Source organism: Carcharodon carcharias, chromosome 15 (genome assembly GCF_017639515.1).
Source record: "Carcharodon carcharias isolate sCarCar2 chromosome 15, sCarCar2.pri, whole genome shotgun sequence".
In the NCBI taxonomy this organism is placed as follows: Eukaryota; Metazoa; Chordata; class Chondrichthyes; order Lamniformes; family Lamnidae; genus Carcharodon; species Carcharodon carcharias.
In genome coordinates, this window is record NC_054481.1 from 115,486,146 (window position 1) to 115,558,234 (window position 72,089).

At 44.3% G+C, this 72,089-nt stretch overlaps 1 protein-coding gene across 1 annotated transcript; it reads left to right on the forward strand.

Annotated features, from left to right (window-relative positions):
- The first annotated feature begins 26,991 nt into the window (after nt 1-26,991).
- LOC121288257 (vesicle-associated membrane protein 3-like) lies at nt 26,992-51,069 on the forward strand. Its single transcript, XM_041206758.1, has 5 exons — nt 26,992-27,096; nt 38,811-38,904; nt 46,971-47,129; nt 47,724-47,775; nt 48,477-51,069. Coding segments are annotated over exons 1-5 (324 nt in total). The 5' UTR covers nt 26,992-27,094; the 3' UTR covers nt 48,494-51,069.
- Nucleotides 51,070-72,089: the final 21,020 nt, after the last annotated feature.

The window sequence follows — 72,089 nt, forward strand, 5'->3', positions numbered from 1 at the left end:
AACCATTGACAAGAAACCACCTTAGCAGAGCAGCACCTCTGTGCGCCTCCTTCCACCAGGCACCTCACCATTCTTAGGTGCATAATCAGAAGCTGGATTATTAGCTTATGTACATCCCCTTGATAACCTTAAAGGCAGAACAGGCCAAACCCTAGGAGCAGATAACCCAGCAAATTGGACCAAGTGCGAAAGGATTGTCTTTAAATGAGGAAGGAAAAAATAAACAATTCAAAGAAAAGTAAGAGTGTCACTGTTATTGAAGATACCCTACTGATTTGTGTTTGTGCTAGAGATTTGCAAAAAGCCAATACTTGGAACATTAAAGCCAAACTTGTGCCATCAGTGACCAAAATTGCTCCGCCAAGGAGAGGGTGTTACTGCAATATCTGATTGATTTGACTGACAGACAGAAATGATCCAGAATGGAGGAATGGAGCACCAAACCATACGTGGAGTACAATACCGACTTCCCAGACTCAGCTCCATAGTTGTTGAACAGAGCCAAGGTAAATCAGATATTGGTCCTCCTTGGGTATCTCCTACTCAATCACAATGGCTCATATTAAAGCAATATAGTTTGAGTCCTGGAAGCCTGTCACCTATCTGCCATTTTGGCCACAGTTAGAATGAGCAAGAGGAAAAATCGGAACAGAGAAAAGTATGTGCAAGAGATGAAATATTAAATGGTAAATCCACCAAGACTATTCAACTCAACCATTAGCACTGAGTCAGCCCTTCTGAATCCACATTCTGCTATGTCCTTGAAGGGAAATATCTGATGTCCCCATTGCCTCTTCTCAGTATCCCGTTAAAAATTGCTAACTCACCATGGAGAATCATGGGAATTAAACTTTTGCCATAATACACCATGCCATAGTCAACTGGCTTCACCAATATAGCAAGAGAATTCCACAGAGTGAACAAATGAATACTGAAGTGAGACCAACACTCCCAATCTATTCACGGGGGCGCTTGAGAGCCCTAGGCCTCATCTATCCGGCCTCCTAAATAATCAGTGAGATGGGTGATGGTGGGGGAAAGGAGACAGAACGGAAGGAGAAAATCCCAAAAGTAAAATGGAAGGGGCTGGAAACCCAATGTGTTACTTTGAGTCATGTGACATATACATGGTTTATTCCTTTGTTACTGCTGTGCTGTGTTACCTCTTTCTTGTCGTATGTTTCTTGTGGTATATTGTAGACAGATCCACCTAGAAAACAGCATTTTCAACATCCTTTTAGCTAATATAGTGATACTCCAACATCAAGGCATCCACACACAGCAAGTGTTGTGAATTATCAGGTTCTGTTGAGGATTCCCCCACACACACAAACCCCCCCACCCAGTGAGCCTAGTCTATTGAGCCTCTGGAACATGGTGGGTGCTGACTCCCTGTTCGCTTTCGAGAGGGAGCTGAACCAGCTCTTGACTGGGGCAGGGATAGCATCATATAGCAGGTAAGTGTCCTTCTCAAGTAACACTTGGTCTGTGTGATTTCCTGGACTGGTTTCAATTGCTTGAGGGGTTCAGAAGAATATCTGTTCTTGACTGGCCCTGGTTATTTTTCTGGGTCTTTTTGTCTCTCCTAGGTGATTATATGGCTATGGGAAGATAACAGGGGTTTGCAAGGTGGATGGGGGTGGAAGGGAACTGTCTAGTCACAATCTCTGGTCATCATGATGTATGAGATAAGCCTGAGGAGCCAGCTGTCTAGACTGTCAGTTCTGTATAATGCATTGTGTTGAATGACTCGTTCTGGTGATGAGCAGAAACCTGCTTCTATTTTGTTTGTCAGGGGAATTCAGAACAAGGGAACACAATCTTAAAATTAGAGTTAGGCCATTCATGAGTAAAATCAGGAAGCAAATATAAAGTATTCATTGAAAGGGGAACTGGTCTTTATTAGTCCCTGTTTATCAGCTCCAACACAATGATGCTATGTACAGGTGACACAATAATAGATTTTAATGCTTATGTTCTTGATTAAACAGTGCTGGAAGTGCAGCACCAGTAGAGGATGATGCACTGTGCGGGGGGTCCTCCTCCCTGCACTTCAGTGGCATCATTGTCAGTAAAAATGCAATGGGCACTGGACCCAATGCATTTTCTGGTCCAGGAAGACTGACAGCAATCAAGAACACCCTCCTGTAAACGGGTGTTCAGGTTTAGCATTCAGATGTAGCTATGGGTAACATAGATGAATAGAATTGCACTGTGATTGTCGGACTTCAGTACAAATTCCATATGCTCCAAAGCAGACCAGGGGTACAATTTTAACCTAATCTGCCTATCAGGATACTGATGGAATTGGGTGCATTGCTGTTTTAACACCCTACCCACTGAATGGCAATATTGGGCACGGTGTAAAACCAGATTTCCACCCGATATTTTGGGTTTCCTGACTGGCAAGTTAGGTTAAAATTAGCCTCCTAGGATCATAGCATGATTTTATTTTATTCTTTTATGGGGTGTGGGCATCACTGACAGGCATGCATTTGTTGCCCATCCCTAATTTGCCCTTAAACTGAGTGGCTTGTAAGACCATTTCAGAGGGCAGTTAAGAGTCTACATTGTTGTAGGTCTGAAGTCACAAGTGGGCCAAATCAAGTAAGGATTTGCTTCCCTAAAGGACATTAGTGAACCAGATGGGTTTTTACGACAGTTGATGAAAGTTGATGACAATAGCTGACTAGTTTAATCAGAATTCATTAGAATTTAAATTCCACCAGCTGCCATGGTGGGATTTGAACCCATGTGTCCAGGGCATTAGCCTGGGCCTCTGGATTACTAGTCCAGCGACATTACCACTACACCACCGTCTACCCCCTATGTAGCATGGAAGGAGGCCACTCGGCTCATTGTGCCTGTGCCATTTCTTTGACAGAGCCCTAATCCCCTGCTCATTCCCAGTAATTTTTTGCCCTTCAAATATTTATCCAGTTCTCTTTTGAAAGCTGCTCTTGACTCTGCTTCCACCACCCTTTCAGGCAGTGCATTCCAGGTCATAACAACTCACTGTATAAAAAGTTTCTCCTCATGTCACCTCTGGTTCTTTTGCCAATCTCCTTAAATCTGTGTCCTGTGCTTACTGACCTTCCTGCCACTGGAAAGTTTCCGCATGCTTACTCTACAAAAAATGAGAAGAAATTTTGTTTTCACAGAATACTAGATGTGTAGAGTGGATTAGTCCCCCTCGGAATTGATTAACACCTTCAAACTGGACAAGACTACTACCAGATTCGGAGGCTACCAGAGGCTACAGGGTGAAATGATCGAGGACCCTGTGGAGCACCATGGCTGTGGCCTGTCACAACCCGAGGGGATAACATCTTTGTAGGGCCACACACAGGTGAGCTGAACATCATTATATTGCTGTCCCAAAGGGTTTTGTGCCATTTGATTATTTTGGAATCGATAAAGAATTTTTAGAGTTTTCTTTTGCTGTAAGTGATTCTGGCAGTTTGTTCACTGTGGTGAAAAATATCTCACATCTTCCAGCAAACAGCAGAACAATGACATTAGAGACAGTAGACAAGCCTGGTCTTGGTGTGTGAAACAGTAGAAAATAAAGACAATAACTTGCCATTATAAGCTATTCAACCTGTCCTTGCTTTAAGTTGCTAATATTTACTTTTTAAGCTTTCAGCACACTGAACTATAATTGAAATTGTAGAAAGAATGGGGGTAAGGCACTGTCATGGTTAAACTCCTGGGCCAGAATATTTGGCTTGGTGTGCAGGCGTGGGCCCCACACACCCGAGCGTAAAATAAAGCGCATTGACGTTGGCCGAGCATGCCGACCTCAATGCGCACTCTCGCAATATTTCACTAGGCAGGCACACGATGAAGGTGGAGGCGCGCCCATCATTAATTAAGAGGCCAGTTCAGGCCCTTGAGACACCAATTGTCTCAGAGTTTACGTAGCCCGTGCAATCTTCAGGCCGTCGCACGGGCTAAACGGGCAGGCGGGCAGGCCACAATTTCAAAAACTTCATCCACGGGCAGGATAAGAGGAGTCAGTGGGCTTGTAAATGCGAGCAGTTTGTAGTTTAGGATATAACTTGCTGCTGGTTGCTTGTGTGGACAGGACATCTTCGTTCCACTTCAGAGTTGCTTTGACAGAAAAAAAGAGGCTTCAGTTCAGGACTCAGTGTCATTTTACAGGCCCCCGGAGGATTCATACCACTTGGGGCCTTCCAGGTATCAGACAGCTTTCCCTTACCCTGGTAATGGGGCTTGTGATCTCCACTGGAGGCACCTCCTCTGAGGAAGAAGGGAGGGGCAGAAGGGGGAGGAGGTCAGGTCTCCCTATTCAGCCTCCAGGGGAGCAACCTGTGGGAGTAGAGGTGCAGACACAGGGCCAATTGGTAGTCCAATGCAGAAGGGGCCGCACAAGACGCCACTATCCTGCTGCCAGGGTTTACAGGCGGTGATGCAGCTACCTCAATATGTCTGAGGTGCAATGCCGAAGGAGATTCTGCCTCTCAAGGGAGACAGTGACCTCCATGTGTCAAATGATCGGCCCTGAGATCAGCTCCGACTGTGTGGGTGGGCCCCCCTTGCCAGTGGCTCTGAAGGTGACAGTGACCCTCAACTTCTGTACCTCCGGCTCCTTCCAGGGCTCAGTGGGGGATCTGTGTGGAGTCTCCCAAATGGCGTCAAGTTGGTGACAGAAGCTCTGTTCAAGCATGCATTGACTTTTGTTCACTACCATAAGGACGAGGTCAGCCAGGCAGAGCGAGCCAGAGGCTTCCCCGCGATTGCTGGTTCTCCCATGTCCAGGGTGCAATTGACGCGGCCATCATGGCACCAGCGGGTGAGCCCGGTGCCTTCATCAACAGGGAGGGATTCCACTCCAGGAACGTGCAGATAGTGTGTGACCACAGGATGCAGATTCTGCAAGTCTGTGCAAGGTACCCTGGAAGCTCCTATGACACTTACATCCTGAGACACTCCCAGGTGCCGAGGGTCTCGAGCTATCCCCTCAAAAGGTGGCTCATGATGCCTCTCTGTCACCCAAGAACAGAGGCCAAGCAGTGGCACAACAGGGGCCCTGTCTCCACAAGGGTAATGGTAGAGAGAACCATAGGTCTTCTCAAGATGCGCTTCCGATGCCTGGACTGTTCAGGGGGCACACTGCAATAACCCCCAGATCGTGTGTCACCGATAGTGATTGCATGCTGCGCCCTCCACAATCTGGTGCTGGAAAGGGGGGATGCACTGGAGGAAGAAGATCTTGACGCAGCTGCTCAGGCAACAGGTGATGAGTCCAATCGTGAGTCAGAGGACGAGCACGGTGAGGAGAATGCTGAGGGCCTAGACGCTGACCTGGGGAACCGCCAGGGAGGCAGGAACACCTGGGATGCTTTGATCCAACGCTCCTTCAGCTAGCCTACCAAATAAAAGCCACCACCACATGCCAGGGCTGCTGGCTCCATACTCGATCCCTGACAGAACCAGTTCCTTGGTTAATAACATAAACTTTATTGAAATGGCACATAGGTGTGAGGAGAAACACATCCATCATAACATCATGGCTTACCCTGCACCTGCAGAACAAATGAAGAATCCAGAGGCCAGTTGCACAAAAACACATTTAATTAACTGGTGCCTGGCAAACATTCTACAAATTGCCATTGGACGTTGAGCCCCTGCCCCCGCCCGCCCCTTTGTGCTCATTCCGCAGCCGCGTCTTACGCTGGGTGGGCCTTAATTGGCCTGTCCGCGTAAAATCGCGGTGCACTGCTGATCACGGGCAGTGGTCAGCTTCTCAACCGCCCCCGCCGATCCCACACGGAAAGGGCAAAATTGTGCCCCAGATTATTAACCCGAGGACTTCAGTTCAAATCCACTTTTAAGAATTTGAATTTAGTTAAAGAAGAAATCTGTAAATAAAAAGAGATCGGATTATTGTAATAAACCCAACTGGTTCATTCATGTGTCTTAGGAAGGAAGCCTGTTCTCCTTACCCATTCTGGCCTATATGTGGCTCCAATCCACATCAATGTCGTGGACTCTTAATTGCCCCCTTAAGTGGCCTATCAAAACACTCACAGAAAATGCTGGAAAAACTCAACAGGTCTGACAGCATCTGTGGAGAGAAAAAAAACAAAGTTAATGTTTCAAGTCCTTATGACTCTTCTTCAGAGCAAAAGAGAAATAAAAATGTAAAGAAATGTATACTGTTTAAGGGGTGTGGAGCAGGTGAAGCTGGATAGAAGGCCAGTGATAGATAGGTGGAGGCAAACGAGGGATTGCCAGAGATGTCAAGTACAAAAGGACAAAGGGCTTGTTAATGATAGTGGTACTGGCTAAAGGAGGTGCTGATGGTGACATTAAGGTCAAAAAGCAGAATATGATAATAGCAGGACAAGGGTAAGCACTCTGGAGAGAACAACATGAACAAGTGACAGATAGTCCTTGTGGGGGTGGGTGAGGGGAGGGGATGGTGGTGGGAAAAAAAGATTGAAAATAGGATAAAAGGTGGGGGGAAAACAATGAATAAAAATGAAAATAAAGATAATAAAAATTAAAATAAAAAAATTAAAATTAAGAAATGAGAATGAATATTGAAAAAAGGGATAAAAAAAAGGGGTGAAGATGGAGGAAAGTGTTCATGGTCTGAAGTTGTTGAACTCAATTTTAAGTCTGGAAGGCTGTAAAGTGCCTAATCGGAAGATGGGGTGCTGTTCCTCCAGTTTGCTCTGGGCTTCACTGGAACATTGTAGCTGGCCAAGGATGGACGTGTGGGCATGAGAGCAGGGTGGTGTGTTGAAATGGCAAGCGACAGGAAGGTTTGGGTCATGCTTGTGGACAGACCAAAGGTGTTCCGCAAAGTGGTCACCCAGTCTGTGTTTGGTCTGAATGGAGTGTTTGGGCTCTTGGATCGTGAGGAGGGAGGAGGTAAAGCAACAGGTGTCACACCTTCTGCGATTGCATGGGAAGATGCCTTGCCATCCCCTCCCCCCATCCCACCCCCACAAGGACCATCTGTCACTTGTTCATGTTGTTCTTTTCAGAGTGCTTACCCTTGTTCTGCTATTACCACTTTCTGCTTTCTAATCTTAATGCCACCATCAGCACCTCCTTTAGCCAGTACCACTATCATTAACACCCACTTTGTCCTTTTGTCCATGACATCTCTGGCAATCTCTCCTTTGCCTCCACCTATCTATCACTGGCCTTCTATCCAGTTCACCTGCTCCACACCCCTTAAACAGTATACATTTCATTAAATTTTTACTTCCCTTTAGCTTTGAAGAAGAGTCATAAGGACTCGAAATGTTAACTGCTTTTTCTCTTTCCACAGATACTGTTAGACCTGCTGAGTTTTTCCAGCATTTTCTGTTTTTGTTTCAGATTTCCAGCATCCGCAGTATTTTGTTTTTCTGAAAACACTCAGTTGTATCAATGGGGATGGGTGATAACTCCGGCCTCATCAGTGACGCTCACGTCATGAGAATTAATTTTAAAAAGTCAATAATATATTTTGCAGTTGATGCCAAATTCCATTCACGTTTTGATTTTTCCACCCTAATTGCCAAGATCTGTCTAGTTTTGGAAAACAGGACACAGCTGTCATTGGGTGGGACAAATTACAAATCTGGTATGTATATCTCTTTTTCAAAACAAATTAAAATAATCGAAGTTTATACATTTATTGTAAACTATTTTCTGGTTTTTTTTCTACTTCTGTGTTTGGGTTTTCCTGTGTCCCACACCATTCCCTATTCAAAGCTTCATGCAATGTTACTCTAAGAACAGCCACTGGCAGGCCCATAAAGGGTATTATTGGTTAATATAATAACATTGGATCACCATAGCTGATTGGGTGAGACAAAGCAGGGTAGGAGGAGGCTTATGTGGAATATAAACATCTGCATAGATTAGTAGGGCGACATGGCCTCTTTTTGTGATGTAAATTCTACACACACACATTCTTTCTTTCTCTCTCTCACACTCAGTACCTCTGGATTACAGAACAGCTAAGACCAAGGACTCAATAGGCAAATCACAAGCATCAACCATCAAATTACTAAAAAACTTGGCCAATTATCTAATTAAGAAATATTGTCCAGCTTAACAGTTTAAGTATAGAAGACTAGGCTTTGTTTAGAATTTCATCCAATTACAAACTTCAAGTTTCAGTCCTTAAATTCTGGAGTTGAAGGCATGTTAAGAAAATGACTGAATTGAGAAAAGAGCAAGACTTATCTTACCACTAGCATGGTGTTGGGAATGATTCCTGTGACTACACTTCAAAAGTACTTCACTGGTTGTAAAGTGCTTTGAGGCATCTGGTGGTTGTGAAAAGTGCTATAGAAATGCATATCTGTTTTTAATTTTCCTCTTTATTGTTAATGATATTCACAAGTGCCATCTTTCCACAAACAGATAGAAATATTTAGGTCCCACAAAATATCTGAACTACTCTTGCACAAAGGGTTCAGGACAAGCTAGCAAAACTCCCTCGCATTTTGGAGGGAGAGCCAGTACAATGGGAAAGAAACAGCTTGCATTTATTTAGCACATCCTCTGAATTGCTTCTTGAACCATAGTTACCATTTTTATTTGTAATCAAACAAGAATGGAGATGAATGATCATTTCACCTATTTTTGATTGAAGTGTAGTCACTGTTGTAATGCAGGATACCAGGCAGCTAATTTGCTTGCAGCAAACTCCCACAAACAGCAATGTGATAATGACCAGATGGGGATGTTGGTGAAAGGATAAATAATTGTCAGGACACTGGGGAGAACTCCCCAGCTCTCCTTGAAATAATTCTGTGGGATCTTTTATAAGCCACCCGAATGCCAGAACAGGAAGACGGAGCTATCTTAACTCTTCTTCGTTGTTGTCAGTTTCCCTTCGTTATCGAAAGTGACCGTTTCTTTTGTGCATAGCAATTTCTGTTGTGCGTTCTAACGTGGCTATGGAGCCCAATTGCAGACCTTCATGGCTTTTCACAGTGCGAGCAACAATGAATTGTCTGATTTTGTTGGGACTGCCCGGTGTTTCTAGCTTGCCTTTTATTCTTAGTATAATATTCTTGGTCTAACTGTGCTAACGCAGAATATTGACAGAGTCTGCTGAGGTAAGAAAGACACTAACTTTATTGAGAAACATCTGACAGTGGCTTCATCTTGCCATGAGGTCTACAAGAGGGAGCAAGATCATGTGACACTGCATCACTTCCTGTGATGATGTACACTGTGTCTCATTAGTGGTTTGTGGTTTATCTCCTGGCCTAATCTATACTGGGAAGGTTTCCCTCTATTCATGAGTGACTCAGGTCTGACACAGATAGATGACTTCAAAACCACTATATTTATGATAAGCTGGTAGTTAAGTATATCTCTCTTGTATACAGACTATTCCATCTGCTCAACAGAGTCTCCAGCACATGACTGTTGATGCCACTCTTACAGCATGATACACATCACTATCTCATAACATAACTATTAATCCATTATGCCATAATTAGCCAATCATACAGTTAAAATTAATTCCTCATACTACATTCCGCCTCCCCATTACACTACATTTTCCCCTAAGTCTCTAATCAATTTCTTTTTTTTATAGGGACAAGCACTGTGGCCATTTCACTAGTCTATCCGAACAGGTCCTCGGTTCCTTTAGAGGAGATTGGAGATTTGAGTCCTGTATATGATCTCTCAGACTCTGCTGGACAGAAAAAGAATTTGTTGATGACTCTGGTTGTCATCTGGACCTCTTGATGAATGCACATCTATGGTCTGTTTGATTGTGTAGATGACTGCTTCTGCTGTGTAGGAGGTTACTTCTGTCTGGGAACTAGTGCACATCTGATCCATCTCACTGTACCATTTTCTGTTTCAGTGAGGTAAGACCGTGAATATGATGTCTGTAGAACCACTTGTCCATAGTGAGCTTGGTCCTGGATCCAAACTGGCTCTTCTTGTTGGAGTTCTGGCAGGTTGTATGCTTCGTGACATTTGTCATAGTTCCACATCTGACTGGAATGATATTCGTCTTCTTTCTCCCTCACCTTATCCAAGTCATCAGCTTGTACAGGCTGCATGTGTGTGTGTGGTAGAGTAGGGAGTTGAGTTCTCAAATCATCTTCCCATGAGGAGTTCACATGGTGCTAAACCACTTTGGAGCGGAATTGAATGATAGCTCAGAGTTGCAATTGCGGTCTGCTGTTTTCCCGGAACATACACTGATTTTGCATCAAACCTCATCATCCTCAATCTGAATTGTTGTACTCATGGAAGCATTTTTGCTAACTCCTTGAGTTTAAGAGTGTGTCTCTAAGGGTTTGTGGTCTGTCTCTATCTTGAAGTGGAACATAATTTACAAACTTTTCACAAGCTGATGTAGTGGTTAATGCTTCTTTCTCTATCACTGCATATCTCTGTTCAGTCTCTGTCAGTAACTGGGATGCGTAGTTAACTGGTCTACACTTTCACTGTACGCACTCTTTTTTCAGCTTCACTGTTGGTTTGAGGGTATCTTGGTGAACTGGTGGTATGGACAAATCCATACGATGCCGTGAACTCTTTAAAAAGGATTAATTGGTGAACTGTGGTCCATTGTTTGGGATTCCATATGTTGCAAATATCTCCTTCACCGATATCATCACTGCTTCAGAAGTGTGACCCTGCAGTTGCTCGACTTCTAGCCATCTGGACTAATAGTCTACTACGGTCAAAAACGTCTTACCTCTGTGTTCGAAGAGGCCCATCCCAAGACGTTACCATGGTCTTACTGAAAATGAGGATGACATCAATGGTTCTCTTGTCTCCTGACAATGAATGAATAACACAAATAATGCAACTTGATATCATCTCTTCCAACGATTTCGAGAGACCTGACCACCAAATAGAATATCTTACGCTGGCTCAACATTTTGTGATGCCTAAAGGTCCTTCGTGCAATCATTGCAGTGTATCGAGTTTCAGACTCTCAGAATGACCAATCTCTCATCATAGATATGTCAATTATTAAATAAACAGAAGTGACCTCTCTGTTCATGGTACTGTCTGAGAATGGGATTTTGTGGCATGTATGTGGGCCATCCTTTGACACAGTACACTCTAACCTGATCATATTCTTCATCAGATGTTCACCTCTGATTTCATTCACTTACTGAGTTGTTGCTGGTAGAGTTGTGGTTGTTGTTGATGCAAAGGTTTCTACCTCTTCACCAAAGACTAAGTCACCTTGCCACTGGGATACAGAATTAAGTATCTCTCTGTGTTCTGCTGTTTTCCCGGAACATACACTGATTTTGCATCAAACCTCATCATCCTCAGTCTGAATTGTTGTACTCATGGAAACATTTTTGCTAGCTTCTTGAGTTTAAGAGTGTGTCTCTAAGGATTTGTGATCTGTCTCTATCTTGAAGTGGAAACCAAGAACATAATTTACAAACTTTTCACAAGCTGATGTAGTGGTTAATGCTTCTTTCTCTATCACTGCATATCTCTGTTCAGTCTGTCAGTAACTGGGATGTGTAGTTAACTGGTCTACACTTTCCATCAGCCTGTATCTGTAAGAGTACAGCTCCAAATCATGTAGAAGATACATCTGCAACAATGATAGTGGGTAGCTCTGGGTCATAGTGAGCTAAAATATCAGGTGATATTAGCATCACCATGGTTTTCTCAAAAGACCTCTGTTGTGCTTCCTCCCAGCACCATGTATTGTCCTGTCGTAACAGCTGATGTAGGGACTCTGACAGCAGCTAGATTGGGCAAGAACTTTTCAACTTGGTTTACCATCCCCATGAATCTCTGGAGCTTATTCACATTACGAGGAGCTGTCTTGTGTGGTTCAACTCTGATGCTGAATGCATCCCTAACATGCACAAGAAACTAGACAGTCACTGTGAGAATTCACATTTGTTGTTGAGTGTAAATCCTGCTTCCTGTAGGTGTTGTAGCACAGCTTGTACTCCAGTGTCCTGTTCTGTCTGAGTGGATCGTGGATCAGGACATCATCCATGTGACATAAGACTTCATCTAGTCCTTCTAGGATACTTGACATTGTGCTCTGGAAGATTTCTGGCGCTGATGTAATACCGAAGGGTTATCTGTTGAAACAAGACCCCCCAAATGGCGTGATGAAGGTTGTGAGCAACTTAGATGCTCCAGTGTCCTGCTTATTTATGGTCACCTCTCTGCTTTTAAATTTAACATAATCCACTGAGTCATTCATTTTTGGGATATGGTTCTCCCTGTCACCCAGAATTACCTAACGGTTTTGCTTCCTGACCTCAGCTTGAATTGCCTTTAAGTTTAAATCATCCCTTGACTGCAAGGGTTCAAACAATGCTTCATCCAAGACTCCAACAACAGCTCTGTCCCTGATTAGCTGCCTTATTCACAGTTCTCTGCAAGTCTATAGAAATAATAGATAAATATATCAATACTTTCCCCTTGTCATTGAGTACACTTGTTAAATTTAGCCTGCTCAACATTGGTATTTTTTTGCAGATTGAAGTAGGCATCAAGTGCTTTTATCGTATATAGCAATTTCTTCATTGGTCCCTTGCCTGACTATGATATCATCTGCACAGCCACCCATCACATACAATAGTGTGCTGTCCTGCCCGCTGCTCAGCTTTGTCAACAAGGCCTGATGCAATGTGATATGTGGTAAATCTTCAGCACCAATTCAACCACACTTTTGCCTGGTTGAGACCTGAGACCCTGCTCAAAGTGTTCTGGTACTGGCAGAGACTTTTCCATGTTTGTTCTTTCACTCACTGCCACCATATAATATTCTTGGTCTCGTGCTAACACAGAATATTTACAGAGTCTGCTGAGGTAAGGAAGACACTAACTTCATCGAGAAACATCTTACAGTGGCTTCATCTTGTCATGAGACCTACAAGAGGGGGCAAGATCATGTGACATCACATCACTTCCTATGATGATGAATTTTTTTTCTTTATTCTCTCATGGGATGTGGGTATTGTTAGCAAGGCCAGCATTTGTTGCCCATTCCTGATTGCCCTTGAACTGAGGGCAGTTAAGCGTCAACCACATTACTGTGGGTCTGGAGTCACACGTAGGCCAGACCAGGTAAGGGCGGCAGATTTCCTTCCCTAAAGGTCATTAGTGAGCCAGATGGTCTTTAAACGACAATCAATAACTGTTTCATGGTCACCATGACTAGCTTTATATTCCTGATTTTTATTAATTGAATTTAAATTCCACCAGCTGCCACAGTGGAACTTGAACCCAAATAAATCCCCAGAGTATTAAGCTGGATCTCTGGATTGCAAGTCCAGTGATATTATCCTATGCCACAATCTCATTATATATCACACAGTTAAAATTAACCCCTGATACTACACTTAGCTGCCTGTATTCTTTGCTATTTAAGGGAAACAACACCATTATTTAACACTGTACCCCAGGTTGTTCGTTCTTGTGCATTTTTCTCTGAGTCAATTGTGGACATGCTACCATTTCCTGAGTTTCGCCTTCAAGGAGTCATTGAACTTTAATCTTGACTACCTACATGTAGGTATCATGGCAAGATGAAGCCACTGTAAGATGTTTCTCAGTAAAGTTAGTGTCTTCCTTACCTCAGCAGATTCTGTTAATATTCTGTGTTAGCAGAATGAGATCAAGAATATTATATGGTGGCAGCAAGTGAAAGAACAAACATAAAAAAGTCTCTGCCATTACCAGAACACTTCGAGCAGGGTCTCAGGTCTCAACCAATCTCAGCCTACCTCGCAGGCAGTCTCCCAGTTTCAGTTGTGAATACAAGACTGCCTTAGGGATTTATCATCAAACATACGTGCTACACGTCCATTTCCTCTGAGTTGGGCTCGGATGATAAGTACCTCAGTTCCAGACATTTCTGTTCTTTGAGGTAACTCAGTGTTGGGCCCTTTGTCTTCCCATTTGATACCCATGAGATTTTGAATAAATCTCATGTGGAACCTGTGCAACTGCTTAATGTGTCAGGAGCAGCAAGTGTATGTCTCACAGGCATAAAGGAGGGCACAGCAAGTTTTGTTATAAGTTTGACAGCTCATTTCTTCCACGGTCTCTTGTGTAAACAGGTAAATGTTGAGCTTGGTCTGGCAATTCTATTTGCCACCTCACTGTCAATGCAGACATTTCTGCAGATTGTGCTTCTGAAATAGGTGAAGTTATCTATAGCCTTCAGGGTTGTGTCATCGATGGTTATAGTAGGTGGGGTATAATCAGAATTTGGTGGTGGTTGGTGGAGTATCTCTGTCTTCCTTAAGCTGATGGTTAGCTCATAGTCGTCGGCCACTTTTGAAAAACAGTCCATGATCTTTTGAAGGCCGTGCTCACAGTACGACCCGAGGACAGAGTCATCAGCAAACAGCAATTCCCATATCATCTCTGTCCGTATCACCTCTGTTACCTGAGGAAGGGATTTCATCATCTCAGATTGAAGAGATTGCCATCTGTTTGGAATTGGATATATATCCCATCAACATTTCCATCAAATGCTCCAAGTGGCTGGAAGACAGAACTTCTGGAAATATGGTACTCCTTCAGCACTGTAATGGAGTGGTGACCTACCACCCATAGCCAGTCAGTTTTATTTGCTTTTTCATATCTTATTCGCTGGTTTGTTTTTTGGTTTCCATGGCAAGGGCTGTTCTTAGTGCTGTCACCTCATTAGTGGATAAGTTCCAAGTCAGATGCCTATTAGTAGCAGCAAATGGAGACGTTGGGAATTAAAGAGGATGGGGATTTAAACTTACCATAAGAACATAAACGTTCACACCTATGTAGCTGACAAGTGAGAAAGCTCCCCAAAATCAAAACATCAGTGATGGCAGGTTTAATCAAATTGTAAATTCATTGATTGTGAAAAAAAAGTGAATTTGTTTATTAGGTACTGAATAGAGCAATAAATATTGGACAGCACAGCAGGGGCAACTTCCCTGCTCTTCTGTGAATAGTGGGAGCTTTTTACATGCACCTGAGAAGTTAGGTGAGGTCTCGATTTAACTTAACATCCAATAGACAGCACCTCTGACAATGTAGCACTCCTTTAGTACTGCAATGAGTACAACAGTCTGGATTATGTGTTCAGGTCATGGAGTGCGACTAGAACTTTCTGACTTGGAGGCAAAAATGCTACCACTGAGCCATGGTTAACACCAAGTTTACATTAACTCTTTATTTTGGTACTGATTTAGGTGTGTGGGAATGTAATTGAGCTCTGGTTAGTGGCCCATTCCATGGATACAGATATTACTGTCAGGGAAACAAATGACAAAACCAAAAAAAAGCTGCTGCAAACACAGGAAGAAGGAATAATCCAGAGAATAAGACGAGACAATAACATCAGTCTTTATTTTGCTGCCTGTCTCGTGCTACTGTGTCACAGCAGCCTGCTTACAGTTGTGTAAAGTTTTATCCCCATAAATGAGTTTTTCATAAATATTTTTCTCATCTTTGTCCAATAAAAATTCTCTCAACTTCTGACTTATGGGTGTGATTTTGACTTTGTATAACGGATAAGGGCGAGTCCACAGCTTGTTATATCTCACTTTGAATTCAACAGAAATGAGAATGAAGGCAGATATAAAACCGCTGCTGACTTGCTATCACTCATTTTACATTATCACAGAGTCATTGTGCTATGCTACATTTCCTTTAGTCTAGCCCCACTCACTCTCATTCAAGTGGCCTTTCAAGTCAAGAATTAATGTAAACTTGGTGTTAGCCATGGCTCAGTGGTAGCATTTTCACCTTCGAGTCAGAAGGTTCTAGTCATGACCTGAATACATAATCCAGACCGTTCTACTCAATGCAGTACTGAGGGAATGCTGCATTGTCAGTGGTGCTGTCTTTTAGATGCAAAGTTAAATCAAGACCTCACCTACCCTCTCAGGTGCTTGTAAAAAGTTCCCATGACACTATTCACAGAAGAGCAGGGAAGTTGCCCCTGCTGTGCTGTCCAATATTTATTGCTGTATTAAATACTAGTCCTCACAAACAAATTCTAATTTTTTTTTGCAATCACTGAATTTACACTTTGATTAAAGATGCCATAACTGATGTTTTGGTTTTGGGGTGTCCTAGCTTTTTCACTTTTCAGCTACATAGCTTGGTGACCTTGTGGTAAGTTTAAATCCCCATGGGTAGGATCTTCCCCCCTGTTGGGGAGGGGGTTTTGCGGGAGCGGGTGGGCATGCCCGCGAAAGAGTGCACAGATCTCCCTGAGGCAAAGTGCTGCCTCAGGGAGATCGGCTCAGGTTTGAAACATTAAATAAAGATGAGATAAAAAATTACTGACATGTGCCACTGTCACGTGAGGTGGGATATGTCAATTTCTTTTATTTAGAGATTTCATACAAATTTTAATAACCTCATGAAACCTCATCCCACCCATGGACAAGGTTTCATGTCTTTTCAGAATCCCGCCTGGGCTCCCGGCCTGCCCCCATCCTTAAGGTTGGATGGGCAGGTCCATTAATTACTTATCACTTTAATTACTTTTTTTAATGGCCTTAATAGGCCTTTGACAGTTCAGCGGGTGCGCAGCCGAGTTGGCTACACGCCCGCCAAACTGAAAATCTAAATGACACGGGGTGACATTGGGACACACGCCCAATGTCACCTCGGGTCATCTTACATTTTGGCAAGCGGGCCCCATGAGTCCAGAATGAGGGCAGTGTCCAGATATTTGACCATAGAGGGAACATCTTATTCTGATGTTCTCGTGTGTATGCTCTCCCTGGACCTTCTCATCTGTGTGGCTTTAGTATTGCACTGCAATTTACCTTTACTGACCAGGGGTAGCTCCTGTCCTTGGAATGAGACATTAAACCAATGTTCCCATCTGCCCTTTCAGATGGATGCAATAGAACTCATGGCACAGTTTTGAAGTAGAGCTGGAGAGCTTTCCCCGGCCTCTTGAGTGATATTTATCTCTCAACCAGTATCCCTAAAACAGATTATCTGGTCATTGTCACATTGCTGTTTATGGGAGCTTGCTGTATGTAAATTGGTGTAATGATTCCTAAATTACACCAGTGACTACACTTCAAAAGCATTGCATTGGCTGTAAAGCGCCTTGGAACCGCTGTGGATTATGAAAGCCTCTCTGTAAATCGGCACAGACAGGATGGACCAAATGGCCTTCTACTGAGTTCTATCATTCAATGATTCTGAATCATTCCAAGTTTGTTCTTTCTATTTTAAATGAGGGGATAAATGAGTATCTGCAGTTTATTTTGCCATGTTAACTCCACCTTGTGCTGTTTTGAGTGTGCTGATTAACATACACACACACTCTTTCGCTGATGTCATTAACCTGCTCAAAATGAACATTTCAAACAGCCTCTTACCACTGAAGAAACTTGGGACTCTGAACAATTGTTAAAAAAAGCTTAAACATCATGTTTTAATCATGAAAGGCTGAGGATAAAAGGCACAGTGCCTTGTGAGCAGGTTGTAACTAACAGTAATAAAGATTGAAAATGCTGGGAAAAAACTCAGCATTTTCTGTTTTGATTTCAGACTTCCAGCCTCCGCAGTATTCTGCTTTATAATGTGTAACTAATTGTAGTTAGTTATCTCTTGCATTAGTTACTTCCCAATAATTAGACCTCCCACAGGAACATATTAATTGATATCAATAATGCAGAAAGTATTCTTCAAAACTGCTGCAAACGTTAAAAGGAAGTTTTGGTTATCTGTTCAGAAACAGCACTGAGCTGTGATTTGCACAATTGGAATATACACAGAGACAATACACATTCAAGGTTCTACATGGTAACTGTACATTTCTACACTTTATGCTCATCATGCATATCATGAAAGATTAACTTGCAAGTGGCAAACATATAAGCAACTGTCTCTATTTTAATTGAAGTGTGTGCTTTTTGTGGTTTGTCTCCAAGTAAAAGGGCTTTGCCACTGCATTTCAAATAGATATCAAAAGTCACGTGCTTTGAATTCCTACAGTACGTTATTGCAGGAATTATTGCAGTCAGTCGTTGCCATTTAGTTGAAGAGATAGTTCATGGTGTTCCAGCACTGACCTTGACATTGCTCGTCAGCACAATTACTGCCTTTTCAATATTACACTCTCTTCTCCCCTACGTTGAAGGGGCTAACTGGTGCTGTGAAATCTGATTCTGGTACCTTACCCAAGTGGCCATTGTTAACATCTATGTCTAGAAAGTGATGGGATAATAGATCATAGCAGGAACATCACAGCTGAGCCCAATCCTGTTTTCACTTGACATCCATATGAGTCTACTTACCAGCACTTGTCCTGGATAGTAGCAAGAGCCCTGGCTTATTTGTTTCCATTCTGTAACTAGGGGGGCATAGAAGCTCCCTTACTGCCAGTAGCAGAGCTGAATCAGGAAAAGGGGGTAAGCGGAGTGGTGGGTGGTGGTGTCTTGACTCTTCTATTCATTTAGAGGTTGGCCACTGGAAATTTAGAGGACCCCCTCTATTTTGTTGTCAGGAACCTCAGTTGCCAACCCTGGCTGAACATATTCCTGGAGTTTTCATTACGTGATTTCTCAACTTTAACCTACCCGCTGTTGGTATCTAATAGATTGTGTTGATGGATATTAAATACAGAATAGTTTAAGGTAATAAGGTGAACAGGTGTTGGGTATTGATTAGTTAAATATACTCAGATGTGTATATAAAGAAGAATCAGCCAGCACTCGGGAAGGGTGTTAGAGTGAAGAAGTAAGCTTTGTGGCAAGCAATAAACAGTTTCCATCAAAGCATCCTGGTCACCGTGTCTACTTCACAACCAGGCTTGGGAATTCCATTGACATTTGGTAGCAGAGTATGGTTTCCTGAAAGTGAAGATTGGAGACTAAGATTTACTTCCAGGCTAGTATTGGAGTGAATCGTTTTTCAGAGAAGACTGTTATTGGAGACTCTTTGAAGAAAGATGACTGAAACCAGATATAGAGTGGCAGGATATGATTTTCCATCACTGTTTTCTGAAATGGAACCTTATGATCAATGAAAAAATAAAGGCACAGTGCCTTGTGAGCAGGTTGTAATTAATGGTAATGAGAATTGAAAATGCTGGGAAAAAACTCAGCATTTTCTGTTTTTATTTCAGATTTCCAGCATCCGCAGTATTCTGTTTTACAATTTGTAACTAATAGTAGTTAGTTATCTCTTGCATTAGTTACTTCCCAATAATTAGACCTCCCACAGGAACATATTAGTTGATATCAATAATGCAGAAAGTATTCTTCAAAACTGTTCCAAACATTAAAAGGAAGTTTTGGTTATCTGTTCAGAAACAGCACTGAGCTGCGATTTGCACACTTGGTATATACACAGAGACAATACGCATTCAAGGTTCTACATGGTAACTGTACATTTCTTAATTAAAAACAGAAAATAGTTGATGTACAGATACGGGTTATGTCTCTACCAAAAAGAAAACAAGCGATGACTCTGCCAGGAGCAAGGTCAGTTGCAAGTGTTCTTGGAACTAAATGCTCAGGAACTGGACAATGAAGAATTTTTGGACATTCTATTGAGATTCATGGGTGAAATGTATGTGAGGGATAATTTATTGAACGCCCATGAGGCTTGGTTGGACTTTAATAAATTTAGAAAAATTGATGATTCTTCCATAGAAGAATACAAGGATGGAATTTAACCGACTATGTACGAGATTGCAGCGATTCCACTTGGAAATTCCTAAATTAGTACTTGCCTTTGAATTATTGGACTGTGCTAAGATATCAAACATGGAAAGATTCTTGGTTTTAACTGGAGTTAGTCTCAAAGCGAGAGAGAAATGGATCAAATGTCTGAAGCCTAAACAAACATTTTTGGGAAGCGTTCATTTCCGGCTGCTCTTATGGTGCAAATAAGCAAACAATGACACCAAAGATGGAGGATACAATGCTAGCAGCATTTCGAGACTGTTTGAATATGGAGCACAAACGTCTGTATGAAAGAAGAATTACAAACAAAAAGAGTGAAGACAGAGATTTATTCAAGTGCGCAGTTCTAGATAGTGGGTGTACATCCACGGTATGTGGAGTGACTGGCTAAACTGTTACATGGATTCTTTAAGTAAGGAAGACCAAAGTGAAGTCAAAGGACATAAAAGTTCTACTTATTTCAGGTTCAGTGATGGTAACACATTGAAATCACTAAAAAGAATAGTAATTCCATGTAAAATAGCAGGGGTAAATCAAATTATCAGTACTGACGTTGTATCGAGTGAAATACCCTTACTGTTAAGTAAGCCTTCAATGACAAAGGCCCAAATGAAGTTGGACATGGAGCATGATGAAGTGATTATCTTTGGTAAATCTGTAGATTTTCAATTTACACAGTTAAAGAAGTATTAATGGCAGCTGGGGATAGGGATTTAAAAGGGAAGGAGCAAATTATTGCAAAACTACATTGACAATTTGCACATCCCTCTGGCCATAAGTTGAAGATTCTGTTAAAGAATGCAGGTGTACTGGATCAGGAATACACTAGACTTGTCAAGGATATTAGTGAAAAATGTGACATTTGTAAGAAGTACAGGAGAACACCATTGTGACCGGTGGTAAGTCTTCCACTGGCAAGAGACTTTAATGAAACCATAGCAATGGACCTCGAAGTATGGATGACGAAAAATATAATTTTTTTGCATTTTGTAGACATAGCGATTAGATTTAGTCTGTCAATGGTAATTTTTTGGTAAAGACAAAAGTGGTTATCAATAAGATAATGGAAAGATGGATAGGAATGGGGCTGGGAGCACCAGCTAAATTCTTAATGGACAATGAAGGAGAATTTGCTATTGGTGAATATTGTAGCAACGCACACAGCCATATTAAGTCCTTTTAGCAATGGGCTATGCGAGAGAAATCACACAGTCATTGACGAAAAGCTCCTAAAATTTTAGCTGACCAACCGAATTGTAAATTGACAACTGCACTACTGTGGGCAGTACATGCAAAAAATGCACTCCCAATGACTGGGGGCTACAGCCCCTATCAATTAGTTTATGACAGGAATCCGAAGATATCTTCAATAATGTGGGACCATCCCCAGGCTTTGGAGGGGATTACCATTTGTTCCATTTTTGAAGGACATTTGAATGCCATGCATGGAGGGAGGAGAGCATTTATTAAGGTGGAGGTTTCAGAAAAAAATTAGGAGAGCTTTGAGGTATTGAATCAGGCCATCAGAAATTAATTTTAAGCCTGGGAACATGGCGTTTTATAAAAGAGAAGGGCAAAGAGAATGGAGAGGCCTGGAAAAGCTATAGGCACTGATGGCAAAATGAAAATCTTGCAACATGGTAACTAAACTGTGAGAGTACATTCCACATGACTTACAGGCACTGATTACACATCGATGGAACCTGAACAAATGATGAAAATTGAAGATGCACCAGGCACTGCACACATATATGCTGGATGTGTACAAACAATGGATTGTGTCAGATAATGGGCTAACTCAGAGTAGACCAAGTGATAGTGAAGATCAGGATAGGGCCATTCGTCACAAAGATCAACTACCAAAAGTTGGAACTAAAGAGGCATATATGCCAGCAGGGGCTAGTGAGTGGAGGGAAGCCACCATAGTAAGAAGGGCAGGCAAGGCCACAGGGAAATACAAAAACTGGCTGAATGTACAAGACAAGGGGCAGAATATCAGATCTATGGATTGGCAGAAGGAAGTAAAAATGTGGAAAGCCAGGAAGCATAGTGTAAGTTCAGACAGAGGGCCATATGGTGATCACAGCCCAAGGAAAAGATCAAGAACTTGTGAAAGGAAGTCCAGTCACAAGAGGGACAGGTCCAGTAGTAACCTCCAGATAGGGACAGGAGATCTAGTAGGGGACGTAGTTTAACAAGAGCAAGACCAAAGAACAAGCAAGGAGCAACACAAGAAGTCGGAGCCCTTACAATAAAGAAGCCCTAGTGGCTACTAACAAGTTAGATGGTAAATTGGTAAAGGAGGCAAAACAAAAAGAACTTGACAGTTGGAGAGAGTTTGGCATTTACATGGAGATGCCAGACAGAGCACAGCCAGCATTGTCCCATAGATGGATATGTACAGAGAAAGGACTTCCCAATGGTACATATAAAGCTAAAGCCAGACTAGTAGTTCTGGGATTTGAGGGACAACTGGACGACCAAGAAGTTAGAGCAGACTCCCCAATAGCGGGAAAAGTAAGTTTGAGGATCTTCCTAGCACACTCATGGCAATGTAAATCCATTGACGTCAAAGCAGCATTTTTACAAGGGAAACAATTTCAAAGAGAAATATTCTTAATGAAGTATTCGAAAACAGCTGGAGATGTAGAGACAACATTATGGGGGCTAAATAAGTGTGTTTACATGCTAAACGATGCATCCAGGGCATCGTATTTTTCAGTTAGGTCCGTCCTACTGAAAGCTGGTTGCTGGATCTGCTTTTAGTTAAAGGCAATGTTTTATTGGTACGGTGAAGGAAAACTAGCAGGCATTTTCTTAATGCATGTAGATGATTTCCTGCGGTGGTGTGCGGGGGATATACAGCATTTGAGAAATTTCTGATAGATAGAATTGTAAAGGAATTCAGGCTTCTGGAACATTTAAGTACATAGGGTTGGACATTAGGAGACCAAGTTGGGAATAACCCTAACCTAGAGAACAGGATCCCAATAAATCAGGCCAGATCCTCATAAAAGAAAGACTCTACAACCAAGGAAGAAGCAGATCAATTAAGAAGCTTAATTGGGCAGTTAGACTGGTTATGCACACAAACTCGACTGGATACATGCTATGATGTATTTGAATTGAGCATCATGCTGAAATATACTGCTGTTGGAGAAGTGCTAAAAGCAAGTAAGACAATGGAGAAATTAAGTTTAGAAGAATGTGTGCTCAGATTTCCAAATCTGGGTGACCCGGAAGGGATGAAATTAGTCATTTTTAGTGATGCTTCACACACTAACCTTCCCGATGGATATTCGAGGATTCATTGTATTTTTAGTGGGAAGGAATGAAAAATGTTGTCAATTAGCATGGGAATCAAAGAAAATGAAGTGAGCGTACTTAAAAGCACCTGAGCCGCAGAGACACTTACGCTAGTAGAAGTGACAGATATGGCTATGTATTTATTGAGTGTTTTAAAGGAACTCCTATATAAGGGGCAATGGGGGGGTGGGGGGGAATGTGCCATAGAATGCTACGTAACCGTTCACTCTGGCACAATGTCCATTCGACAAAAAAGAGTGTCACAGAAAAGAGGTTGAGGTTGATCTCGCACGTATAAAAGAAATGTTGACAAGGAAGATTTCCAAACTAAAATAGGATGAAGCAAGTCACCAGTTGCCAGATTGTTTCACAAAAAGAACTGCTTGTCCAAAGACATTCTTGGATATCCTTGAAGAGGGATGCCTTGTGTTCTAAGGGATTATGAGAACACAAAAATTTTCATGTTGTAACCTTATTAAATTAAGAAAAAAATTTAAGATGGGGAGAAATATGGAGTATGGTTAAGATTGATTGTGTGATAAGATAACATGTATTATCATTTGGTATCTGTTTGGATATCAATTTAATTTAAAAAGAGGGGGTCCTGTAAGTATCTAGTAGGTTCTGTCTTCGCAGCCAGGCTTGGGAATCTCACTGACACCCACGCCGCCCAGTTCTGACATTGGATGCCTGACATGTCCGTCTTTGCAGGTCCCTGCCTTCCCTCGGCCAATTAGGAAGCAAGCCTGATTGCAAGCTTTAATTATCTGATTGGATGATGCTCGACTGTCAGTCAAACAACCTTTTTAATCCCAGCCTCAATACTTCCATAATTAATAAATGTTAAAAGAAAATGAGAAATTCACACAATTTTTTTAATGCCTGAATGATTTTCCCCCCACTGTTTGTATCTATTTGGAGATTAATCATTAGTTCCTGGAGCCTCCAGGACGATCCTGGAGGGCTGGCAACCCTAAACTTTTGTGGCCCATCTTTAATCTCCAGGTTCCTGGCTTGGCTTTCGGACCAGATTTGGCGGCATTCTCTGATTCCCAATTTGGTTCCCTTCCCACCAAGGAGGGCAAATCTTGATTTTTGATTCTTAGCACACAACCACCACCACCCCCACCAATACCTGCACCCTCACCCACGTTAGCTAAACCCATCCCCGCTGATGCTCACTGTCATCCCATCTGAGATCAGCTAACTCACCACAGACTCGAGATAGAACCTGGGACCTTCCTGATCGGTGAAGCTTAGTTTTGCAAATAGAAGGTGCTTTTACCTCCATAAAGCAACAATTATGAAATGTCCTCAGCAGCTCTCTGTATACAATCCAAAAATAAATAATTATGAATTAAGGTGACAGAAGCAAAACCTTGTCCTTAAATCACTTGTTATCCCATTGTTATCCACAGTGAGGAACACTATGAATCAAACATTCTTCTTTCGATGACTCCAATGTGTAAACTGTACTGTTCTGTCAGTTAAGGTAAGATGCAGAGTGCTAAAGTTCAAAGGAGAGGGGAAATTAAATAGTTGGAGATATATTTCAAAAGAACTGTCGCTAATTACATTTCCAACAGAAGGTCAAGCTGGAGTATTTGTTCACACTTTTCCCCGGAATAATTCCTAATACAGTATCTAATCATAAGAAATTATACTTTCATTTATTATGTTTTAAATAAATTCTTGTGTCTAGGGGTGATGCAGTGTTAAAGCATATTGATATGTCCAAGAGCTAAACCACAAAGTAATGGATGATAGATTTGTGTCTGTCATTGTCAACGTGTTGAGTTCTCTATCTCGGCCACACCATCAGGGGATTCTTTATGTCAGGTTCTTCCCCACAAAGGCCCTGGGAGATGATTCTGGGTGTCGCACTGCTTACAAATTATTTACTCATTATGGCATTTAGAGCAAAGAAATAATCTGATTTTTAGCTTATAGAAACAAATAAGAAAGAACTTGCATTTTACAATGGTGCCTTTCAGATCCTCAAGATCATCTCTTCTTCAAAATAGGAGCTTTTACATTCACCTGAGAGGTCATAAAGGGCCTCTGTTTAACATCTGAACGCCTCTGACAGTGCAGCTCTCACTTGCATTCCGAGTGTCAGCCTAGATTTTGTGCTCGAGTTTCTGTAGTGGGGCTTGAACCCACAATCTTCTATCAGCAAGTGCACTACCCACTGAGCCAGGGCTGACTGTTCTTACTATCTATTGCTTCATGGTGAAGGTGTGAATGCCTCCAGAGATATTTTATTCCGCTGCCAATCAGCCACATCATCTGAAAACATGACGTCGGTTTCCAAATGTATGTTGAAAATACCCAGCTCTACGTCACCACCATTTTGTGACCCTTCCACTGTTCCTAAATTTTCAGAGATCTTGACCAACATCCAGTACTGGAAGAGCAGAAATGTCATATGGACATACAGTCAAGGAACAGGAGTAGGCCTCTCGAGCCTGCTCCTCTATTTAATAAGATCATGGCTGATCTATTGGTAACCTGAAATCTGCATCCCACCTACCCCTGATAACTCATCACCCCTTTGCTCACCAAGAATCCATCCAGTCCTGCCTTAAAAATATTCAAAGACTCTGCTTCCACCACCTTTTCAGGAAGAGAGTTCCAAAGACTCATGACTCACTGAGTGAAAAAATGTTGCCTCATCTCTGTTTTAAATGGGCGACCCTTAATGTTTAAACAGTGACCTCCATTTCCAGATTCTTCCACAAGAGGAAACACCCTCTCTCCATCCACCCAACTAAATATTGCGAAGACCAAAGCCATTATCATTGGTACTTGTCACAAACTTCATTCTATAGCCACCAACTCCAACCCTCTTGCTGACAACTGTCTGAGGCTAAATGAGACTGTTCACAGCCTCAGTGTCATATTTGACCCAAGTTAAGCTTCTGACCACATATCCACATCTTCAATAAGACTGCCTATTTCCATCTCTGTAACCTTGCCCGAATCCACACCAACTCAGTTTATCTGCTGCTGAAACCCTCACCCTTTTTACCTTGAGACTTGGCTAAGCTAATGCATTTCTGGCCACCCTCCCACATTCTACTCTCGGTAAACTTGAGGCCATCCAAAACTCAGCTGCCCATGTCCTAACTTGCACCAAGCCCTGTTCGACCAGGCCCCTGGGCTCACTAATCTACAGTGGCTCCCAGTTAAGCAATGCATCAATTTTAAAGTTCTCATCTTGATTTTAAAGCCTTCCATGGCCTCACTCATCTCTACCTTTGCAACACCCTCCAGTCCCAGTTCTCTGCATTCCTCTAATTCTGGCCTCTTGAGCATCCTCAATTTTAATTACTCCGCCATCAGCAGCTGAGCCTTCAACTGCTAAGTGCCTAAGCTCTGGAATTTCCACTTAATATATAGATCAAAATCAATCTGATTTAAATGTTATAATAAAATGTGAGTTTGCTGCGTGGTGCTTTTCCTCCACTTCCCCAAAAGATAAAGAAGCTCTTGCTATCTTTATGATGCTGTGATCATAGTGACCAGGGAAAACCTTGCGCCTTGAGTTTATTAAGTTTTAATGCTGATCTATTAAAATCAGCAATTTGCTCTTGAAGCATAGCTAGCAAGAGAGAGTACAAAGCACTTTCCCTTGAATACAAAATGTCGAATTTGCATCTCTCTGCGGCTCTTTCCACCTTTAATATGCTTCTTAAAACCTACCCTTTCTGGCCAAGCTTTTGGCCATGTCGCTGGCCCAGGGTCAAATTTTTGCTTGGCAATTGCTCCTGTGACGGACGTTTTACTATGTTAAAGGTGCCAAGTGAACGCAAAAGTGAACTTTTGTTGCTGCCATTGGTCTTACGCCCAAAGTAGAGCTTTCCTTGCAGGATTTGTATTATTGGAAAACATCCAATTAAAATTGACCCAAACATTGATCTGTGTTGGGCTCATTGGGATGAAGCAGAGTGAAAGGAAGGTGAAGTATTGGAGCTGGTTGGTTTTGGGAGAAGGATGTATTGCTGTTGACAGGAGAAGTTGGGGGGGTGGGGCTGGGTAGTGGTGACGTCTCTAACCTGCTGACAACACCCAAGTTCCAAAGAGCTCTCTCTGCCCTCTGCCCTCGTATCGACGGTTTATTGCTGGAAAACATGTAAGTTTTTCCTGACGTTACCTCACCTTTTGCATCTTAATCGTCTCGTTCCCCCCCCCCCCCCACTTTCCGCCAACCTGTTTTTCTGCTTCTTTTAATCATTTCTTTGGACCGATTTCCGGCCCCAGACCGTGGCCGGGCATGGAGGCGCTTAAACCCCGTCTGATTTCTAGGCGAGGCCGCAGGCTTTTGTTGGAGGGAAGGCCGCAAACTTGTAGTGTTCAGCCGCACAGCCCAGGAGCAAAGGGGTTTAATGAAGCTTAAAAGGTTAAAATTCAGCGCAGGTTCCACAACGCAAACTAGTAAAAAAAACCTTTTCTTTTTCAAAAAAGGGACCAGTAATTTTGGAAGTGCTAAAGTTGGATTGAGATTAGTTTAAAAGTTGCGTTGACATATCGTTGATAAGGGAAGGAAACAATCTTTGCACTTCTTGACCAATTTGAAAAGGATATCTTTCCTTCCCTTTTTTTTTGAAGTTTTAACTTAATTTCAGTGGTTGAGGAATTTTGTTCTGATTTAGTTTAGAGAGTGCTGTATTTGTACTATTCAGCTGTGCTTGTCTGATTGGATGTGTGTGGACTTGTGCTAAACCAGCATTAGCTTTAATGACTTTAAAAGTTGGGACTGAATGAAGTTTGTCATGTTGGGCTTTACTCTTCTGACCATAGAAGGAAGATAACTGGGAGTTGCCAGCACTTTGTTGTTGGGAATTCTGTGGAAAATCTTTTTGAGGTGGGAACTTTGGAGTTTTAAGGAACTTGGGATTCATGACCATTGTGGGTGAGGCAGAATAAAAGTGGGGAGTTTTATGCAGCTGCCCTCAAACTCTGTGAAGGATCTCCCCTCATTTAAACGCTTCTGGAAATCCCTAAAGTGACTTGCTATTTAAGAGTGACAGTCCCATGTAACAGTAGAAGTAAAATCTGAATGTCAAAAAAAGGAAATCGCATTTCCATATCTTGCCCTCTCTCATATATTTAAGGTCACTATATTGCACTTGAGAACTTGATGTTGCTGAAATTTGGGGAAGGGGTGAGGCATGTGGCAGGAATATATTCAAGTGCAAAAAGTAATGCAGACTGTTCTGTCAGACTTACATAATTAAGTTATAGTTTTCAGTCAATTTGACTTAATGTTTTGGTTCTCAATCAGTTGTTAGCTTCCAAATTAGTATAATTGTGTTCCTTTTTAGATTTGAATATATATTCCATTCATAAAGTGAAAGAGAATGTCGATTAAACCCAACTGCTTAAGTGTGGTTTAGGGAAACATTAACACTGTACCATTGTTCATTGCTTCTAACCCATGAACCATTGTAAAGTGTGTTAGTAATAAGTTTTGCAAGCCACTAGTTGGAAATGTTTTTTTTCACTGTCTTTTGAAATTGTGCCAAATTACAAGATTTGGGAAGCAACTGGCACCCTCCATTTAAATCCAGGATCCTATCAGTGAACTTTCTCAGTACTTGTTCCGAATATGAATTGTGCTTTAACTATCAATGGATGACTGCCTGTGGACCAGTCACAGCTAAACTCCTCTCCACACTGCTCGTTTCCTTGGGACCTGAGCCTGTTTGAGCCAGAGTTGGAGATGATTAGCCATTGATCTGGCTTTTGGTAGCTTGTCTGATTGAATGTGTGTGGACTTGTGCCAAACCAGCATTAGCCTTGGCAACTGAAAATACTCTTATGGCTTATTTTAGAATGAGTCACAGTGTGTGTTTGAATGGGGGTGGGTGGGAATGGAAGAGCAGCACTATCTTAATCAGCATTACTTTTTGAAAGATTGGCAAACTATTTAGTGATAGATAAAGGTTCAATTTATTCCTTCTATCCTGGGGAAACTAGGAAGTGAATTTTTGCCATCAGCAAATTGGCATTCTGATCTGGCTTGAGGGCATGACTTAGTTGTGAAAGCAATCTAATTTTCTAGTTTATTTAGTGCACTATTGCTAGTACTCGGATCACTTAAGTAATAGAACAGCAACTTGTATTTGTATAGTGCCTTTAAAGTAGCAAAACATCCAAGTGCTTCCTGGGAGCGTTGTCAGGCAAAATTTGAAGTAAGAATTGGAACAGGTGAAAAAGAAACTCAGTTAGGGAAGTTGGTTGAAAGAAGCCAGTAAGTTTATGGAGGGAATTCCAAACATTAAGGACCAAGCAACTGAAGGCATGGCCACTAACAGTGTGATGGGGGGTGGGGGGGGGTGTGCGGTTGGAATGCACAAGAGGCCAGAATTGAAGGCGCGCAGTGACCTTGCAGTGTTTAGGGCTGGAGATGATTAGAGATAGGGAGGGCTGAGGCTGTGGAAAGCTTTGAAAGTGAGGATGAAAATATTAAAATCAAGACATTGCCAGAGCCAACCTAAATCAGTGGGGACAGGGGTGATGGATGAACATCTCTTAGGATAGGAACAAAATAATTTTGAGGTGCAAGGTTAATATTGATATTTACTGCTTATCTGATCTTTTTCAACCATTTTGATTCTTGATTTCACCACCACTACTTCACCCTGGTGTTTGTGAATGTAGTTTCCTTTCCAGACATTTCCCATTTAAAAGGATAAAATCCAAACTGACAAAGGATCTGAGATATTAACTTGTTTGCCATCTCATGCTGGTGGAACAGTATTAGGCCTGTTTTCCTTCCAGAGCTGGGGATCGCCACTTGGGCCTTGCTCCACAGGTGCCATTTGTGCTCCATTACCCAGTGGTCATGGTTTATGTGCAGACTTTAATGAGTGTCGAGGTGATGGGTTGGGTGTCATTATGTCTTGAGTTCTTCCCTGTCTGTGTGTTATGGGATTTTGCTTAATATCTCAGTCCATGTACTTCTGGTGCAACTCTGCCTGAGATTGACCAAGTATGTATTAAGTCTAGGTTCTGGAAGAATGACTGCCCCTGACAAAAGCAGTTTGCTTTTGACTGATGCTTCAGCTGGCCTATCAGGTACCTTGATTTGGGGAAAAAATCTCATTCTTGTTTTCAAATCCCTCTCTATCTCTCTCATATCTTCCAGCCCCATAACCTTCCAATCTGTACTCCTCCAATTCTGGCTTCTTCCTCCTCAGTTTTAATTGCTGCACCGTTGGCAGTCATGCCTTCAGCTTTCTAGTCTATACCACTTTGATCAAGCTTTTGGTCATCTGTTCTATGGCTCAATCAAATTTTGTGTAACACTCTTGTACAGCACCTTGGTGCATTTGTAAAATGAATGCAAGTAATTTTTTCACTGGCAAATGCCTTAAACCTCTGATCAACTGAAGCTTGTGTGTAGCCCCATTTACTACTTGAAACAGAGAAGGTTTGATAGTTGGTCCCTTGCGAGTTGGAGAAAGGTAGGCACTTAAAATAAGCAAAGTGAGGATGCGCAGGTGAAGTTTCCAGTAATGGATAAACTTAAGACTCTAGGCAGCAGCGCAAGTCACTAAGCATCTGGTATCTAAGTTCCAGAAGTTTGCTATTCGTGGGCTGAGCTATCATTGCTTACTTTGGACCTGCATGTAATTTCACTACACCACTCGTGCAACTTGTTTTAAACATATTACTCTTTATCATTTTTATTGTAAAGGTGATGTATAGATTTGAAAATGACTCTTCCCTGAATGGATTACCTCATCGTTCAGTTGTCGGTTGCATTGCAAAAAGCAATGGACCCAGCATAATCCAACAGATTAACAAACTTGGAGATAGAGGGCTTGCTCTTTTGATGATGGGAGTTCCTGAATGTTGAGACTACCAATATTAGCTTTAATGTAATTGTAATTTTGCTCGTGGAACGTGCACCTATTAGTGATTAGATTTATCTAGTAGTGTCTCAAAGTACACCTTACTAATTGTATTACTGGTGTCATTATCCTCCCCAATGTCCTGGCCTCAATACAGTCAAAACTATTCTGGGATAGCGTGTGCCACATTTCTCGCCAGCTTTCTTTTGCCCCCTGTTTCTCCTACAGCTGTGGATTCCTTGCTGAGGTATGGGTCCATGTGGTGCCGATTTTCTCGACTATCCTGACACAACCCGGCCATGTGTAATCCTTGACCTGAGTACAGGGAGAAGGGTCTCAGATTGCAGCTAAAGCCCAATCTGCCCTTATGCCAGCATGTCTATGCACCCACCTGGTTCATAGGCATTTAGGATGTATCACCCCTTCTATTGCTAGGCAGCTAAAGTTAATTGTTGAGCCTTTGCAATCTTCTGTAATATCTGTACTCCTGCATTTCTGGCCATGTCTTTGACCCACTAAGCCATAGAACCATAGAATACTACAGCACAGAAAACAGGCCATTCAGCCCTTCTAGTCTATGCTGAAATATTATTCCGCTAATCCCATTGACCTGCACCTAGTCCATAACTCTCCAGACCTCTCCCATCCATGTATCTATCCAATTTATTCTTAAAACTTAAGAGTGAGCCCGCATTTACCACGTCAGATAGCAGCTTGTTCCACACTCTCACCACTGAATGAAGAAGTTCTCCCTAATGTTCCCCCTAAACCTTTCCCTTTTCACCCTAAAGCCATGTCCTCTCCTGTTTATCTCTCCTAATCTAAGTGGAAAGAGCCTACTTGCATTTGCTCTGTCTTTATCCCTCATAATTTTGTAAACTTCTATCAAATCTCCCCTTATCCTTCTACGCTCCAAGGAATAACGTCCTAACCTGTTTAATCTTTCCCTGTAACTCAACTCCTTAAGACCCGGCAAGCCCTGGAATACCTTCCCTAAACCTCGCTGTCTTTCTAGTTTGCTTTTCTCCTTTAAGATGCTCCTTAGAACCAAGCTCTATGACTGCCGTAGTAACCCCTTATGTGGCTTGGTGTCAAATTTTATTAACACTCCTTGAGTTTTTGTTATACACTATAAATACAAGCTGCTTACAGCCAATCAAAGTAAGTGTTGTGATGCAGCAAACCTGGCAGCCAACTTGCACCCAGCAAACTTCTGCAAAAGGTAATTAATTCATAACTGGGCAATTGTGTTGGTTGAGGGATAAATTATAGGCCAGGACACCGAGGAGAACGCCCTTGCTCTTCTTTGAAATATTGGTGGGATTTTGACATCCATGTGAGAGGGCAGACAAGACCTTGATTTAACTTCTCATCTGAAAAAGGCACCTGGAACCATGCTGTAGTTCTTCCGTACTGTTCTGAAAGGTCAGTCTTGATTTGTGCTCGAGTTTCCCCTGTTTATCTGTTTCCTAAATAAGCCACTGGGTTTATAATGGGAGTGGTTCATCCTTTTTTATATTTTAAAAGAGACTTTAAAATTCAAGCCTTGGGCATTAAAAGATTTTAAAAAAAAGGACATTGCAGACTGGATTTAATATTTTCAGTTTGGGAAAATTCTAGGCTGCAGTTAACTGGCTGTGACTGTAGGATAGTTTTTCCCTGCAAGCAAGCCAGGCTTGTTTGAAATTTCTGGACTACTTAATAGGAAGACTGCTGGTGGTGTGGGGACAGCACACTGCTGATTGCCTCCTCTGTCCCTTGGAGCAGAAATCAGTATGGACAGTTTGACCAATTTCGTGAAAATGGAATTTCATACCAGCAACAGCATGATTTTATAATATTGCCTTTAATGTGGTAAGACTTTCTGAAACACTTCATGGGAGTCTTATCAAACAAAATTTGACACTCAGCCACGTGAGCTATTGGGACAAGTGACCAAAAACAAGAGGTAAGTTTTTAAGGAGCACCTTGTGGAGGGAATTCCAGTGCTTGAGTCTAGGCATCGAATACATGAAGGCTACCAGTGCAACAATATTAAAATCGGCGCAAGAAGCTACAGTTAAAGGAGTGCAAAGTTCTTAAACTTGTAGGGAGTGAGACAACAGATGAGTTTGAAAACTAGGATGAAAATTTTAAAATTGAGCTGTTGTCAATGTAGGTCAGTGAGAACAAGGTGGGGGAACAGGACTTGGTGTATGTCAGGATACCAGACTTTGCTTTGAGGCTCTTCCTGTCCAAAAGCCTTCAGTTGTACACTTGTTGATGTTGGTGTAAACCAGGCTAACAAACATGTATTCCTTTACTGTGGATTGCAAAGTGCTTTTTTGAAATTCACCCAAGATTCTACAATTCCAAATAGTATGTGGGGTATTCAAGAATAAAGCACCCCTCCTTATCTGTAGCAACACTTGCTTTTGGCAATGGTTGAAAATTGGTATCAAGCCAGCAAAGCTGTGGATGCTGGAATGCTAAGCATTGGGTGTGGAAGCTGAGATCTCCTGTGGTGAGGTCAATGGTGAGACTACTTTTCCATCTGCTATTTGGCATTTCAATAGCTCAGTGACCTTTGTCCTGCTCTTAAGAGACATTTTTGAGAGATACAGGGACTGCTGCAATTCAAAAAGGCAGCTCACTGCCACCTCCTCAAGGGCAGTTAGAGATGGGCAGTAAATGCTGGCCTAACCAGCGATGTCCACATCCCATAAATGAATTTTTAAAATTTAATAAAGAAAAAGCTTCCGCCTTTCACAACCCTGGGATATCCTAAAACACCTGAGAGGCATTGAAGTACATAAGTGTAGTCACTGTTGTAGAGAAACATGGCAACTAGTTTGTGCATAGACCAGGAGCATGCTGTGTACCATGATGAGTTAGTCTTTCTAATCTGTTATCACTATTTGGTTAATTCAAGTGACTAGACAGAACCAAGTCTGTCAATTCTTTGTATTAGTTCAACATTATAAAGGTGTCCTGATGGTGAGACTCTCAAGTATACATGTGCAAGATGAGTAGGGTAATTAGCTGAATGTTTTGCTGCCCAGCATCCCCCCTCAAGTCACACACAAACCTGACTTAGACATGTATATTGGCCATCACTGTCACTGGGTCAAAATCCAGGAACTCACCACTTAATGGCACTTCGGGAGCACCTTCACCGATACAGACTGCAACTGTTTAAGAAGGTGGCAGTTAGGAATAGGTGGTAAATGCTAGTCTTACTAATACCCATAACCTACGCAATGATAAAAATGGGAATTGGTGACTTTTCTGCATGTTGGATACCAAAAGACCAATTGAATACATTTTGCACAGGCCCTGCACTTGGCAGTCTTGACATCGGGGCCATTTTCTATTAAACCGATGTAAAGGTTTCACATTTGCTTCATGTTGTCCAGTCTCTGAAATATGCAATGTGGTGGAGCAGAGGGTGACTGGCTCCAAAGTGTCATCACTAAATACAGATAAGGAGCTTCATTGTCCCTGTGTTATAATTGTTATCAAGTGATTCAGTTCTCTCTCTGGCTGCGTCAGAAACTCCTTCATAACCATTCTCCCGGTGATCTCATTGGCAATTGCTGCTTAGACAAAGGGTTATTGACAATTTGTAATTGCTCAATTCTTAACGGGATAGTGATGGAAGATTTCTGTACAGTGTCTACCCTTTCTTAAAAAAATAGCCTCTTGCTATTTTTCCACTAAAACTTGCAGTCAGCAATTTTCTCTTTCCTTCCTGCTCCCACCGCCCTGATCGACAGTGTATGTAATTAGTAAGTCTGATCACAGCAGGAATTGCATACATGGGATTTTTTTTTCCAGTTTTTGTGTGATGTATGATGAGCTCAGACCTTGCACTGGTGCTGTTATTAATAGCATGTACTAATTGGGTGCTGTTTTAATTTGGATTAAATGTAAGTGCCTTGGGGCCAAGGTATCTCACTAAATTCAGTAAGGGAAGTCAGTAATTTAAAAATGTTGTCAGGACCACGTAAAAGGCGTTTCCTAAGTGGCCAATGAGCTAAGAATTTGTAACCCCACTTTTTAATTTGCAAGTAATTCAAGTTAAAAGTAACCCAGCAGTCAAGCTTTATTCTTAAGATAAAGGTTAGTTTATTACGCAACTACTGCTGAAAGATACTTGAGTAAAAGTGATAGGTTGAATCCAGATAAAGGGGGAGAAATAGAGACTTACGATATTTTGAGCCCATTGCTTGAATTCCTTTCTGAAGTGAAGGGGTTGAAACTTGAAGTTTGGTTTAGCAGCGACGATGGCTGAAGTTGAAAAGCCAGAGTTTCCCTTTGTAGATGGACTCGCTATGTAGAACAGTTGCTGGGAGAGAGTAAGGACTCCTTTCCTTGCTGGAGACTACAGGTACTGGCAGTTGAAGATTGCCTAGTTTCTTCTCAACTGCCCAGGGATGATTTTTATGGATGTCTTACTCTAACTCCAGATGGCAGGGATCCCCTACTCTCAGATGCAGTTTATGGTTGTTTCAGCTGAAAGCTGTGTGCTACTATTGTTTCTCTCACTAGCACATAAAAATGGTTTCTTACAACCTCCTTTGTACAATCCAAAAACACAAAATGGCTGCTATCCCAAACTGTTGGATCATGCTTCCATTTCAGGTATCAGGTGAGCTCTGGTCTTGGGTGGGGGAGGGAAGGTATAGTCCCATTCATTGTCTTTTTAGCCAAGGTTATTAACTTAAATAGTTCCCATTCTCCCAAGTTTGGGGAGATATGAGAGAGCTATTCACACCTCCAGGGAAGCCGTTGTTAGTGAGTTTCTGTTCAGCCTTGTAGAAATGCATACTGAATTTTCACATGTCTGGATATATGTACTTGCAATCCACTTGGAGCCTTCTAGAAGCTTGACCACATTGCAGTTGTAAAAGGTCAGGGGACTTTTGGCAGCCATCTTTGAGGCTTTCCATTTAAAAGGGAGATCAGCTGTTTTTACAAAATCTATAATATCACAACTACACATTCGTGGTAGCGTATATAGTGTATTGTAGCCTTGGTCACTGTATAGTACAAATAGAGTAAACTGAAAATCACTACGGATTCCTGTTATATCAATTTCTGCTTATAACATTACTGATCCAACATTCTCCAAACATTCATGTCCTGTGTAGTATCCAAATTTTCTATGTTCACACACTGACCTAATTAGATGCTTTCAGTAATTTCAGGCAATTTAAAATTTTGGTATATGCAATGGAGTTGTAATAGTAACTTTCTGTTCATTGACTAGTGTCTACTGTAGCTCCGGGGATAGCTCTCATATCTGAGACAGAGGGTTGTGTTCAAAAACACTGCTCCAGTGACTTAAACACTTTTTTTGAATTCTTTCAGTGGATGTGGGTGTCATTGGCTAGGCCACCACTTATTGCCTATCCCTAATTGCCCTTGAGAAGGTGATGGTGAGCAGCTGCCTTGAACTTTTGCATCCATGTGGTGTAGGTTCATCCACAATGCAGTTAGGAAAGGAGTCCCAGATTTTGACCCAGTGACATGGAGGAACAGCAATATAGTTCCAGGTCAGGATGGTGTGTGGCTTGGAGGGGAACTTCCAAGAGGTGGCATTCCCATGCATTTGCTGCACTTGTCCTTCTAGGTGGTAGGGGTCATGGGTTTGGAAGCTGCTGTTAGAGTCTCGTCAAGTTGCTGCAGTGCCTCTTGTAGATGGTACCCACTGTTGCCACTGTGTGTTGGTAGTGGGTGGGGCCCCTTTAAGGGGGACTGCCTTGTCCTGGATGGTGTCAGGCTTCTTGAGTGTTGTGGGAGCTGCACTCATTCAGGCAAGTGGGAAGTATCTCATTACACTCCTGACTTGTGCCTTGTGGACGGTGGACAAGCTTTAGGGAGTCAGGAGGAGAGTTGCACTCTCAGAATTCCCAGCCTCTGACCTCTTGTAGCCACGGTGAATGGCTGGCCCAGTTCAGTTTCTGGTCTATAGTAACCTCCAGGATGTTGATAGTGGAGGATTCAGTGATGGTAATGCCATTGAATGTCAAGTGACAATGGTTAGATTCTCTCTTGCTGGAGATGGTCATTGCCTGGCACTTGTGTGGTGCAAATGTTACTTGCCACTCGTCGGCCCAAGCCTGGATATTGTCCAGGCCTTGCTGCATTTGGACATGGACTGCTTCAGTATCTGAGGAGTCACGAATAGTGCTGAACAGTGTGCAATCATCAGCAAACATCCCCACTTCTGACCTTATTGATGAAGCAGCTGAAGGTGGTTTGATCTAGGCTGACACATTCAGATCTCAGACTGAGGGAGTGCTGCAATGTTGAAGGTGCCATCTTTAGTTAAGACCTTAAACCGATGCCCAATAAAGACCAAGGCACTGTTTTGAAGGGGATTTTTTCCCCCCACTGTCCTGGCCAGTATCCTTCAACCAATATCCATAACTGATGATCTGGCAATTTGTGGGAGATTGCTGTGTGCAATTTCTCCTCCCCCAAGTTGAGCCCATTTGGATGAAGCGATCATTGACAGAGAAGTCTCTTGATTCTTTTTCCATCAAGGGATCATCACTTAACCTTCATCTTTTTCTCATGAACTGTATCTTCGGAAGGAAAGATTGTGCCAAGTGCAAGGGATGTTATGTACATTTCAGTCCTATATGCTCACTTGCTAATCTTCCACTGCCCCAGACATGGTCTGGGGAGTGATCCAGAGGAATGAAGGGCAGACTTTACTTATTCTAGAGGCTAGGGTGGGATCTATGAGCAGTCAGTTAATTTTCTGAGATCTTGGTTCTGATGTAACAGTAGTGGGGGGCTGTGGTGCAAGAAGGGAAAGTTTTTTTTATTGAAAAGCCTCAAATCTAATTGTCACCATGCCGATGCATATTTCTAATTGTAATGCAGGGGACTATTGCTTCTTCAACTCTCCTGTTCCATTATACAGATCAGACCTCCCTCCAGTGGCATAAGATCAAATTGCATCCCCACACTTTACCAAGCCCTGGAATTTAGGATGAAATTTTCAAACCTGAGTGTGTCTGGTTATCTTTTTTCAGTGGTACAGATTATGGAGTATCATTTTACACTTTGTACTTTTAAACCAGTTGAGGACTCTGTTTGTAATGAAACTGGAATATTCTTTAGAGCTTTGGCTAATATCAAATGTTTCTAGACTGAGTTTAATGCCGTATAGCCCCATATGTTGGTGATTAATCCTCAATTTTTCTTTGGGTTTTTGGCAGATCCAGTATTCTCCCAAATGCTCATTCTTAATAACTGAAGTGTGCGGATGACTCAGCTGTGTAAGCCATCACTGTGCCTCACTCTGTTCATGCTTGTGAACCGTAGCAGTCGTCATAAATCAATCAGTAGTTAACTGGCAGCCCTGATCATCTCCCCTACCAAGGGTGTTAAAATTAATTGAAGCATCTACAAACTGCTGGCTTGGAACAGGCCAGGAATTGTACACTGGGCTGCTGCATTGCATGCTCTGGGAGATGTGGGACACTTGACTTCTGATTTTTATATAACTTTGGATTATTATAGTGATTTTCCGGTGTGACCTCTGTGCAAATATTTGCATGATCCCCATCTCCACATTCTTGGTACATTTTTTGGGTAGCTGGCACTTGTCTTTGTAGTATGTAAATGTTCAACAGCTTAGACATATCACTCACTCACGCACGCACACACACACACACACCCACCACCCACCTTAAACCAGCTTATATTTCACCCCTTTTCTAATATTCATTCAGTTCTGTTGAAGGGTCATGAGGACTCGAAACGTCAACTCTTTTCTTCTCCGCCGATGCTGCCAGATCTGCTGAGTTTTTCCAGGTAATTCTGTTTTTGTTTTAGACATATCACACACTTGATGGATGGATAAACCTGGTTTCTCATGAATCTGCTTTAACCTCAAGCCAACACAATCACTCACTTCAAGCCCCATTGTCCACATGTTAAGTTTCTCTAGTGAGATGATACAGGAATAATCTGTTCCACTCCATTTCAGGTCTGCCCCAGGCCCCTCGAGTAATCCACCTGTTGGACCGGCACCCTATGGCAGCAACAGGAAACTGCAGCAGACCCAGGCCCAAGTGGATGAGGTAAGAAGCAAGAGTTCAACAGAATACCTGAGTGACGATTCAGTTAAATGTGTTTTTAGAATTTGAATATATAGCTGCAGATAGCACATCCATGTACACTCAGTCAAGCTGGGCACTCTTGTATAAACACACTAAATGCTGGAAATAATCATCAGGTGATATCTATGGAAAGAGAAACAGTTAATGTTTCAGGTTGCTGACCTTTTGTCAGAACCATAAGTATGTTTGTGTATATATGTGGTTCTGAACAGTTGATAGTGCTTCAAGATCTTTCAATAGGATTGCCACCCAGATCCCCAATATTCCTGGCTCCTTCATAAAAGGGATCTGGAGGTATTTGACCAGGGGAAATGGATAGAATCCTCCAGATGCTCATGATCTCAGAATGTCACTGTCAGCAAGCACACAGGGCTTTTGCAAAAGCTGAATGTGCAGGTGCTGGCAATCTGAAATGTTCAACAAGCCAGGCAGCACCTGGGAATGGAAACAGAAGTAGCATTTCATGTTATCAACCTTTTATCAGAACTGGAAGAAGTTGAAGATGTAACAGTTTCATCAACTACAAGGGGAGGAGAGGAAAATATAAAATCTGACTGCAAGGCAGGAATGATTAAATGACAAGTGGGGGGATGGTGCAAAAGAGTGATTAGTAATGACAGATATAAAGAAACAAAAAATGGGTCCAGAAGAGCTGTAAATGTTAACAGCAGAATCATTACCAGCACCTATATAAAAGCAGGTACTGGATTTTTAAAAGATGGGAAGATGCCAAAAAAACACCATGTAACAAGTCTGGCAGCGTCCATAGAGAGAGTTGATATTTTTTTCATCAGAACCAGTATCTGCCAGAAATAGGTCACTTGTGGGAGTAGTTTATAGGTCCCCTAACGGTAGTTACACTGTAGGACAGAGCATATAGGAAGAAATATATGGAGCATGTAAGAAATGTACTGCAGTAACCATGGGTGACTTTAATCTACGTGCAGATTGCCAATTGGATTTGTCCAAAGTTAGCAGGGAAAATGAGTTTGTAATGCATTCGGGACAATTTCTTAAGAGCTGTACTTTCCAGAGAGCAGGCTATTCTAGACCTGGTAATGAGCAGTGAGATAAGATTAATCAATAACCTCATGGTAAAGGAGCCTCTGGTGGCAATGATCATAACATGATAGAATTTCATGTTCAGTTTGAAGGGGAGAAATGTGGATCTAAGGCTAGAGCTTTTAAAAGCTAAATAAAGGTAATTATGAGGATGTGAAGGCAGAGCTAGCTAAAGTGAACTGTGAAATGGTTTTAAAAAGTAGGACAATAGAGATGCAGTAGCAGAATTTTAATTCAATTCATTCACAGGATGTGGGCGTCACTGGCTGGGCCAGCATTTATTGCCCATCCCTAGTTTCCCTTGAGAAGATGAGTTGCTGCCTTGAACTGCTGCAGTCCATGTGATGTAGGTACACCCGCAGTGCTAAGGCAATATTTAATAAGTTTCAGCAAAGATTTATTCCAGCGGAAGAAGACTGAGAAGGATGCAGCATCCATGTCTCAATAAGGAATAAGGATAGTATCAAATTGAAAGAAATACTACAAATCTGTAAAGATTAGTGGTAGAAGATTGATCAGATTTTATGAACCAGCAAGGAATGACTAAATAATGGAGAAATTAGAGTATCAGAGAAAGCTGGCTTATTTAAAAACAAACTCTTACTATGTGTACAAATATTTAAATGAAAAAAGACTTAGTAAAGCTAATGTTGATCCTCTAAAGGGTGAATGTGAGGAATTGATGGAAAACAAGGAAATGGCAGAGGTATTGAACAGGTATTTTGACTGCCTTCATTGTTGGAGGCTTAGAAAACTTCCCAAGATACTTGAAAATCAAAAGGTGAAAGGGAAAGAGGAACTTTAACAATCACCATCACCAGGGAAAAGATATTGGGAAAACTATTAGAACTAAGGCTGGCCACTGCCCGGGACCAGATGGCCTGTACCCTAGGGTCTTAAAAGAAGTGGCTCCAGAAATAGTGGAGGCATTGGTTATAATCTTCCACAATTCCTTAGTTTCTGGAAGGATCCCAGTAGATTGGAAAATAGCTAATGTAACACTTATATTCAAGAAAGGAGGCAGACTACAGGTTAATTAACCTATCAGAGCAATTGTTAGAATCCATTATTAAGAAGGTTATAGCAGGATGCTTAGAAAATCATAATAGGATCTGGCAGAGTCAACATTGTTTTGTGAAAAAAGATATGTTGAACTAACTTATTAAAATTTTCTGAGGTAGTAACAAGCAAGGTGGATAAAAGGGAACCTGTGGATGTAGTGCACTTAGATTTCCAGGAGGCATTTGACAAGGTGCCACATCAAAGGTTACTTTACAAGATGTGAGCACAAGGTGTAGGGGTGCATATTACATGGATAAAGGGTTGGTTAGCCAACAGGAAGCAGAGGGTAGGGATAAATGGGTCTTTTCAGGTTGGCAAGCTGCAATGAGTACCACAGGGATCTGTGCTGGGACCTCAACTGTTTACAATCTCTCAATGGTTTGGCTGAAGGGACTAAATGTGTGACAGCTAAATTTGCTGATGACACTTTGTAAAGAGGAGGTAGTGTCTGCAAAGGGATATAGACAGGTTAAATGAGTAGAGACAAAATTGGCATGGAGTATAATGTGGGGAAAATGTGAACATGTCCACTTTGGCATGAAGACTAGAAACAGTATTATTTAAATTGGGAGAGATTGCAGAACTCAGTGGTACAGAAGGATCTGGGTACGTGAATCACAAAGTTAGCATGCAGATACAGCAAGTGATTAGGAAGGCAAATGGAATGTTGACATTTATTGCAAGAGAAATGTCATAATAAAAGTAGTAAGTTTTTTACTGCAGCTGTATGGGGTGGAGAGGCAATATCTGGAGTACTCTGTACGGGTTTGGTCTTCTTCCTGGAAAAGGGTATAATTGCTAGAACTAGACTAGAACTGGGGGACACAATTTAAGAATGAGGTCTCTGTTTTAAGACCGATGAGAATTTTTTTCTCCTTGAGGGTCTTTTTAGTCTGTGGAATTTTCTTTCCCAGAGATCAATGGAGGCTGGGTCGTTGAATTTATCCAAGGCTGGATTAGATTTTTGATAAATAAGCCTAGGGTTATTGGGAGGGCAGACAGGAAAGTGGAGTTGAGGTCACAACAAGATCAGCCATGATCTTGTCAAATGGTGGAGCAGGCTCGAAGGGCTGAAAGGACTTGGGAGCAGGACAGGCCAGTGTTTCTTTGCTGTCTGTTGGTTTGCACTGGTTATGATCTAAAATTGTCAAAGTCTGAAGGCTGTAAAGTGCCTACCTGAAATGAGGGGTTTTGCACAACTTCACTCTCCAGCAAAGAATACTTCGTGACCTGTTCCCAGCCCTGGTTCTTGAAACAGCTTTGGCAGATTCTTGATGCCGGCCTTTTGCTAGACAACAGTATTGTACTGTTTTTCTTTAAAACAGATTGGTTGAAAACTGGGTTAACACATGAGTGTTAAAAATCTGCATTGCATTAAAGAATGAACTGTAACTTTAAATAGCAGAATGCAAAGTGGGTTAGTCTGAGAATGTTAGTTGATGGGTTCTCCATACTTTGGCCAGTTGAAGGTGTTTATATAGGTCTTTGATTGTGCAGGACTTCTCTGCTGTGCTTTCTGATGTTCATTCGCCCTAAAGTGTTAATAGGTTGTGTACTGAAATATCATTGTCCTTCAAGACAGCGGAATCCTGGTTAACATACAGGAAGTTCCAGATGGTTGGTGTTTATATTTTAGAATGGTGGTTGCGGAAAACTGATTTGGGGCTAGATACTTTTAGCAAGCACTCTGTACAAATAGATTTGCAAACAGTTCAGATGAAGGCCATTTGGGCCATTCTACCTATGTTTTTTGTGAGAACTATCCAATTCATCCCATTTTGCCTCTGCTCTTCCCCATAATTCTGCCACTTCTTTACCATAATGAAGTATATTTCCACTTCCCTTTGATTTAACCTGCTTCCACTGCCCTTTGCCTGCATTAACCTCTTGTGTGCACGTTTCGTTCTCGGCACAGAAACAAGCCATTCGGCCCAAAAGGTCCATGCTAGTGTTTATGTTCTACACAAGCCTCCTAATTTCCCATTTTTAAAAAATGGAAACAATGTTGCCTGTGCTTTATTGGTAAGTAGCTAGTATTTCAAATTCACTATCTCACATTGGAGAACTGGACAGCTATTATCCGTGTCCCTACACTCAACTGCCGCTGACCTGCAGCGGTCGAGAGTGATTTGCAGGTTGTACTTGTTCTGTATACCAGGAGAGCCTGGAGTCACTGGTCCTGACAACCAGAACTCTTAATCATAACTAACCATATTTTCACTCCCCAGTAAGTGTTGAAGTAGGTGGATTATAATGGAGATGCCACAATGACATTGGTTCATGAAGAGCATTTTAACTTGTAGACAGGAGGAGGCAGTTCAGCCCATCCATGCCTGTTAGTTCTATGAAGGAGCAGTTGTACTTAATTCTGCATCCCTGTTTTTGTTTTCCAAAATCCTGTGTTCCTCATTTTTCAGTACCTGACCTGTATCTTTTCAAAGTTAATTATGGAATTGATTTCCACAACCCTTTTCTGATATGTTCCATCATGACTTAGTTATTAGCCCATTCACCAGAGGCAACTTTTTCTCTATCTGCTGTATCAAATTTCTTATCTTTAAAATAAAAACAAAAAACTATGAATGCTGGAAATCCAAAACAAAAACAAAAATAAAAATACCTGGAAAAACTCAGCAGGTCTGACAGCATCTGCGGAGAGGAACACAGTTAACATTTCGAGTCCATATGACTCTTCAGCAGAACTAAGGAAAAATAGAAGAGAGGTTTCCTTTTGTCTATGACATCTTTTGGTTATCTCCATCTATCACTGGCCCTCCATCCAGCTCTACCTGGCCCACCCTCCCCCTTAAACCAGCTTATATTTCACCTCTCTTCTATTTTGCCTTAGTTCTGTTGAAGTCATATGGACTTGAAACGTTAACCGTATTCCTCTCTGCAGATGCTGTCAGACCTGCTGAGTTTTTCCAGGTATTTTTATTTTTGTTTTTGTTCTTATCTTTAAACCTCTTTTAGGCCACTGTAAGGCCATCGCTTAACTTGCTCTATTCCAAGGAGAATAGCCTTAACTTTCTTCCAACCTCTCCATAACTGAAGTCCTCATCCCTGAAACCATCCCGGTAAAGTTTATCTACACCCTTTCTGAAGCCTCTACATCTTTCTGAAGTGTGGTACCCAGAATTATTCATAACTCTACTATCCAAGGTACATCCTGTTTGCTATCCATTGACTGTTTTGCAGAGAGAGAGTAGAGGAATGTACAGGGTACAGTCCCCTGCTGGACGAATGGTTGCTGGATTGGTTGACGTCTGTTCTACTGTTGACCAAATTATGAAATTGAATTTCATCATACGTGAGCTCTCTGGATGAAAAATGAAGAAAAGCTGCTGCCTTGCCTTTTTTAAAAAACAACTTATATTCACTCATGTCCTTCACTCTATTTGAATCCTTGGATTCTCGCTGATGTATACAGTTCATAGAGCCATCGAAATTTCACTCAAGGTCACTGGTACTACAGCTCCCCGTGGCGGCTTCATCCTCCAGCCAGCATGAGGAACTGCAATTTCTCATTAGGACAAATGTGCTTCACAACCAAGCTGATGTAACGCATGTTACAATGGATAACCCAGCCCGAAGCTTGGCACCGGACTCGACTAGGAAGATTTCAAGTTTGAATTATCAATGAATCAATGCACAAGGATGCCTTTTGGCTCATTGTGTCAGCGCCAGTTCTGGGTCTTTTTTTTAAAAAAGAGCTATTCGATTAGTCTCACTCTCCCTTTCCCTGTAGTCTTGCAAGTTATACACCATCAAGTATCTATCCAAGTCCCCTTTTGAAAATTACTTTCAAGTCTGCTTCCTCAATTCTTTTTGACAATGCTTTCCTGATCTCACTTGCTGCTTGAAATATTCTCTTTTTCTCCCCCTCCATTTTTGCCAATTATCTTAAGTTGTTGTCCCTTAATTACTGATCCTCCTACCACTGGAGACAATTTCTCCTTATTTACTTTTAGAATCCTTTGTCATTTTGAACACTTCTATTAAATTTTTCCCCTTACCCTTCTCTCTTCTAAAGAGACCAACCCCAGCTCCCCTAGTGTTTCCCTACATAATTGAAATCCTGCATTCCAGTATCATTCTGGTAAATCTCCGCACTCCAAGACCTTGACATCATTCCTGAAGCGTTACCTGGAATTGGATACAATGCTCTAGCCGGGCCTAACCAGTGATTTGTGAATCGGCTGAATAAAAGAAAACTGAGTTTTCAGCTGAACCCCTCGTGTAATGGGTCAAGGATCTCTTCTGTTTGTGGGGCTGAATGATTCTTCAGTTTCTGCTTCTACATCTGTTCCAAGTTGTATAGGGAAATGCAATATGTTGAGATAAAATTCAAGGATCGGACCTGGTGGTATACTAAATCATGTGGACTTTTCTGGATCATTCTTCTTCTGTAAATGGGAAGTCACCTGCAGGGGGTTATCCAGATTTTTGTGTGGGATGTGATGCTGGAATACCTTTGCCTGTTGTGGGTAGTCTTGATGTGATGGTCAAGGGTTGCAATTTGCAAGGAAAATTAGGTACTGTGTTGACCTTTCCATTGCTGTTGAGAATAGATCCTGATGGCAATAACTTTACTGGGGTGGACGCAGAAGATGGGATTTTAAACATGAGTGGAATTGACTGGGTGGATGTGGAGTTGTTGGTTCCTTGTTTTGCCTCTGGTGCTATACTAAGGTAGCTGTTTACAGAATGTCAGACTATCTCCAGCAGAACACCACCCACTTCACCTTGCTTCAGCCCAGCTACTGCTGTAACCTTCTATACCTTGGTTACTGCCAAAATTCTGGCCAACCTTCCATTCCTTCCCACTTTTTTTTTCTCAGCCCGTCCAATACCCTGCTGTAGCCTGTCACATTTTTCCCTATCACTCCTTTCCTTACTCTGTACACCTTGATTGTTATTGTCATCCCTGTCTCTTCTTCCACCCCCGCCCCCTTAAAAAATCAAATTCTCATTGACTTTGCTGACTCTAAGGGGTTTAAAGTAATCTCTAAGCTTCTCTATCCCTATCAACCACCTTCTCTCATCCTTGGCCTCTAGTACATTATCCCTCTTTGTCTAACCATTGATATGGCATAGTCAGACATGGTGGCATAGAGGTAATATCGCTGAAGTAATAACCCAGGGACCCAAGTGAATGCTCTGGGGACATGGGCTCAAATCCCACCGCAGCTGGTGAAATTAGAATTCAATTAATAAACCTGGAATATAAACAGTCTCAGTAATGGTGATGATGAAACTATCTTCGATTGTTGTAAAGACCCATCTGGTTCACTAATGTCCTTTTTAAGGAAGCAAATCTGCCATCCTTACCTGGTCTGCCTACATGTGACTCCAGACCCACTGCAATGTGGTTGACTCTTAATTGCCCTCTGAAATGGCCTAAGAATCCACTTACCCACTCAAGGGCATTTAGGGATGGGCAATAAATGCTGGCCTTCCCAGTGATGCGCTTATCCTGTGAAAGAATCTGGAAAGGGATCCCCTCCATCTCCCTCTCCTTGACCCTTCTAAATCATCCTTTTCAACTATTTAAAATCTTTTTGCACTGCCAAGCACCTTGGGACTTCTCTTGGGTGATACCTGGCTGTCTGCCTATGGAAAGATATCATATCCTGCATGCTTCCACTTGCTAATAGGAGATGTTGCACAGCAATTATTAAGTAAGAGAAATGTGTTAATTCTTCTACCTTGCTTTTTTTTTATCATCCTTACAAAGCATTTAGTCAAATCTCAATTTTTATCTCTCTACACTTTGTCCAATATGTGTTTAAAGTTGGCAGGAACTTCATGAGAGAGATGAGGTGTCCTGGTCTTTGACCTTCCGGTCATCTGTATAATCAGAGAAATTTTTTTTACACTCCCTTGTGCTTTGTTGGCATTAGGTTGTGGATATCATGCGAGTGAATGTAGACAGAGTGCTTGAACGAGACCAAAAACTTACGGAGTTGGATGATCGAGCTGATGCACTTCAAGCTGGAGCGTCTCAGTTCGAGACCAGTGCCGCAAAACTAAAACGCAAATATTGGTGGAAGAACTGCAAGGTAAGGTCAAGGCTCTTCTCTTTTCTGTTGGCTTTAGCTCTATCCACCAGTTTTGCAACCCTTCCCAGTATGGCAATAAAAATATCTATCTGACTTCAGCTGTTTGCTTGTCGTAAGAAGTAGGCATTTGGATTTATATCACACATATCTGATTAGGAGGTTATGTGCAAGCCACATGCTGGCTATGTTGTTGGGAGGTGCTGACCTTCAATTGAAACCAATTCAATTACAGATTCTATTTGTTCGCATTGACCTTGGCCTGTGAGAACAGCTGGCACAAGATATTCTCATGATGTCTGGCCACATCCTTCCCATGACAACACTGCTGGGAACAGATAACAAGTCAGCTTCATTGTGTAATTGTGTTGGTGGAAAAAGAACACATCAGTTAGCCCAGGTCATTCACTTTGTATTTGCACTTTTTGACTTGAGATGCTGAATAAAATGCAAGGTTGATGGAAGTTAGAGTGGATTGTTCTGCATGGAACCGATACACTAAAGCTCATTGAAGAGTTGATGTTGGCTCTCTGTTTATTCAGCAATGATTATTCTGACATTGATACTTTAGTATTAAAACTCTTTTCTCTCTCTCAGATGTGGGCAATATTAATAGCTGTCATCCTGATCATCATAATTGTCATAATTAGTGAGTATCTAAGTTTTTCATTTTTCTTTTATTGTTTGTTGCTCTCAATCTTTTCTCCCTCTGTCGGCTGTTCTCTAAATTTGTCTGGTTTGCCCCTTTGTGAAGGAGCAGCTTCTGCTCATCAGCTCCAACTGAATTCGGATTTCTTTTAAATTTCTAGCCTTTTTAAAAAAAATAGCTGGTCTCCATAAAAGTGAACCATGAAGCTGTCATAAAAATAACTCAGTCCTTCAGGGAAGGAAGCCTTCAGTCCTACCCAATCTAAGCTCTGCAACTCCCAATTCCACACTCATCACGTGATTTCCTCTCCACTACTCTCTGAAGTGGACAAGCAGCCATTCCATCATATCTAATCGGGTAACCAGGGAAGGTCAGTAAATGACGGCCTTGCTATTGGCACCCACATCCTAAAAATCTTTTTTTAAATCTGGCAATAAGGCTGGAATCTGATTTTTCAGCAGGACTAAACTCATCCTGTGTAACTTATGGTCTAGTGTTATACCACTCGAGGTTTGTGTCTCTGCGGTAACCCTGAGCATTGGTCATTTGAGTAACATGTTTGAGCAGTTTCTTGCTGCCAAATGGTTTCTTCAACATAGACACAATTCAGTACAACAAACCTGTAATCACTGAAGTAGTCAAGTAATAAAGATGTTATGTACTCTCTCTCATGACTAAACTGTGTTTTTTCACCTTTGCAGTTTGGCAGACCACATAAGACCAACTTCATGCTTGGAAGTTGGAGGCGAACGAGGACTTTCTGGTTTCAACCCACCTTATCTACTGTGTTTTTAAAGAGTTAATTTGTTTGTCTATTGGTTTAAACATTATGAACAACTGGGGGAAATTTGATTATAATCAAGAGTTCAGATAAAGTTGTAAAGCATTAATCTCTTCAGTTTGACCCTCATTGATCACATACTAAACTTGTGATGGACAAACAAGGCAACATGGCACCATTGGTTGCAACTGAAATTGGCGCCATGGCCTTGGGCGGGACCAAACCTTCTACAGGAAACTTGAAGTCCTAATGCTACAAACCCTTGATTTTTGATCTTGTGTATCCTCATTGAGGAGGCTGCCACACACTTGAACTCCTGATCATGATCAATCTTTATCAAGATGGTTGTCTGTAATAGTCAAGCTGAGCAGATGTGATTCTTTTTTTTCTCTGCCCCACTTCTCTAAGCTATCAACTTTTTTTTTAAATAGGCATTTTGTAAATTCTTGGCAATTAAAACCCATCTATTTAGAGGTTTTAGATGAAACTAGAATGCAAATTAAAATGTTGACAGGCTGCTGCTTAGTCCTGGCCACTAGGACTAGGCAAAGATTGAGTAATGGATCATGAATGTTGGTACGTGCATGGAGATGTGGGCTGCCTGCACACCAAACCTTAAGGGGAATACTCTAGATGAGAAGGGCAATCTGGATGCCCAAGTGAGAAAACTAGTTAATAACAATCGTACGGTTGTCCCTTACATCTGAGTTTCAGTGGAACCAAAGGTTCAATTTTGCCAGAGTGGTGTATGCCTTTTGTCATTTCAGTTAAATCAGGAGAATGTTTCCTGAATTTGTAGTTTGCAATGCTCTGTTCCACTTTCATTTCACTTTTTATTGAACGTGTTGTTTATATCATGCCCACAGTAACACACTTTCTGAAGAAGTCTCTCCTTTTTCAAAGGTCAAATGATGTACTTTTCAAACCACTACCTCCTCTGGCAATTTGTTTGGCTTCTGCCTCCTTGGGCTACTTCCAAGATGAGCTTTAAGGAAATTGTGGCCTTGGCCATCTGGGCTATACTGTCTTAACCAGTGGTCAGGGATTGGTGTAGGAAAGCCTGGTCCAAATCCTGCCCCCTGAGCTGAAAGAGATAGGTCACTCTCAGTAATGCTTTAAATTGTAATGGAGTATTGCAAACTTGCAGATTTGGTCAGTAATGGAATTTTTCTTTTATCAACAAAATATGTCCTCAACGTGCCAGTTGCCACCTTATCCCTTTTCATGGACACTCCAAAAGAAAAGCCAAAAAGATGTTTATTTTGACTCTTGCCTTGTGCCTTATCTGCTTAATGTCTCAGATTAGAGTAACATTTTAGGTTGTATCTTTAAAATTTATATGGGTCTTTGCTTTGAACCTGTACCTTGCTAAATGGAGTTGGGCTTTCATGAATCTTGCTAAGTGATAAGGAGTTTTTCCTTTGAAGGTTTTAGTGTAAAAAGACACTGAGCAAAGGGGGAGAAACTTGATGTTCCAGATGCCTGTTGCTTTAGTGTCACTTTGGTGTTGACTGAAGGCTTAGCTAGTCACTTTTTTCAGCAAAAATTTGGTTCTCAGCCTTTAATTTTATCATCAGCAATTGGCCTGGGTTCATGAACCTAAGAAAATCTTTTTTGCACAAAGGAGTTTTAAGAGGAAATCTGTACACTCCTGAATGGAACTTCAAATGTCAGCATATGCACAGCATTGGAACAGGCTAGTCTGTCTCCCGCAGTCCAGTGGACCGGTCATGCTGGCCCACTTGCACTTGTCATTCACGTTTGCTGGTGATAGCCTTAGATGAATGTTGCAAATTGTCTAGCACTGTTTAACTTTTTTATTGCACTGTAGGCAAATCGTGGGCAACACATTGGTGATTTTGAAAAGACCACCACAGCTGCTGCATTTTGTTGAAGCACAGTCACTCGATCATTGTGAGATGCTTCTTTGCTTCTCTCTCTTGGAATAAGGAGAGAATCAAAGCTGGTCACTTGCCTCACCACCATGCACCCCTCTCCTAATCTGAATAGCAGCATTAATTGGCTGGGTCTGACCAGAAGGATGGTGTATGAAAAAAGATTGAAATCAGTGCTGGCAGGTGATGTATGTCAAGTCAGGCTGGTTGACATTTTGTGAAGACTGAAACCTGAATTAACCATCACTTGTTGATAGAATTGATCACCAAAAGAAGCTTTTTACAGTATTTTTCAATGAATCGCACTATTTTAAACATCAGTTGAAGTGACTTTAAACTTGAGGTGCCTTAATGCCTTCAGCCAGCAGATTTAACTTCTACTGAGTTTCGTGATTCTTTGTCAGAACTTGCTGTTTAGCGTCTAGTGCCGTAGTTACTGCCACTCTGGCTTAAAAGTGCCCAGCAGTTACAGAAACCCAGATAAGTGCCTCTTGGGTTAATAGTGCCTCACTTAAGCTTTGTATAAAAGCGTAATTGTCCAGGTTAGCATTGCAGCTAAGCCTGTTCAATTGTATTTTATTGTATGGAAGATTTAATAAAGATGTTTCGCAATCCAAAGGCATGTTGTTGAATTAACATGTACACAAGTGAAGTACTGTGTTCTTCATATCCTCTTTCCAAACCCTAACTTCCCCACTCAAAAACACCTTACATTGCAAAACTTAATTGTTACAAATACTTGATGCAAAAAAAGCTGCATGCAATATTCAAGGTACCAAGACTAAGGTTATGTGGAGCAGCTGGGGTTGTTCATGGAGCAGAGATGGTTATGAGGAGATTTGATAGAGGTGTTCAAAATTATGAAGGACTTCGAAAGAGATTAAGGAGTAATTGCACCCAGTGGCATAAGGGTTGGTAACCAGACTGCACAGATTTAAAAGAACCAGATGTGACGTAGGAACCACTTTTTTTGCAGTTAGTTGTGATCTGAAATGCACTACCTAAGAAGGTGGTGGAAGCAAATTCGATTAATCACTTTTAAAAGAGAATTGGATAAAAACTTGGAAGAGGTAACCTAATACAGGGCTTTGGGGAAAAGAGTAAATGGATAGATCTACCAAAATGCAGGTACAGGCATCATCAGCCATATGGCTGCATGTGTTGTATTATTCTAGAGCTCCACAGCTTGCATTGATGTGTAGCATCTTTAACATAGTGAACTTCTAAAGCTGCTTCAAAGGTGTAATCAGACATGGATGCTAAGCCAAAAAGATGGAGGGGTTGACAGCAAACTCGGGCAAGGGTGGGTTTTTGGAGGAGAGGGAAGGTGGCTGTATTTGAGTCTTCAAGATATGGAGCCTAAGGTATGTCTGCCAAGGGTGAGACCCAAGATGACTGAAGTTCGAGTGAAGAGTTCTGGGAGTTGTAGGTTCCCAGGATCTTGGCGAAGGGAAGGGATGAAAACACACGGGTTTTGAGGACTAGGATGGGAATTTTAAATTTAGAGCAGTGTACATCTAAGAAGAAAAAAAAATACTGCGGATGCTAGAAATCTAGAACAAAAACAAAAATACCTGGAAAAACTCAGCAGGCCTGACAGCATCTGCGGAGAGGGATACAGTTGACGTTTTGAGTGCGTATGACCCTTCACCATAACTAAGACATATAGAAATTAGATGAAATATAAGCTGGTGGGGGTGGGGGGGAACAGGTAGAGCTTAATAGGGGGCCAGTGATAGGTGGAGGCCAAGAAGAGACTGCCAAAGATGTCATAAACAAAAGGACAAAGGGGTGTTGATGGTGGTGATATTATTTAAAGGATGTGTTAATGGGGACATTAAGGGTAGCAAGCAGGACAAGCTAGTGGCAGATGGCCCTAGTGGGGGTGGGGGGGTTAGGGATTGAAATGGGCTAAAAGGAGATGAAACAATAGATCGAAATAAATTTAAAAATAGGGAAAAGAAAAATATATTTGTAAAAAAAAATTATAAATTATTGGAAAAAGGGGGTGGGGATGAAGGAGAGAGTTCATGATCTGAAATTGAACTCAATATTAAGTCCGGAAGACTGTAAGGTACCTAGTTGGAAGATGAGGTGCTGTTCCTCCGGTTTGCGTTGAGCTTTGCTGGAACATTGCAGCAGGTCAAGGATGGATATGTGGGCATAAGAGCAGGGTGGTGTTGAAATGGCAAGCAGCAGGGAGGTCTGGGTCATGCTTGTGGAAAGAACAAAGATGTTCTGCAAAGTGGTCACACAGTCTGCGTTTGGCCTCTCCAAAGTAGAGGAGACTGCATTGGGAGCAGCGAATGCAGTAGACTAAATTGAGGGAAGTGCAAGTGAAGCGCTGCTTAACTTGAAAGGAGTGTTTGGGCCCTTGGATGGTGAGGAGGCAGGAAGTAAAGGGGCAGGTGTTGCACCTTCTGTGGTTACATGGGAAGGTGCCGTGGGAGGGTGTTGAGGTGATGGAGGAGTGGATTAGGGTGTCCCGGAGGGAACGATCCCTGCGGAAAGCCGCTGGGGCGGGGGGGGGGGGTGGGGGGAGATGCTTCACTTGCACTTCCCTCAATTTAGTGTACTGCATTTGCTGCTCCTAATGTGATTATCTCTACATTGGAGAGACCAAACGCAGGCTGGGTGACCACTTTGCGGAACACCTTTGGTCTGTCCGCAAGCATGACCCAGACCTCCCTGTTGCTTGCCATTTCAACACCCCACCCTGCTCTCATGCCCACATGTCCGTCCTTGGCCTGCTGCAATGTTCTAGTGAAGCTCAATGCAAACCGGAGGAACAGCACCTCATCTTCCGACTAGGCACTTTACAGTCTTCCAGACTTAATATTGAGTTCAATAATTTCAGATCAAGAACTCTTCTCCAACCCCACCCCCTTTCTGATCCCACTTTTTCCAATAATTTATCATTTTTTAACAAATATATTTTTCTTTTCCCTCCTATTTTTAAATTTATTTCGATTTATTGTTTCATCTCCACCTTGTAGCCCATTTCAATCCCTTCCCCGCCCCCCGCCCCCACTAGGGCCATCTGCCACTAGCTTGTCCTGCTTGCTACCCTTAATGTCCCCATTAGCACATCCTCTAGATAATATCACCACCGTCAACACCCCTTAGACAAAAGGACAGTGACATCTTTGGCAGTCTCTTCTTGGCCCCCACCTATCACTGGCCCTCTATCAAGCTCTACCTGTCCCACCCCCCCTCTACCAGCTTTTATTTCATCTCACTTCTATATGTCTTAGTTCTGATGAAGGGTCATATAGATTCGAAACATCAACATTATCCCGCTCTGCAGATGCTGTCAGGCCTGCTGGTTTTTCCAGGCAGTTTTGTTTTTCTATCTAAGAAGGTCGTTCATCACTACCTCAAGGGCAGCTGGCAATGGGCAATGAATCTTGGTCTTCCCAATGAAGACCACATCCTGACTATTTTAAAGTCAGAAGTGACCATTGATTTGGACTGCAAAGTCCCTGATAGGGTTTCAGATGAGCTGTAGTTTATGGATAGTGCAGAGTGGAAAGCGAGTACAGTGTTACAGTTAAAGACAAATGGGGTTTTGACAAAAGGTGAAAAACATTTGTTTCTCTCTTCACTGATGCTGCCAACCTGCTGAGCCCTTCCAGCATTTTTTGTTTTTATTTCTGATTTCCAGCATCCGCTGTATTTTGCTTTTATGTTAGGGTTTTTTCTTTGTGCGCACACAACTAAGGCTCTTGCAGTCATTCTGTTTCTGTTGGATGCTGAACCAGGTATCCTCTTTCCACCAGATTAAAGCTAGCACCAAATCGACTAATGGATAATTCTGTCTTGAGAATATATCTGTTCTATTTTTAGCCATTTTAAAATCAAATTCTCAATGCCAAAGGGACAAGAGGGCATGTTTCTATTCTTGGTGATGTAGACTTCTGTTCCCCTCTCTACATATAACCTCTCTTGTCTCCAATATAATTTTTAAATTGAAAATTGTGAAGTCCCAGTGCATGTGTTGGAGGCATACTATCAAGTTTGAAAGGAAGTGGGGAAGATGAGGTAAACAAAGCATTAATAGTTGTGACCCTGAGGGTTTTCTTAAAAACTTAGCTTTAGAAGATGTAACTCCATATCTGCGTAATTAATCAGTTCAATATGAGAGATCCACTTGTTTTGGGCTTTATGAACCTTTTAGTTTCTAATTATAAATGAAATAGATTATATTAATTCTTGCATCACTGCACATTTGGCAGTTTTTCTACTAAGGTCCTAAGTCCACATTTGGTTTATGTAAACTTGTCATAAATGTAATTGTAATAATATAATTACAACAGGCAGCACTAACCAGCTGTTTCCATCATTAATGCAGGTGTAGGAATTTATCATTTATGTATAAAAATGACTAATGTTGGAGCTGACTTAATACTGAAAAAGCTTGCCCAAAGGCTGTTTAAATTTGAGCCTTGCTTCACTTAAACACTGCACTATGCTGAGTTTGTGCAATGCAATGGAATTAACTAGGTTATTATGCAACTGAAGTATAATGTAAATGGTATTGGCATATGTATCTAACACTAGTTTTTGACATCCAAAAATGAGAAATAGTCAAGGTTATGGAAATGGTTCAGCATCTGGGAGCATAATGGACACCTCATGAATCTCCACTGCTGTTGAGAGAACAAATTCTGCTCTTCAAACATATCCTTTGTCCTCTTCAACCTCTGATCAACTTGGAAGTATAGTCACTGTTGTAACAAAACATGGCATCCAGTTTGCACACATCAAGGTCCTGCAAATATCAATCTGATAATGACCAGATCACCTTTGTGATGTTGATTGAGGGATAAATATTGACTAAGACACCAGTGAGAGTGGCTGCACTGTTAAAATAGTGCCATGGGATCTTGTGCACCCACTGAGGGAACAGCTGAGCCTTCTGTCTAATGTCTCATCCAAAAGATGGTACCTCTGACAGTACCTCAGTACTTCATTTGCATCAACATGCTGGGGGTTACCATGACCAAAAACTGAACTGGACCAGCCAAATAAATGCTGTGGCTACAAGAGCACTTAGAGACTGGAACTTCTGTAATGAGTAATTCACCTTCTGCCTCCCCAAAGCCTATCCACTATCTACATGGCACAAGTCAGAAGTATGTTGGAATACTCTCCACTTGCTTGGATCAGTGCAGCTCCAACACTCAGTGCCTGGAATGGGACTTGACCCATAATCAGTCAATATCCAGTTCTACCTTTCCAAACCTCCTGTTGTCCCCATTTAAAAAAACATTTTCATAGGATGAGTATCACTGGAAAGGCCAAATTTATTGCCCATCCCTAAATGCCCTAGGAGGTGGTGGTGAGTCATTTTCATGAACTGCTGAAGTCCATCTAATGTAGATACTGTTAGGGAAGGAGTTTTAGGATCTCACCTGATGCCAGTTTCAAGTCAGGATGTTGTGCGAAATGGAGGGTAGTTTGCTTGTGGTGGTGTTCCCACTCAACTGCTGTCCTTATCTTTCAAGGTGTTAGGAGCTCGCTGATTTGGAAGGTGTGGTCTCAGGAGCCTTGGTGAGTTGCAGTAAGGTACATAGTGGCTGCAACTCGCATCAGTAGCTGGGGAGTGTATGTTTCAGGTGGTGGAGGGGATGCTGATTAAGCAGGTTGCTTTGTTCTAGGTGATGTCAAACTTGAGTGCTGTTGGAGCTTGTTAGCACTGTTGATACTGCCACCTTTCATTTTGAGGACAGACTGAATGGGTTGGTAATTGGCCAGATTGAATTTGTAGCCAAACATAGCCAGGCAGAGCCAATCATAGCCACGCAGAGCCAGGCAGAGGCAAGCAGAGCCTGGCAGAGGCAAACAGAGCCAGGCAGAGCCAAACAGAGCATGGCAGAGCCAAGCGGAGCCAAACAGAGCATGGCAGAGCCATAATGAGCCAAACATAGCCTGGCAGAGCCCGGTGCAGCCTGGAAGAGCCCGGCAGGGCCACAAAATCCAAACAGAGACAGGCAGAGACAAGCAGGGCCATGCAGAACCAAATAGAGCCAAATGGAGCCCGGCAGGGCCACGCAGAGCCCGGCAGGGCCAAATAGAGTCAAACATTTCCTGGCAGAGCCGGGCAGAGTGAAATATAGCTTGGCAGAGCCAAACAGAGCCTGGCAGCACCAAAAATAGCATAACAGAGTCTAACAGAGCCAGGCAGAACCAAGTAGGGTCATGCAGAGCCAAACAGAGCCATAGAGAAGCAAACAGAGCCTGGCAGAGCCAAACAGAGCATAGCAGAGCCTGGCAGAGCCAAACAAAAGCCGACACAGCCAAACAGCTCCTGGCAGAGCCCAGCAGAGCCCAACGGAGCCTGGCCTAGCCAAAGAGAGCCAATCAGTGCCAAACAGAGCCTGGCAGAGTCAATTGGAGCCAAAGAGAGCCAAACAGAGCCTGGCAGAGCCAAACAGAACCAAGGAATGACAAACAGAGTCTGGCAGAGCAAAACAGAGCTAAACAGACCTGGCAGAGTCAAATAGAGCTAAACTGAGCCTGGCAGTGCCAAACAGAACCAAACAGAGCCTGATGGAGCCTGGCAGAGCCAAACAGAGCCTGGCAGAGCCTAACATAGCACGGCAGTGCCCAGCAGATCCAAACAGAGCCAGAGAGAGCCTGGCAGTACCAAACAGACCCTGGCAGAGCCTAAAATAGCCTGGCAGAGCCAAACAGAGCACAGCAGAGCCAAACAGGTCCTTGCAGAGCTTGGCAGATCCAAACAGGGCCAAACGTAGCCAAATAGAATCTGACAGAGCCAAACAGAGTCAAACAGAGCCTGGCAGAGCCAAACCGAGCCAAACATTTCCTGGCAGAGCCGGGCAGCACAAAACAGAGCTTGGCACAGCCTAACAGAGCCTGGCAGAGCCAAAAGAGCCTAATAGGGCCTAACAGAGCCATATAGAACCAAACAGGGCCTAGCAGAGCCAAACAAGCGAAAAATAACCTGGCAGAGACTGCCAGAGCCAAACAGGGCCTGGCAGAGCCAAACAGGGCAAAACAGAGCCTTGCAGAGCCAAACAGAGCTAAACAGAGACTGGCAGATCCAGAAAGTGGGTGGTAGAGACTGGCAGAGCCAAACCGTGCCTGGCAGAGACAAACAGATCCTTGCAGAGCTTGGCAAAGCTCAACAGAAACTGGCAGTGTCTGGCAGAGCCTGCCAGTGTTGGACAGAGCCAAACATAGCCAAATAGAGTCTGGCAGAGACAAACAGAGCCCGGTAGGGCCAAACAGAGCCAAACATTTCCACGCAGAGCTGGGCAGCACAAAATAGAGCTTGGCACAGCCTAACAGAACCTGTCTGAGACAAAAAGAGCCTAGCAGGGCCTAACAGAGCCTGCAGGGTGCATGCAGAGTGAAACAGAGCCACATAGAACCAGACAGAGCCTGGCAGAGCCAAACAAGGCCTGGCAGAGCCAAACAGGGCCAAACAGAGCCTGGCAGAGACAAACAGAGGTAAACAGAGACTGGCAGATGCAGAAAGAGACTGGTAGAGCCTGGCAGAGCCAGAATGTGGCAGATCCTGGCACAGCCACCAGGGCCTGAAAGCGGCAATCAGAATCAAACAGAGCTAAGCCTAGCATTGCAGAGCCAGGCAGAGCCAATGCGAGCCTGGCAGACACTGGCAGAGCCAAACAGAGCCTGGCAGAGCTAAAGAGACCTAAACAGAGACTGGCAGATCCAGAAAGAGGCTGGTAGATCCTGGCAGAGCGAAACAGAGTGAAACAGAGCCCAACGGGGCCTGGCTTAGCCAAACAGAGCCAACTGTGCCAATCAGATCCAAACATATCCTAACAGAGCCTGGCAGGGCCAAAATGAGCCAAACAGAGCTAAACAGAGCCTGGCAGTTCCAAACAGAACCAACCAGAGCCTAAGAAAGCCTGGCAGAGCCAAACAGAGCCCAATGAAGATTTGGCCTAGCCAAAGAGAGCCAATCGGTGCCAAACAGAGCCTGGCTGAGCCAAACAGATCCAAAAGGATTCTGGCAGAGCCAAGCAGAGCCAATTGGAGCTAAACAGAGCCAAACAGAGCCCCTAAACAGAGCCAAGGAATGCCAAACAGCTCCTGGCAGTGCCAAACAGAGCTAAACAAAGCCTGGCAGAGCCAAATAGAACTAAACTGAGCCTGGCAGTGCCAAACAGACACCAATAGAGCCAAACCGAGCCAAACAGATACTGACAGAGCCAAAGAAAGCCTGGTAGAGCTTAACAGAACCTGGCAGAGCCCAGCAGATATAAACAGAGCCAAAGAGAGACAGGCAGTGCCAAACAGACCCTGGTAGAGCCTAAAATAGCCTAGCAGAGCCAAACAGAGCACGACAGAGCCAAACAGATCCTTGCAGAGCTTGACAGAGCCAAACAGGGCCAATAGTAGCCAAATAGAGTCTGTCAGAGCCAAACAGAGTCAACCAGAACCTGGCAGAGCCTGGCAGAGCGAAACAGAGTGTGGCAGATCCTGGCAGTGCCTCCAGGGCCTGGCAGAGGCAATCAGAGCTAAACCTAGCCTTGCAGAGCCAGGCAGATCCAGAAAGAGGCTGGTAGAGCCTGGCAGAGCCAAACAGAGCCTGGTAGAGACAAACAGCCTTGCAGAGCTTGGCAGAGCTCAGCAGAAACTGGCCGTGCCCGGCAGAGCTTGCCAGTGTTGGATAGAGCCAAACAGAGTCAAATAGAGTCTGGCAGAGCCAAACAGAGCCTGATAGAGACAAACAGAACCAAACAGAGCCTGGTAGATCCTGGCACAACAAAGCAGAGCATGGTCGAGCCAAACAGAGGCAAACAGAGTCTAACAGAGTCAGACAGAGTGAAACACAGCCTGGCAGAGCCACCAGAGCCTGGCAGAGCCAAACAAATTCTGGCAGAGCCTGGCAGAGCCAAACAGAGGCAAGCAGAATCAAACAGAGCGAAACAGAGCCGGGCAGACCCAAACAGAGCAAAACAGAGCCTGGCAGAGCCAAACAGAGCCTGGCAGAGCAAAACAGTGCCTGGCAGAGCCAAACATATTCAAACAAAGCCAAACAGAGCCCAATGGAGCCTGGCTTAGCCAAACAGAGCCAAACAGTGCCAAACAGATCCAAACATATACCAACAGAGCCTGGCAGGGCCAAAACGAGCCAAAGAGAGCAAAACAGAGCCTGGCATTTCCAAACAGAATCAACCAGAGCCTAAGAAAGCCTGGCAGAGCCAAACAGAGCCAGAAGGATTCTGGCAGAGTCAAGCAGAGCCAATTGGAGCCAAACAGCGCCAAACAGAGCCAGGCAAAGCCAAACAGAGCCTGGCAGAGCCAAGCAGAGCCTGGTAGAGACAAACAGAACCAAACAGAGATTAGCAACGCCAGGCAGAGCCTGGCAGAGACAAACAGAGCTTGGCAGAGCCAAGGATTGCCAGTTAAAGCCAAACAGAGCCTGGCAGATCCTGGCAGGGTCACCAGGGCCTGGCAGAGGCAATTAGAGCCTGACAGAGCCAGGCAGAGCTAAACAGAGACTGGCAGATCCAGAAAGAGGCTGGTAGAGCCTGGCAGAGCCAAATAGACTGTGGCAGATCCTGGCAGAGCCACCAGGGCCTGGCAGAGGCAATCAAAACCAAACAAAGCTAAACCTAGCCTTGCAGATCCAGACAGAGCCAAACAGTGACTGGCAGAGCCAAACAGAGCCAAAAGGATTCTGGCAGAGCCAAGCAGAGCCAATCGGAGCCAAACAGAGCCTGGCAGAGCCAAACAGAGCCAAGGAATGCCAACAGGTACAGGCTGAGCCAAACAGAGCCAAACAGAGCCTGGCAGAGCCTAACGGAGACTGCTAGAGCCAAAGAGAGCCAAACAGATACTGACAGAGCCAAAGAGAGCCTGGCAGTTCCAAACAGACCCTGGAGGAGCCTAAAATAGCCTGGCAGAGCCAAACAGCATGGCAGAGCCAAATAGATCCTTGCAGAGCTGGGCAGAGACAAACAGGGCCAAACGTAGCCAAATAGAGTCTGTCAGAGCCAGACAGAGTCAAACATTTCCTGGCAGAGCCCGGCAGGACCAAACAGAGCCAAACATTTCCTGGCAGAGCCGGACAGCACAAAACAGAGCTTGGAACAGCCTAACAGAGCACGTCTGTGCCAAAAAGGACCTAACAGGGCCTACCAGAGCCTGGCAGAACCAAGCAGGGCCATGCAGAGCGAAACAGAGCCATATAGAACCAAACAGAGCCTGACAGAGCCAAACAGGGGCTGGCAGAGCCAAACAGGGCCAAACAGAGCCTGGCAGAGACAAACAGAGGTAAACAGGGACTGGCAGATGCAGAATGACGCTGGCAGAGCCTGACAGAGCCAAACAGAGCGTGGCAGACACTGGCAGAGCCAAAGAGAGTCTGGCAGAGCTAAAGAGAGCTAAACAGAGACTGGCAGATCCAGAAAGAGGCTGGTAGAGCCTGGCAGAGCCAATCAAAGTGTGGCAGATCCTGGCAGAGCCACCAGGGCCTGGCAGAGGCAATTAGAGCCTGGCAGAGCCAGGCAGAGCTAAACAGAGACTGGCAGATCCAGAAAGAGGCTGGTAGAGCCTGGCAGAGCCACACAGAGCCTGGTAGAGACAAACAGCCTTGCAAAGCTTGGCAGAGCTCAACAGAAACTGGCTGTGCCCGGCAGAGCTTGCCAGTGTTGGACAGAGCCAAACAGAGCCTGGCAGACCCAAACAGAGCCTGGCAGAGTCCAACATATTCAAACAGAGCCAAACAGAGTGAAACAGAGCCCATTGGAGCCTGGCTTAGCCAAACAGAGCCAAACAGTGCTAAACAGATCCAAGCATATCCTAACAGAGCCTGGCAGGGCCAAACAGAGCCTGGCAGAGCCAAACATATTCAAACAGAGCCAAACAGAGTGAAACAGAGCCCAACGGAGCCTGGCTTAGCCAAACAGAGCCAAACATATACCAACAGAGCCTGGCAGGGCCAAAACGAGCCAAAGAGAGCAAAACAGAGCCTGGCATTTCCAAACAGAATCAACCAGAGCCTAAGAAAGCCTGGCAGAGCCAAACAGAGCCAGAAAGATTCTGGCAGAGTCAAGCAGAGCCAATCGGAGCCAAACAGCGCCAAACAGAGCCAGGCAAAGCCGAACAGAGCTTGGCAGAGCCAAGCAGAGCCTGGTAGAGAAAAACAGAACCAAACAGAGATTAGCAACGCCAGGCAGAGCCTGGCAGAGACAAACAGAGATTGGCAGAGCCAAGGAGTGCCAGTAAAGCCAAACAGAGCCTGGCAGATCCTGGCAGGGTCACCAGGGCCAGACAGAGGCAATTAGAGCCTGGCAGAGCCAGGCAGAGCTAAATGGAGACTGGCAGATCCGAAAGAGGCTGGTAGAGGCAAACAGAGCCTGGCAGATCCTGGCAGATCCATCAGGGCCTGGCAGAGGCAATCAAAACCAAACAGAGCTAAACCTAGCCTTGCAGATCCAGGCAGAGCCAAACAGTGACTGGCAGAGCCAAATAGATCCTTGCAGAGCTGGGCAGAGACAAACAGGGCCAAACGTAGCCAAATAGAGTCTGTCAGAGCCAGACAGAGTCAAACAGAACCTGGCAGAGCCCGGTAGGACCAAACAGAGCCAAACATTTCCTGGCAGAGCCGGACAGCACAAAACAGAGCTTGGAACAGCCTAACAGAGCACGTCTGTGCCAAAAAGGACCTAACAGGGCCTACCAGAGCCTGGCAGAACCAAGCAGGGCCATGCAGAGTGAAACAGAGCCATATAGAACCAAACAGAGCCTGGCAGAGCCAAACAGGGGCTGGCAGAGCAAAACAGAGCCAAACAGGGGCTGGCAGAGCCTGACAGAGCCAAACAGAGCCTGGCAGAGGCAAACATATTCAAACAGAGCCAAAAAGAGTGAAACAGAGCCCATCGGAGCCTGGCTTAGCCGAACAGAGCCAAACAGTGCTAAACAGATCCAAGCATATCCTAACAGAGCCTGGCAGGGCCAAAACGAGCCAAACAGAGCCAAACAGAGCTAAGGAGAGCCTGGCAGTTCCAAACAGAACCAACCAGAGCCAAACAAAGCCTGGCAGAGCCTGACAGGGCCAAACAGAGCCCAATGGAGAATGGCCGAGCCAACGAGAGTCAATCAGTGCCAAACGGAGCCTGGCAGAGCCAAACGGAGCCTGGTATAGCCAAACAGAGCCAAACAGATACTGACAAAGCCAAGGAGAGCCCGCTAGTGCTTAACAGAGCCTGGCAGAGCCCAGCAGATCCAAACAGAGCCAAAGAGAGCCTGGCAGTGCCAAACAGACCCTGGAAGAGCCTAAAATAGCCTGGCAGAGCCAAACAGAGCACAGCAGAGCCAAACAGATCCTTGCAGAGGTTGACAGAGCCAAACAGGGCCAAATGTAGCCAAATAGAGTCTGGCAGAGCCATACAGAGTCAAACAGAGCCTGGCAGACTCAAACAGAACCTGGCAGAGCCCGGTAGGGCCAAACAGAGCCAAACATTTCTTGACACAGCCTAACAGAGACTTTCTGAGCCAAAAAGGGTGCAGCAGGACCTAACAGAGCTTGGCAGAACTAAGCAGGGCCACGCAGAGTGAAACAGAGCCATATAGAATCAAACAGAGACTGGCAGAGCCAAACAAGCCAAAAATAGCCTGGCAGAGCCTGGCAGAGCCAAACAGGTCATGAGGACTCGAAACATCAACTTTTGTCTCTCCGCCGATGCTGCCACACCTGCTGAGTTTTTCCAGGTAATTCTGTTTTTGTTTGGTAGCCAAATAGAGTCTGGCAGAGCCAAACAGAGCCTCACAGAGACAAACAGAACCAAACAGAGCCTGGTAGATCCTGGCACAACAAAGCAGAGCATGGTCGAGCCCAACAGAGGCATACAGAGCCTAACAGAGTTAGATAGAGTGAGACAGAGCCTGGCAGAGCCACCATTGCCTGGCAGAGGCAATCAGAACCAAACCGAATTAAACATAGCCCAGCAGAGCCAAACAGATCCTGACAGAGCCTGGCAGAGCCAAACAGAGGCATGCAGAGTCAAACAGAGCGAAACAAAGCCTGGCAGACCAAACGGAGCCCAGAAGAGCCAAACATATTCAAACAGAGCCAAACAGAGTGAAAAAGAGCCCAACGGAGCCTAGCTTAGCTAAAAAGAGCCAAACATTGCCAAACAGATCCAAACATATCGTAACAGAGCCTGGCAGGGCCAAAACGAGCCAAACAGAGCTAAACAGAGCCTGGCAGTTCCAAACACAACCAACCAGAGCCAAACAAAGCCTGGCAGAGCCAAACAGCTCCTGGCAGAGCCCGACAGGGCCAAACAGAGCCCAATAGAGACTGGCCTAGCCAAGGTGAGCCAATCAGTGCCAAACAGAGCCAAAAGGATTCTGTCAGAGCCCAGCAGAGCCAGTCATAGCAAAACAGAGCCAAACAGACCCTAGAAGAGCCTAAAACAGCCTGGCAGAGCCAAACAGAGCACGACAGAGCCAAACAGATCCTTGCAGAGCTTGGCAGAGCCAAACAGGGCCAGCCGTAGCCAAATTGTTTGGCCCTGTCAGGCTCTGCCAGGAGCTGTTTGGACCTGCCAGACTCTGAGCCCAATAGAGACTGGCCTAGCCAAGGTGAGCCAATCAGTGCCAAACAGAGCCAAAAGGATTCTGTCAGAGCCAAGCAGAGCCAATCATAGCCAAACAGACCCTAGAAGAGCCTAAAACAGCCTGGCAGAGCCAAACAGATCCTTGCAGAGCTTGGCAGAGCCAAACAGGGCCAGACGTAGCCAAATAGAGTCTGGCAGATCCAAACAGCTCCTGGCAGAGCCCGACAGGGCCAAACAGAGCCCAATAGAGACTGGCCTAGCCAAGGTGAGCCAATCAATGCCAAACAGAGCCAAAAGGATTCTGTCAGAGCCAAGCAGAGCCAATCATAGCCAAACAGACCCTAGAAGAGCCTAAAACTGCCTGGCAGAGCCAAACAGAGCCTGACAGAGCCAAACAGAGCCTGGCAGAGGCAAACATATTCAAAAAGAGCCAAAAAGAGTGAAACAGAGCCCATCGGAGCCTGGCTTAGCCAAACAGAGCCAAACAGTGCTAAACAGATCCAAGCATATCCTAGCAGAGCCTGGCAGGGCCAAAACGAGCCAAACAGAGCTAAGGAGAGCCTGGCAGTTCCAAACAGAACCAACCAGAGCCAAACAAAGCCTGGCAAAGCCTGACAGGGCCAAACAGAGCCCAATGGCCGAGCCAACGAGAGTCAATCAGTGCCAAACGGAGCCTGGCAGAGCCAAACGCAGCCTGGTATAGCCAAACAGAGCCAAACAGATACTGACAGAGCCAAGGAGAGCCCGCTAGTGCTTAACAGAGCCTGGCAGAGCCCAGCAGATCCAAACAGAGCCAAAGAGAGCCTGGCAGTGCCAAACAGACCCTGGAAGAGCCTAAAACAGCCTGGCAGAGCCAAACAGAGCATGACAGAGCCAAACAGATCCTTGCAGAGCTTGGCAGAGCCAAACAGGGCCAGACGTAGCCAAATAGAGTCTGGCAGAGCCAAACAGAATCAAACAGAACCTGGCAGAGCCAACCACAACCTGGCAGAACCCAGTAGATCCAAACAGAGCCAAAGAGAGCCTGGCAGTGCCGAACAGACCCTGGAAGATCCTAAAACAGCGTGGCAGAGCCAAACAGAGCACGGCAGAGCCAAATAGATCGTTGCAGAGCTTGGCAGAGCCAAACAGGGCCAAACATAGCCAAATAGAATCTGGCAGAGCCAAACAGAATCAAACCAGAGCCAACCAGAGCCTGGCAGAAGCCAATAGGGCCAAACAGAGCCAAACAGAACAAAACAGAGCCTGGCAGTTCCAAAGAGAACCAAGCAGAGCTAAACAAAGCCTGGCCGCGCCTGACATGGCCAAACAGAGCCCAATGGAGACTGGCCTAGCCAAAGAGAGCCAATCAGTGCCAAAAGTAGCCTGGCAGAGCCAAACGGAGCCTGGTATAGCCAAACAGAGACAAACAGATACTGACAGAGCAAGAGAGAGCCCGGTAGTGCTTAACACAGCTTGGCAGAGCCAAACAGGGCCAAACATAGCCAAATAGAATCTGGCAGAGCCAAACAGAATCAAACCAGAGCCAACCAGAGCCTGGCAGAAGCCAATAGGGCCAAACAGAGCCAAACAGAACAAAACAGAGCCTGGCAGTTCCAAAGAGAACCAAGCAGAGCTAAACAAAGCCTGGCCGCGCCTGACAGGGCCAAACAGAGCCCAATGGAGACTGGCCTAGCCAAAGAGAGCCAATCAGTGCCAAAAGTAGCCTGGCAGAGCCAAACGGAGCCTGGTATAGCCAAACAGAGACAAACAGATACTGACAGAGCAAGAGAGAGCCCGGTAGTGCTTAACACAGCTTGGCAGAGCCCAGCAGATCCAAACAGAGCCAAAGAGAGCCTGGCAGTGCCAAACAGACCCTGGAAGAGCCTAAAATAGCCTGGAAGAGCCAAACAGAGCACGGCAGAGCCAAACAGATCCTTGCAGAGCTTGGCAGAGCCAAACAGGGCCAAACGTAGCCAAATAGAGTCTGGCAGAGCCAATCAGAGTCAAACAGAGCTTGGCAGAGCCCGGCAGGGCCTACCAGAGCCAAACATTTCCTGGCAGTGCTGGGCAGGCCAAAACAGAGCTTTGCATAGCCTAAAAGAGCCTGGCAGCGCCAAAAAGACCCTAATAGGTCCTACCAGAGCCCAGCAGAACCAGGCAGAGCCATGCCAAGTGAACCAGAGCCATATAGAACCAAACAGAGCCTGGCAGAGCCAATCAAGACAAAAATAAGTTGGCAGTGTGCCAGAGGCAAACAGGGCAAAACAGAGTCTGGCAGCACCAAACAGAGCCCAACAGAGCCAAATGGAGACTGGCAGAGCCAAACAGAGCCTGGTAGAGCCAAACAGAGCCTGGTAGAGCCAAAGTGAGCCAATCAGTGCCAAATGGAGCCTGGCAGATCCAAACGGAGCCTGGTAGAGCCAAACAGAGCCAAACAGATACTGACAGAGCAAAAGAGAGCCCAGTAGTGTTTAACAGAGCCTGGCAGAGCCCAGCAGATCCAAACAGAGCCAAAGAGAGCCTGGCAGTGCGGAACAGACCCTGGAAGAGCCTAAATTAGCCTGGCAGAGCCAAACAGGGCACAACAGAGCCAAACAGATCCTCGCAGAGCTTGGCAGAGCCAAACAGGGCCAAACATAGCCAAATAGAGCCTACCAGAGCCTGGCAGAACCCAGTTGGACCAAACAGAGCCAAACAGAGCAAAACAGAGCCTGGCAGTTCCAAAGAGAACCATGCAGAGCCAAACAAAGCCTGGCAGAGCCTGACAGGGCCAAACAGAGCCCAATGGAGACTGGCCTCGCCAAAGAGAGCCAATCAGTGCCAAACGGAGCCTGGCAGAGCCAAACGGAGCCTGGTAGAGCCAAACAGATACTGACAGAGCAAGAGAGAGCCCGGTAGCGCTTAACAGAGCCTGGCAGAGCCCAGCAGATCCAAAAAGAGCCAAAGAGAGCCTGGCAGTGCTGAACAGACCCTGGAAGAGCCTAAAACAGCGTGGCAGAGCCAAACAGAGCACGGCAGAGCCAAACAGATCCTTGCAGAGGTTGGCAGAGCCAATCAGAGCCAAACATTCCTGGCAGAGCCGGGCAGCACAAAACAGAGCTTGGCACAGCCTAAAAGAGCCTGGCAGAGCCAAAAAGACCCTAACAGGTCCTACCAGAGCCCAGCAGAACAGGCAGAGCCATGCCGAGTGAACCAGAGCCATATAGAACCAAACAGAACCTAGCAGAGCCAATCAAGCCAAAAATAAGCTGGCAGTGTGCCAGAGGCAAACAGGGCATGGCAGAGCCAAACAGGGCAAAGCAGAGTCTGGCAGCACCAAACAGACCCCAACAGAGCCAAACGGAGCCTGGCAGAGCCAAACAGAGCCTGGTAGAGCCAAAGTGAGCCACTCAGTGCCAAATGGAGCCTGGCAGAGCCAAACAGAGCCTGGTAGAGCCAAACAGAGACAAACATACTGACAGAGCAAGAGAGAGCCCAGTAGTGTTTAACAGAGCCTGGCAGAGCCCAGCAGATCCAAACAGAGCCAAAGAGAGCCTGGCAGTGCCGAACAGACCCTGGAAGAGCCTAAATTAGCCTGGCAGAGCCAAACAGATCCTTGCAGAGCTTGGCAGAGCCAAACAGGGCCAAACGTAGCCAAATAGAGTCTGGCAGAGCCAAACAGCGTCAAACAGAGCCTGGCAGATCCCGGCAGGGCCTACCAGAGCCAAACATTTCCTGGCAGAGCTGGGCAGCACAGAACAGAGCTTGGCACAGCCTAACAGAGACTGGCAGTGCCAGAAAGACCCTAACAGGTCCTACCAGAGCCCGGCAGAACCAGGCAGCGCCATGCCAAGTGAACCAGAGCCATATAGAACCAAACAGAGCCTGACAGAGCCAAACAAGCCAAAATAAGCTGGCAGTTTGCCAGAGGCAAATAGGGCATGGCAGAGCCAAACAGGGCAAAACTGAATCTGGCAGCGCCAAACAGACCCCAACTGAGCCAAACGGAGCCTGGTAGAGCCAAGGTGAGCCAAACAGATACTGTTAGAGCCAAAGAGAGTCCAGTAGAGCATAACATAGCCTGGCAGAGCCCAGCTGATTGAAACAGAACCAAAGAGAACCTGGCAGTGCCAAGCAACCACGGGCAGAGCCTAAAATTGCTTGGCAAAGCCAAACAGAGCTTGGCAGAGCCAAACAGATCCTTGGAGAGCCAAACAGAGCCTGGCAGAGCCCAGCAGGGCGAAACAGCACCAAACAGAGTCTGGCAGAGCCAAATAGAATCAAACAGAACCTGGCAGAGCCAAACTGAGCCTGGCAGAGCCAAACATTTCCTGGCAGAGCCGGGCAGCACAAAACAGAGCTTGGCACAGCCTAACACAGCCTGGCAGATCTAAGCAGGGCCATGCAATATGAAACAGCCATATAGAATGAAACAAAGCCTGGCAGAGCCAGACAAGCCAAAAATAGCCTGGCAAATCCAAACAGGGCCTGGCAGAGCCAAACGTATTCAAACAGAGCCAAACAGAGTGGAACAGAGCCCAACGGAGCCTGGCTTAGCCAAACAGAGCCAAACAGTGCCAAACAGATCCAAACATATCCTAACAGAGCCTGGCAGGGCCAAAACGAGCCAAACAGAGCTAAACAGAGCCTGGCAGTTCCAAACACAACCAACCAGAGCCAAACAAAGCCTGGCAGAGCCAAACAGCTCATGGAAGAGCCCGACAGGGCCAAACAGAGCCCAATAGAGACAGGCCTAGCCAAAGAGAGCCAATCAGTGCCAAATGGAGCCTAGCAGAGCCAAATGGAGCATGGTAGAGCCAAACAGAGCCAAACAGATACTGACAGAGCAAGAGAGCCTGCTATCGCTTAACAGAGCCTGGCAGAGCCAAACAGAATCAATGAGAACCTGGCAGAGCCAACCAGAGCCTGGCAGAACCCGGTTGGACCAAACAGAGCCAAACAGAGCCTGGCAGTTCCAAAGAGAACCAAGCAGAGCCAAACAAAGCCTGGCAGAGCCTGAAAGGGCCAAACAGAGCCCAATGGAGACTGGCCTAGCCAAAGAGAGCCAATCAGTGCAAAACGGAGCCTGGCAGAGCCAAACGGAGCCAGGTAGAGCCAAACAGAGCCAGACAGACACTGACAGAGCCTAGGAGAGCCCGCTAGTGCTGGACAGAGCCTGGCAGAAGCCAGCAGATCCAAACAGAGCTAAAGAGAGCCGGGCAGTGCCAAACAGACCCTGGAAGAGCCTAAAATAGCCTGGCAGAGTCAAACAGATCTTTGCAGAGGTTGGCAGAGCCAAACAGGCACAAACGTAGCCAAATAGAGTTTGGCAGAGCCAAACAGAGTCAAACAGAACCTGTCAAAGCTAAACAGAGCCTGGCAGAGCCAAACATTTTCTGGCAGAGCCCGGCAGGGTGAAACAGAGCCAAACATTTCCTGGCAGAGCCGGGCAGCACAAAGCAGAGCTTGGCACAGCCTTACAGAGCCTGGCAGAACCAAGCAGGGCCATGCAATGTGAAACAGCCATATAGAACGAAACAGAATACAAAAACAGCATTACCTGGAAAATCTCAGCAGGTCTGGCAGCATCGGCGGAGAAGAAAAGAGTTGACGTTTCGAGTCCTCATGACCCTTCGACAGAACTTGAGTTCAAGTCCGGAGCCTGGCAGAACCAGACAAGCCAAAAATAGCCTGGCAGAGCCTGGCAGAGCCAAACAGGGCCTGGCAGAGCCAAACAGGTGCAAACAGAGCCTGGCAGAGACAAACAGAGCTAAACAGAGACTGGCAGATCCAGAAAGAGGCTGGTAGAGCCTGGCAGAGCCAAACAGACTGTGGCAGATCCTGGCAGAGCCACCAGGGCCTGGCAGGGGCAATCAGAACCAAACGGAGCTAAACCTAGCCTTGCAGAGCCAGGCAGACCCAATCAGAGCCTGGCAGAGCCAAAGTGAGCCATACAGAGCATGGCAGATCCTTGCAGAGTCACCAGCGCCTGGCAGAGTCAATCAGAACCAAACAGAGCTAAACCTAGCTAGGCAGAGCCAAACAGAGCCTTACAGAGCCAAACAGCGCCTGGCAGAACAAAACAGAGCCGAAAGGATTCTGGCAGAGCGAAGCAGAGCCAATCGAAGCCAAACAGAGCCTGGCAGAGTCAAACAGAGCCAAGGAATGCCATAAGAGACAGGCAGAGCCAAACAGAGCTAAACAAAACAAGAACAGAATTACCTGGAAAAACTCAGCAGGTCTGGCAGCATCCGGATTCTGTTTTTGTTTTGGATTTCCAGCATCCGCAGTTTTTTTGTTCTTAGAGCTAAACAAAGCCTGGCAGAGCCAAATAGAGCTAAACGGAGCCTGGCAGAGCCAAACAGATCATTGCAGAGCTTGGCAGAGCCAAACAGGGCCAAACGTTACCAAATAGAGTGAAACAGAACCTGGCAGATCCAAACAGAGCCAAACACAGCCTGGAAGAGCCAATCATATTCAAACAGAGCCAAACAGAGTGAAACAGAGCCCAACGGAGCCTGGCTTAGCCAAAAAGAGTCTGACAGTGCCTGACAGAGCCAGGCAGAGCCAAACAAGGCCAAACATAGCCATATAGTGTCTGGCAGAGCCAAACAGAGCCAGGTGGAGACAAACAGAGATAAAAACAAAAAAACTGCGGATGCTGGAAATCCAAAACAAAAACAGAATTACCTGGAAAATCTCAGCAGGTCTGGCAGCATCGGCGGAGAAGAAAAGAGTTGACGTTTCGAGTCCTCATAACCCTTCGACAGAACTTGAGTTCGAGTCCAAGAAAGAGTTGAAATATAAGCTGGTTTAAGGTGTGTGGGGGGGCGGAGAGAGAGAGAGAAGTGGAGGGTGTTGGTGTGGTTGTAGGGACAAACAAGCAGTGATAGAAACAGATCATCAAAAGATGTCACCAACAATAGAACAAAAGAACACATAGGTGTTAAAGTTGGTGATATTATCTAAACGAATGTGCTAATTAAGAATGGATGGTAGGGCACTCAAGGTATAGCTCTAGTGGGGGTGGGGAGAGCATAAAAGATTTTAAAATATTTAAAAATAATGGAAATAGGTGGGAAAAGAAAAATCTATATAATTTATTGGAAAAAAAACAAAAGGAAGGGGGAAGAAACAGAAGGGAGGTGGGGATGGGGGAGGGAGGTCAAGACCTAAAGTTGTTGAATTCAATATTCAGTCTGGAAGGCTGTAAAGTGCCTAGTTGGAAGATGAGGTGTTGTTCCTCCAGTTTGCGTTGGGCTTCACTGGAACAATGCAGCAAGCCAAGGACAGACATGTGGGCAAGAAAGCAGGGTGGAGTGTTGAAATGGCAAGTGACAGGGAGGTTTGGCTCATTCTTGCGGACAGACCGCATGTGTTCTGCAAAGCGATCGCCCAGTTTACGTTTGGTCTCTCCAATGTAGAGGAGACCGCATTGGGAGCAACGAATGCAGTAGACTAAGTTGGGGGAAATGCAAGTGAAATGTTGCTTCACTTGAAAGGAGTGTTTGGGCCCTTGGACGGTGAGGAGAGAGGAAGTGAAGGGGCAGGTGTTACATCTTTTGCGTGGGCATGGGGTGGTGCCATAGGTGGGGGATGGGGAGTAGGGGGTGATGGAGGAGTGAACCAGGGTGTCCCGGAGGGAATGATCCCTATGGAATGCCGACAGTGGGGATGAAGGGAAGATGTGTTTGGTGGTGGCATCATGCTGGAGTTGGCGGAAATGGCGGAGGATGATCCTTTGAATGCGGAGGCTGGTGGGGTGATAAGTGAGGACAAGGGGGACCCTATCATGTTTCTGGGAGGGAGGAGAAAGCGTGAGGGCGGATGCGCGGGAGATGGGCCGGACACGGTTGAGGGCCCTGTCAACGACCGTGGGTGGAAAACCTCGGTTAAGGAAGAAGGAGGACATGTCAGAGGAACTGTTTTTGAAGGTAGCAACATTGGAACAGATGCGACGGAGGTGAAGGAACTGAGAGAATGGGATGGAGTCCTTACAGGAAGCGGGGTGTGAGGAGCTGTAGTCAAGGTAGCTGTGGGAGTCTGTAGGCTTGTAATGGATATTGGTGGACAGTCTATCACCAGAGATTGAGACAGCGAGGTCAAGGAAGG

Bases quoted from the DNA above. Each gene is read 5' to 3' on its own strand.
- LOC121288257 (XM_041206758.1), top strand. The intron at 38,905-46,970 runs GTAAGAAGCAAG...TGTTGGCATTAG, and splicing joins CCCAGGCCCAAGTGGATGAG to GTTGTGGATATCATGCGAGT. The intron at 47,130-47,723 runs GTAAGGTCAAGG...TCTCTCTCTCAG, and splicing joins ATTGGTGGAAGAACTGCAAG to ATGTGGGCAATATTAATAGC.